Here is a 61,517-nt window from a genome sequence, read left to right on the forward strand (position 1 = left end):
TGCATTTATATGCACTGGTGTATATAGCCTAATAAATCGAGTTATTGCACATTTTTGAGCTTCTGTCTCTGTTTGCATATGTGCTTCACGTGTGCCTGTTTGTGCACGCCAAGAAATCCCTCCAGCTCGAATGTGGGTGCTAATTTTGCCCCTTGACATGTCGGGCTGCTCCAAGGGTTCTGCTCTGTTTATGAACCAGGCATATTGACCCAATTTGTGGCCTTGGCACTTGCTCTCTCTCTCTTTCTCTCTCTCTTTTTGTCCGCCTGTTGGGGCATATTGTGAGCGCGCATGGCTAGAGAAATGGGCGCAGTCAGACTGAACTAAATGCTGTACGCATCATTGAGCAGCATTACCAACCTCTACCCACTCATCACTCTCGCTGGATGCTGCAGGTGTGGGCAGTATGTGCCTGTGTAGGTTGTTCGGTTAACTAGACGATGTAATAAATCAACATGTCTGTCCACAGTCTCCTCCCTTCTTTTGCTCTTACCTATTTGATCATTATTTCTTCTGCCCTACTCCTCTTTTTTTCTACCTCTTTCTCTCTTTCTTCCTTCAATGGTCCTGCTTTCTCTCTCTCTCATGTCCTGTAATTCTTCTTTTAAAGCTCAGGGGGTGATGTTAGAGGCATTACGTGCTTCCTGATAACTCACTGTCTGGGAGCAGAGGAGAGTAATGTGGCTATCTGCAGATCAACTTACTATCATGGGTGTATGGAGATTCTCACGATGGATAGTACGCTCCCAGCGACTGTGCAGTTCTATATAGTAATGTTTTTTTTTCCATGCATATGTACAGGTGTCTCAGGTATTCGTGAGACTATATTATGTACAGCATGTTCATGTGCGCATACCGAATGCAGTTTCTGGCAAGTACTGATCTCCCTGTCCTGCTGAATGGTGGCTGATTGAGACACATGGACTGCCTTTGTGCCCTGATCTAGTTGCCATTGATTACCTATCAGGGTTTTTGATTGCATCCTGGAAGTAATTCTTTTAAATAGGCCCTAATGGCCTGCAATCTGGGCTGATGACGACCTCAGAGAGTCCAATTGCAGATCCATTTAGGCCCTTTCAGACCCCTCCATGTACACTCTGGAACTCTCCCTCATTGCTCACACCCCCTCCACCACTACTGCTACCTCTTTGCCTTGTGTCGTGTCAGCACCACATCCCTGCGCTCTGTTACTCACGTGCAATGATGAAAACCTGCCTCAAATTTAGATATAGAGATCTTGCAAATCCTTTATAGCACGGACCAGGTCTTGGTAAAGATTAGAAAAGCTGATGATGGCAGGAGGTGAGTAAAGTAATTGAGAGTGACAGTGAAAAGATAGAGTCAGGCTGAGACAGACACAAATAGAGTGTAATCCTGCTTTTAACTGGAAAAGACCAAGTAAGAGGGAGAAAGTCCAGGTTTTAGATTTACCAAAAGAAGAGGAGAATGAAGCCAGGGAGAAAGAAGAGGTATGACAGATCTGTTAGGGATAAGGGAGGAGTGGGGGGATGGGGGAGGAGGGGGGGTGATCATCAGTATGTCAGGCTGTGTTATTACAGTCTGAGGGTTGGATGGAGGCATGAGAAGGAGGAAGAAGAGGAGGAGGTGGAGGAGGAGGGGGTTTGCAGCAGACAGGAAGAGGGCTCGCCGTCTAATCCTCCAATTTTCTTACATTACTGCTCCCCCTCCTTCTCTCCACCTCCGTCCTTCACACCGCCACCGCCCCTCTTCTCCCTTCTCCCTCCTCCCCTGCTGCCAGGCCTGTCGACAAATGAAACTGGAGATAGCGGCAGCTTCACAGAGATTGACTTGAAGAAGTAAAACACACAGAAAAGAGAGAGTGAGACACAGACCTCTTGCACCTCTAACAACATAAATGTACCTAGAAAACCCTGATGGCTCTGTCATCTATTGTTCTGTGCAGGAGAAAGAAAAAAATGAAAACAGTGTGTACGTTCCTTCATGTGCTATAGGCTTCAGTCAAATATTATAAGCAGGCAACAATAAATGCAGCTACTGATTTCAATGACGTGTTGAAAAAAAAAAGAAAGAAATACAGCTGTCTCATTGTGAAAGCAGCCGAGAGCATAATCAATAACATCCTGCTGATGAGGAGAAAAAACTGATGACAGAATATAAAATTAAAGAGATTGTTTTACGCTGGGAATGTATTAACGGCTCACTTAGCAGAATTACCAAGCGATGATGACAAACAAGGTTTCTTTGCCAGGCAGTGCTGCTTGTTATTATGCTGAACCATGTTTATTTATTGATTGTTTCCTTTTTTTCCCTCTAGGTTTTAAATACTCTACATACTGTACCTGGTAGGGCTGCCACTGATTTGACAAATGGCTGCTGCTGATTAAATTTGGACTTTAATATTGGGAATGAAGCTGAGCTTTTAAGGGAATTAAGCTCACAAATTCAGAGTAATGTTCCTTCAATTTACAGCTGATTTCCTCCAACTAATAACAATCACATGCAACAATGCAAGGGGCATCGTCCTTGAATGTTTCCTTTCCGAAGTGAAGGCAACTTGTATTGTCCAAAAACAGACTCTTCAGTCTTAGCCTTTTCTATTTCTGTCCTTAATTTACAGGAAACAATTTGATTTTATTTTTATATCTCCTCCTAAATTAAAGTTCACACAGCATTCCCCATCCTTCCATCTTCACCACAATTTAGTGATTTTCATTTCCCCGCCCTCTTGATTGATTTGCATTCCAATCACTTCTCATTGGGTGAGGCAGAACCCTGACTGAGTGGGACTAATTTGCCATGCTAATGAGATGGCTCCGACAAACAGAGCCAGCTGGAGACCTGAGTAAATGATCCTGTCATCAGTCAAGAACACAAACATGGCTAACTGCTAATTAGCTCGTGGCAGTTTGTAGAGGTGACATTCTATCTGATCTGTGCTGTGGTGGAGAAGAAAGAGAGAAAAAGGGAGCCACCGAAACAGGAAAGGGGGGGGGGGTTCGCTTGGTGATGGATTTGCCTTTTTGTTTTCCCAAACGCACCCTTGTGGCATGTGATGTAAAACACACATTGACTTGCAGAAAAACACAGACATCTATAACTTCCTACTGTTTCCCTCGCGTTGCACGGTGCAATAAGGGTAAGAGCGAGTATGTGCCTTGAGAATGAGGGGGAAAAATATGCTAAGCAGACAATCAGAGGTGTACCCCCTGGTGCTAAACAGCCAATCATGGCTGTCCCAGTGTGTGTCACCAGCCAGCAGGAGGCAGAATTAGTCCTGGTTAGCAGCCAGAGCCCTGCAGAGTGGCTGATTAGTCTTTTAGACTGAAGAGGAGACAGAATGTTAAAAGTCCAACTGCCTATCTGAGAGTCTTCTGTGCAGCAGACAAAGGCAAAGACTTTTTATATTAACAAGGAATGTTACTAGCCTCATTGTCACTTTATGAATGTGATACACTAAAGTGAACAATAATTACATTTATTTGTCGTTCATTACAGTCCAGTACAGTGGATTAGTACCTTACAGCGCCGGCCGTAATGCTCGGGACAAAGACAAATTAATTATTCATTTGCCCTTCCATTTGCGTATTTCACTACTTTAGAGATTAGTGGTTAAAGTGCACATTCTCAGGTTTTATTTAAAAGGCATGTTTACACATTTTGGTTTTACCGCGTAGAAATTACAGCAAGTGTTTATACACAATCTCCTATTTCGAGGCACCGTAATGTTTGTGCCTATACAATGATGTATATGCTTAAACTGTGTGCAATTATTGCTTGTCTCTTTAGCATATGAAGGGTTCGGATCAGCTGGCTGACCTGCTCACTCAAGAATTGTCTGTTCTTTAGCTTTGCAAATACCCTTTATTGCTTTAGCAGGATGTTTATGAGCAGTGATGAATGAAACATCAGTCAGTGAGTTTAGAGTCATCCACTTGAGCTTAAGGACCATCAGCAGATATGTCATTGGATGGACATAAATGAATCAGTTCTTGTAGCAGTTTAATGAGTTTTTTCTGTCAATTTATTTCTACAAAAACAGCAATAGTAAAACACAATTGTAAAAACTGTGTTCATAAGAGAAGCTATATTGTTGCTGTTGTCAAATATTGGACCTTAATAATCTTATAGTTTTTATAACACACTTAATTTATACTGAAACTAGTGTCTTAGCTTTGCCTATGATACCTACTTCTACAATGTCTGCCACAAACTAGTGTTGCGTATCTTTTTGGATGTTGCAGCTCTGATTAGCTCTCTGCATTACTTAGGCCCTCAGGACTTTCTTTCAGTTGTTGTCGATGTCACCACTTCCCTGGTAATTAATTATTCTTCATCTGGGTCTGTCTCCCTTTTTCTGCTTTCAGCGTCTCAGTCTGTTTGTCATCTGGTCGTTCCATGCTTTTTCGGTTTTTATCAGCACAAACACTTGCATCCATCCATTTGTAATCTAATAAAGAAATGGCAGCAATCTGTATGTTCCTTTTGGGGGACTGGATGACTTTGAGCACCAGATGCTGATGTTCCCCCAGAGTCGTTACTGTGATGGACCCGATCCTTAACTGTCTCCAATAAAGACACACGCTTCCTCACACACATGCAGTACACGCCGCTTCCCCGCACTCACTCAGCGTGGCAGCAGGATTAACCTGCTGGTAGTGGAGTAAATCCAGCACTGTGCTGCCTCCGCCTTCTATGTCTGTGTCTGAGGAGGCCTGGTTATCCCTTCACACAAGCTCCCTGTTCAAAGGGGCGGCCGCCGGGGATTAATGACGTGTTAAAGGGGTGACCATGGGGGATTTAGGTGCAGCTTGCCGTAAGGACAAGAGATTTAAGAACACAGAGCGGTGGTTAGAGCTCATTCAAGTATGATTAGGTAGACACTGAACCCCCAGCACACACACATATAAACTGACAATGGCAGACAGGCTCTATATCATTATTCTATTATACCCAGTGGATGGAGTGGTGGTGAAAGGACAACACCACTGTGCTTGTTTTATAGTAAATATACCTCTGTAACCCTGTCGATCTGTAAGACAATAGCAAAAGCCCTAAGGATCATAGTCACAGCAGGAAGACTCTCCACATCTTGAAATCAGTTGGAAATTTGTGTGATTAATTGCAGACAAACACTGTAACATGTGGACCACATCAGACCTTTCTGGAGTTTGGGGAATAAATTCTGAGCCTCTAACATATTAAAACCAAAGCAACATGGCAGACTCACGAAATGGACGAGGCTGAAAGCAACATGCAAACAAGGGCAGTTGTTAAATGCTCGAAAAACAAATTGTCTAATTCCTATAATCGAGTCAAAATAGTTTATAACAGCACAAGGACATTTGACCGCACTGTTCTAAAATCATAACAACGTGCTTCTATTGGGAAATATTAAGTTAATATATTAGTGAAACACTGTATTTTTTGGACAGGCTGCTTTATTGTGAACTTGCTTTGCTAACACATCGTGTCATTAGAGTAATCACAAGTGGATCTGGTGGAAGAAAGACTAACATAATAAGCCCACTTTTTAACTTGCTGATGGAAAACGGCTGTATGCGAAAGTGGGAAACCGTCTTGTGTCACTGTCATACAGTATAGAGTTTGACATTTTTCACAGTCAATAGTGCATCACAGGAGTTTACAGCTTGTCTCACAGAGTGTCACACTGACTCGAGGCCGAGCTGCTGTTTCTGCCAATATGTCCAAAATGGTTTTATCCTTATTTGAAAAACAAAGAAATATATAAAGTTTATATATATCACTGATATTATTGTGATTTCTATTTTCCTAATGCAGCCTGGGGAGTTTTACTATTGAAGTTCAAATCTAGCTTGGCCAAATTGCCCAATTACAAAAGAGGGAGATTTAAGTTTTTAATGACGACGCTAATACCAGCTAATCTAATCTGTGGGGGCCTTAAGAAAAATTACGCTTCAGATTTGGAGCTAATGCCACCTGGGTTTTAAGTTACTTACATTTTCCGTTGAGATTTTCTGCAGAAGTTCAGCGTCATATGTTTTCAGGGAGGCTGAGGAAATGAATGTAACTGGACTGACCATTTGTTATGTGCCTTTCTTATGTATTCTCACCTAAGCTGCAACATTTGAATTGGATGTGACAGTGAATAAAACATTGTGTCCTGGTGCTGGTGAGAGCAGCCGAAGCCCGACAAAAGGTAAATAATGTGACCAGTGGGCTGTGTTTGTGAAAATATATGGATGCCAGAGTTAGTAATAGTGAGGGAGTGATATTAAAGTAGAAGGTGATGTGTGTGTATTTGAGTGTGTGTGTGTGTGTATGGAAGGATGGAAAGAGAAATCTGCAGTGAGATTAAGAGACATATGTACAGGTGCTGATAGCTAGCCAGGATCAGTGCACTGAGCAAGGTGTTAAGGCTGGGTTTCCTCAGCACCCACTCCCCATGTCAAGCCTACCTCCTCACCCTTAATCCCTCCTCCCTCAATAAGCCACTCTGGCCCCCCATACACACACGCATACACATTCAGCCTGCTACCCATCTATCCTCAAAAAATCTGCTCCTGTGCAATCCCCTGCGCATCAGCTGCCAAATGAAGTTCCTCTTTAGAAAAAAAAAAAAAAAAAAAACTTTGCTGTCGAATCGTCTGAGGCATCGCGGCTAGCGGCAAAGACAGCCCTTGTGTTGAAGCCAATAATCCAGCGTCAAGGCTTCAGGTGCGCAGAGGGTCGTGATTGACAGGGCTCGATATGAGGCCCTCGCCTCACTTGACATTTGGGTTTCATAAGGTCTGGAACAAAAGGCAGGGGCAAAATAATCAGAGAGGGGCACAGGCAAATAAATCTGTTTATTTCTCTTCACCTGCCCCCCTCCCTCACCTCTGCACCTCCCCTGCTCGCCCACATCACGGCTCAACCCTTGAAGGGGAAAGAGGGAGGGCACGATATTACCTTCTCTGAGCCTTAGTGGATTCACGCACCACGACAGCAGGTCATTTTAGGCCTTGTGCTTACCTGAGATATTAGTTTGTATGTGAGGCAGATAGAGATGTGTATTTGAATGGCCGAGGCGGTGTGTATGTGTGCACAATCCTGTGTATGTATGAAGGAGAGGCAGAGACAACAGGAAAGACAGGCCGACAGACAGAAGCAGAGAGACTGACAGGAGGAGAGGATTGATGTGGTGGCGTATTGTGGATAACCATTTCTACGCCTGTGTGCTCGTGTTTGACACACACGATAATCTCTTTTATTATCTGCTTTGAGGCAAAGACGTTACAGCAAGAGGCAAAGACAAATTCTGAGAAAGTGAGGAGAAATATGAAGTGTAATGCAACGTAAGACGATTAAGATTTTTAACAATAGTACTTTGTTTGCTCGGCTAAATGACTTAACACAGCAGTTATGTAAACCGCTGACCCAGCAGCAGTGATTGTGTTTCGTCTACTTACATTAAACGGCCACTCATAGTGGTGCATGTAGGCTTGATGCATACTGTAAACACTGGTGTGCATACAAGCGATGGATTGGCACAGTGTGAGTTCCAGTCTTAATGTTCTTCAATTAGCTGGGTTTTAGTTGGATAGGATAAGGGGCCCTCTACACTGCTCAGTTACTCTGGTTTACTATAGCTCTAGCAATTAAGATGCAGTGCAGGGCTGGGAAGTTATATCACCAAACTACATACTAATAGATTCTGTGCATCACTAGTGTAGTAGTCTTTAGACAAGACCAAAATGATTGGACAAAACATTTCTAATAAATGAAGTTAAAATAGTTTAAAACCTGCAATGATGTTATAATATGTGAGAGTGCATAGTAACAGATACAGTGGAAAGCTTACTTTAATGATTGAAGTGTCCCAGGTAAGGCAGCATGCACAATACCAGGACCCTGAAACTGAAGCATATCCACGGAGCTTTGCAGCCATAATTAATTGTATTATTTACTGTTTTTTCCAGCTGCGGCTTGTCAAAACGCTGTCACTGAAAACGGCCCATAGCACGGGAATATATCTGAAACACAAGCTCACAAAAGGTGACTGAGACGAAAAGCTGGGACGTGTTTGTCGGAGCTGAGGCAGCTCTGCCAATCAGCACACATGAGGGTTTTTGAAGACACACGCGGGGCTCCAGAGAGGGTCATTCTGTGCCCAGACCTCAGGTGCGATGGTCAAAAGACACAGAGAGAGAGAGAGAGAGAGAGAAGTATGGAAGTGAAATGAAACATGTAAACATTTCCCCACATGTCACGGACACAGCTAATTGACTTAATGATCATTTAATTTAATGAAGCGCTTCCATTATTTTGCCTAACCTTTATATTATTTACATCCTATGTAAGCACGCTGAGGGAGCTGAATGAGAATTTAATTGCAGGGTTGTGAGTGTAATCTGTGGACATAACAGCAGACTGTTTTAATAGGCAATTCAATTAAAAACAGGAAATACATGAGACACCTAGGGGCCATATGTTCGTCTCAGCCTGGAAGTCTCTATAAAAAAAAACACACATAAGTCAACAGATAGTTTCCAGATTAATCCGTGTGACATCTTTTAGTACCAGACCGAGTCCCCACGTGGGGAGTCTGCATAAATTGCATCCTGTTAGAGATGATTGGACAATATGTCTATGATTGGCAGGAGGATGGAGTCCGGTATGTAAACCCTTCTGTTCCTATTGGCTATCTTTAATGGCCGCTCCTCCCTCAGAGCGCACACCATTGGCTTTGGAGGCTTCGCGGTGGAGCGGGGAAGTTGTAGTTCTTTACAGCAGACGCACATCTGTAGTGCTTATTATTGACTAATATGAATTAAACTACACGTCCCGACGTCACGGTACGGTCTCTGATAATTGTTGTGAATATGTAATTGCGCTCGTACGACTGGTTGCTTCTAAATTTGGGTTTCTACAGTCGGCGAGGTGGTCGCGGCGCTGCTGCTGTGCGAGGATGTGAGCGTTACCCGGAGGCTGGAGGAAATTAACCGATATACGCGGTGGAGAAGCTCAGCCGTGGACAAGGAGGGTCATGAAAATCCAGAAATTGGTGTTTTTGTTTTAGAGAAAATCTGAGAAAATAAAGGATTCGCTGTTAGTTCAGTGGAAGATCATTAAGCTTTGTGCGCGTAGAACAACGCGCTGGAGATGTTTTGAGAAGACTGAGACAACTCCTGCTTTGATTGTCGCACTGAATGGACTTTTAAAATAGCGACTTACTGTTTTTTTTTTTGTCAACCCCAAAACTCACGATGATGTTTCCACTCTTCACAGAACCTGCACGTAGCCCTCAAACCAGCCACTGACCTTTTTACGCACGGGCAAAAAAAAAAAAGATTATCCGTGCTCACACATTATTTGTTTTCTTGTTCATGTGGACGAACTTTGCGATTCATTTTTAATGATTCGAGATCTGAGCAAGATGTACCCCCCGGCACGGCATCCGGTAAGTAGAAAACAGGAGCAGCCAAGACAGTGTGTCCAAACAGCGCAGATTAACAGCCGCTCGCTTGATGCGTAATCAGTTTAGATCAAGTTTCCGTGCCACTGCGCGCTCGCACGGACAATTGCGCTTATTGTCAAAGCTGCTGCAGCTGTATGTGTGTGTGCCTGTGCCTGTGCGTGTGCGTGGGTTACCGTGTAAGAGAAGACTGAGTGAAACCAAAAGGCCACCCGTATCACAGAGGCCTATTGTCATGTACAGTCTTGCCTGTGTCTGTGTGTGTGTGTGTGTGTGTGTGTCGTGACACTGAACTTTGGTGGCTCAGCTCTTCCTCTCTTCCCTCACACGCTGTTTGGTTTGGGTTGAGGTCCCCCACCAGCCGGGACAGCCGTTTAAGTTCACTGTCACTGAGTCCTGCGACCGCATCAAGGAGGAGTTCCAGTTCCTGCAAGCTCAATATCACAGGTAAAGAGTAAAGATGGAACATCACATTACGTCTGCATGGAAACATCTGCTCATGAAGCTTTTTCTACTAGATTGGAGGGTGATTCTAATGTTTTCATATTAGAGCTGTAGCAATTACTTGATTAGTCCATAGACATAAAATGAATCAGCAGTGATTTCCAAGTATAATCAAAATAAGCAATGTTTAAGTAAAAATGTTTGAAAATGCTATTAATAATATAATTATTTTCTGTTATTTCACCCTATTCCTCTGTGTTTAAAAATGAATATCTGAATATAGAATAGATAGTAGTAATAGATAGATCAAGTAATGGAAAAAACTGAAAGTGCAGCCCTGGTCTGGATTAAAGTGAAACCTCCACATGAGGCTAGGAAGAGAATTTCTGTGGCGTTAACCTGCCTTGTGCCAGTCACGCAGGAGTCAAACTATTAGGCAAAGGCATGACGCAATGACATGAAATAGAAGTCAAGAGCAGATTTTTGTTGAGGATTTGACTGAGACATGAAACTCTCAGTGTGAAGTAAATATCCTTCTGGACATCCCATGAAATGATTCTTCTTAGACCTTTTTGTGTGGCGCTACAGTAACACAGTGGTGGCCCAGTTTTTGCCTCTGGTCCACCCCTCGCTGTTGACTAACCACAGGTAAACCCCATCAACCTTGGTGTGCACGTCTCTTTTTGCAAGTGCAAGTGGTGTGAAATACTTTTTCACCTGACACAATGAAGTGTGAAATACAATGCTCAGGGCAGAACCATAAGCATGATACCAATGCATAGTAATCGCACACTGGCCACCTCGTAATAATTACCCAATCACCTGGTGACATGAAGTGGTTGCTGGCCAATCCTGGGGCTGGACCAGCTGAACCGTGGCCCATGTCTGTTGCACGTGTGTAATCAAACTAGTGCATACCACTCCAATCCTGATTGCAGGGAGCTATTCAAATGTGCATCTTCAGTTTCTTGGGTAACATTTCATTTGTATGACTTGTCAGGCTTTATTTAGAAGAAAGACAATGTCTTTTAAAACTTTCCTTGAGCTGAAAAACAATTATTCAGTCTCTCGTCACACTCACACTCTAATTTTAAGTGTCCTTCGTAATGACTTTCACTTACATGATCACGTAAAGGTGTGATTACGATGTTGATGATTCACCTTTTGACTTCATTCTAAGCGTTGCATAATTGATCTGTTGGCAGAGGAACTTCTCTGAGCTTCTGAGTTGATAAAACTAACTGGGCAACGTTAAAGAAGCCCTGACATCCATCTTAAAATAATGTTTTTTTCTTAGTAAAAGAGTTTAGACTTTATATACAAGAAACATTTGGCAGATTCTAACCTTTAAGATGTCTCAGTTTTTCTGCATTTACCATGCCAGTGCCATAACTTCAGTTACACCAGTCTGATTATACACTTTCTGTAGTGATATTTTAAAGGATTCTAGTGATGCACAACATTTGCTAGAGTTAAACTTTTGAATAATATCAGCAGTAAAAAGGATCCTCATTATACGAATGCCTTTTTGTTGATGGTGCAGTTTGGGCTTTTACTCACCGTAAGAATATATGATGGGGTTTGTGTGGTCATGTATTGATCCATTAATTACTGCACTGTACATGCTGAGTAAGTGTCTGTGCCTGCAGGGGAATCTAGTGTGATCCAATCAGCTTCTTTTTTTGCTGTCTTGCTTTGTTGCACTCAGATTTAGAAATGTAAATTTAAAGTAGCAGGATGTACAGTAGCTACTTACTTATGCTCAGTAGCCTGCAAGTAGACATATTGGATTTCATTTTTTGTTTTTTCATTTTTCACGTGTTTTTAATTTGTTTAATGATAAAAGACAGAAGGCAGTTTGTAGAGTGTCATGACTTAATGTCATACATTAACTTTTCTATTTTTGAACATATGTTTTTGTTGGGTGCTATTTGATTGCGCATACACTGACTTAACATTTTGCCTCTACCTCACAGTCTGAAATTGGAGTGTGAGAAACTAGCCAGTGAGAAAACTGAGATGCAAAGACACTATGTTATGGTGAGTTTCATTAACCGTGTGTGTGTGTGTGTGTGTGTGTGTTTGTGTGTGCATGCATGAGTGCATCAGTATTTTTGGTGCTTGCCGAAAGAGGAACAGAGAGGACATGATCCTGACTTTGACATTTGTTTTTTCAGTACTATGAAATGTCGTATGGGCTCAACATCGAGATGCACAAGCAGGTAGGAAATTTCTTTTTTTTTTGTACTTTCTTGTCGAAAAGAAGTAAAAGTGATTCAACCCACAATGTAGTAGGTGTTAGGGGAGTGCAGATGGTAATCAAGATCAACATAACTTGGCAACTAACCCTAACCCTTATAACTAGAAAGGCTGCACCTCTTTCAGGTTATAGGAGTTTGGTGTTGTATGATGCTAACACTGAACATTGTATTATATTAATGATTTATTTGTAATATTTGAAACAAAAGATTGTGTTATGTTTTAGAAGCTAACACTTTTTGGCTGCCAGAATCAGGGATTATAGTTGCAACCTGAGAAACAGGTTAAAAGTACATCACACAGAATACTATTTATCAGATGTTTAGACGAGTCTTTGAAGAGTCTGGAAATATGTGGAAAGTTTTTCTCCCCTTTGTAGTCTATCTTATCTTAGTTTAACACAGAGAACAGGTGCACAGCAACCACACCACCACATCCACACCAACTATACACACAACTAAGAAGGAAATAGAACTAGAGAAACAGAGACATCTATCTATCTATCTATCTATCTATCTATCTATCTATCTATCTATCTATCTATCTATCTATCTATCTATCTATCTATCTATCTATCTATCTATCTTAAAATTTCAAGGCATTAATTTGTTATAAAATCTGATCCAATGTTCAAGTCAAGAGAATTAACAAGTAGGATGTTCCTAAAAAATAACTCAAAACAAATTCTGGTCTTTCTTTATTGTGAACAACCGTAAAAATGTCGTAGTGATAGGGGAAAAAGTATGTGAACCCTTGAAAATTAATTACGATTGTCTGTTTACTAAATTCATCTTTCCCTCAAATTCATCTTTCCCTCAATCACTGCAAGCAAAGGGCCAAATCATGATGTTTCCTCCACCATACACTATGCAGTGGCCTTTTTATGCCATATGTAGTGTTTTGTGTTCTTTCCAACTTGTTCAATATAGTTGCATCAGTTCATAAAACACGTTGCCAATACTGCTGTGGAGTGTTTGGCAAACTTCAGGCATGCAGGAATGATCTTTTTAGTAAGCAGCAGCTTCCTTTGTGGTGTCCTACCATAGACACCCTGCTTATTCAATGGTTTAGCTACTGTAGATTCATGAAAACAGATGTAAGCCAGTTCCAATAATGCTCTCAAATCTTTGGCTGTCACTCTGGGTTGCTTCTTTTCCTCATTAATGAATGTTTGTTGTGCTCTTGGGGTCATTTTGACTAGCCACCCACTGGTGAAAGTCTTTGAAATCACTTTGTAACCCTTTCCAGATTTATGTAAATCATCAATTCTCCATTCCGCCTTAAATATAAAGGCATGACGTAGGTATGTTATCTACTATATCATGTAGTTCTTTAAGGTGAGGTTTTAAGAGGGTTTCATGTCTGCATGTAAGCAATGACCAAAACTTCAAAAACAACCCATTATCCTATTTCATACCAGCCTGTATTTGTTCATGAAGGAAGATGTTGTGGATCTCTCTGTACCAGAGGGAAACAGTAGGTGAGGTGTCTTTGATCCATTTGTGCAGAAAGCACTTGCAAGCAATTAAATAGAGCTTATTAAGACGCTTGTAGGAGGTTGAGGGGAGATGCAGTTCACTGGAGCTAAGACCTAAGAGGAAGAACTCTGGATCCCTTTTGATTTTCATTTTAAATATTCCACAAAATCAGATGCTTAATTATGGTGAAATGTAAGAGACACAAATGAAGGCTGGTGTAAAACAAGAAAAACAAATCATCCCAGAATATATATTAAAGTTGATATATTTCTAAATAAAAATCGGACATATTTACAATGTAAAAAAAAAAGCACCAGTTAATCATTTGACCTCATTAGTTCTATTTTAGCATATTTGGTTGCCTTGCGAGGTTGAGTAGTAATTTCACATGTGAATAATAATTTCATCAGTTTAATTGAATGAGAAAATGGGCTGAAAAATGACTTGAGTGAGCAAAGGATTTGGCCTTTAACGAGCCTTTACATTACTGCTGCCTTTTTAAAACACGGGCGGTCATTAGCATAAATGTCTGTGTTAACCACACATCAGCTGCCAGACTAAATGGGCCACAGCTACACAACCAGCTACACATCCATTTCCAGATAAATGGAGTGTGTAGTGTGTGCGAATGTGTGTTTTTTCACTGCGAGAGGAAGTGATAAATACTTTGCCTTTGTCTTGTTGTGTACATGTGTTTTTGTATGTGTGCGTATCCATGCTGTGTGTTGACTTTGCTGTGTGCGTGTGTGTGTGTGTGTGTGGGTGTATGTGTTGTGTGGTGTCAGTATAACAGCCTGTATGTATACTGTACATGTTTACTGAGTATGTGTGTGTGTGTGTGTGTGTGTGTGTGAGTGTGTCTCTATGCACACTTTAGTGGTTTATTTAGTTTTGTGTGTACTATTTGTATGTTGTGTGTGTGTGTGTGCTCTTACTGTAGACTTTTACTTGGAGGTATGTTGTGTTCTTTGTGTTTATTTATTTTTTTGTGGGAATATCACACACACACACACACACACACACACACACACACACACACACACTGCACATACACGCAGCTTTTCACTGGAACACTAATCAGACTTGTCTGATGAAATATGGGTTGTCTACTTGTCTACTACAAATCCTGCTGTCTGATGCTGCTGCTACTCTGTGTGCATGTGTTTGTGTGTGTGTGAGAAAGAGAGAGAGAAAGAGAGAGAGAGAGAAAGAGTGTGTGAGTGCTTATTGGGGGAAAGAGAGAAAAAATAAAAACATTAAATGTGGATGTGTGTGATGCCCAGTGATTTCTGTCAGGAAACAGTTTTGGATAGTGAATCCCTAATTTCTGCCAGCAGTCTGTGTGTGCAAGTTTGTTTGTGTGTGAGAGTTGTGTAAGCAAATGATTTTGACGTGCAGGCTGTGTATGTGTGTGTGTGTGTGTGTGTGTGTGTGTGTGCACTCTACCTCCAGGAGTGCACAGGAGTGTATGTGTGTTTTATATTGTGTGATGATACAATGCGTGTGGCTTGTTGAGTGGATGAGAGTGGTGGCGACGGCGTTGGGGGTGGTGGGTGTCGAGCTACGGCCCCATTAAGGCAGTGGGCCCCTGCTACCAAGCGAATTGCTAATATTGCTTGTTTAGCATTTTCTGAGGGTAATAGGTCCATTGATTTTTGGCTCTGCTCCCTGTTTTATTTACACAGAAGGGCTCTGGTGCCCGGGGAGTGAAATGTACCAACGCTCGTTAAAGAGAAATTGACTCGTAGACGGAGGAGAGGACAGGCGGGGAGGTGGGGAGGCGGGGAGTGGTGAAGGGGGATAAGGAGGGAGGAGTGTACGAGTGGTGTAGAGCATGGGACTGAGCAGCGAGAGGACAGCTAATCAATTGCAAATTAGTGAGGCTGGGAGAGAAATAAAGCAAGTGAAGGATGGGGAGAAGAACGGGAAGGAGGAGGGAGGAGAAAGTGGTGAAAGAAGGAAGTAATAAGATGTTTTGAATGGCAGCGATTTCGACAAGGTCTGACAACTCATTTTACTGCAGCCATTTGTTTCATTTGTAGGCTTTTGGTGCATGATTTATCCACAAGTTTAATTTGGGCTTACTTTTAGAAAATACATTTAGAAGATTACAGTTTTCTCGATTGCTTAGACACATTTCTTAAAAGCTGCTCTCCTTTTCTTTAAACTGTGAACACAAAACCAAAGTTTCAAGCTACATTCACAAAACCTCAGACTCTTCTTGCAAAACCAAAGTTTCACCTCAAAACAGTTCAATCTGTACTCAAAACTGAACTATGTTGTCAAATCGTGGCCCGAGTCAATCAAAATTAAAAACACCACTGAACAGTCACTATGTAGAAAAATATAAAACACAATGCTCAGGACATGAAGCTGGAGAAATAAAAGTTTATTGTTCACTTTAGGCTAAATGCATGTTGCAAAACAAAAGAAATCTTGTGCATTTACACATAGCACTTGTAAAAACAAAGAAATCTTATGCATTTGCCACTTGTGTGATTTCTGTCTTGATATTACTGTTCTTTGTCTTTGCTGACCACCTTGACCACCTCGACCTCCTCTCACACGAACTCTTCCTCTCAGATTTCTATCCATTGTAAGGTCTGACAAACCAGTGCTCTCTGAACTGAACTGTAGTGTTTTAGCTATTGAGAAAAACTGTAAAAGCAGAGTGGAAGAGTTTACATCACAGTGAGTAAGATTTTAAATGACAGTCGGGTCATTATTTCTTCATACCCTCTGACAAATACTTCTATTTAAAGTATTGTAACCTTCAGTTTCAGGTTTTACTTTAGATGCATTGAAGTTGAGGCCTGTTTCCCGTATGTAACAGCAGGGAAAACATGGTGACAGGTGGAACTGTGACTGTATTCTAGTGGTAACCAATCTGGGGGGCGGGAATCCACAAGGGGTCACAAGGCTAACCAGAGTGGTCCAGTGATAAATGATAGTTTGGTAAGCGGGCCTATTTTCTTTCTTGCTACAGTTAAATGAGAATATTGATTTCAGTCCTGTCTCTATCCAGTAAATATAAGGTAGGCTAATAGTCAGCTGCAGATTAGCTTAGCTTAGCATAATGACTGGAAGCAGGGTTAGACAGGGAGTATCGACTTCATGGAGCCGCTGTTGGTTACCTTTCTAGCTCCAAATCCAATCATAGCTTTTTTGCTGTAAATATCTTGTCATTTTATAATTATTTCTAAAAAGCATTCAAAGAAAAAAATAGCAATTTCTGAATGTAACATACGTGCATTTAACAAATTGTTACATCGCATTTCACTTGTGATATTATGTGTTGCCCACATATTGAAGATACCCTCCAGCTCATGCTTGGGTCATAGGAATGTTTTCTGTGATTGATGAAAAATTAACAAGGGAGGAAATAATCCCATGTTGCAAGTCACCTGTTGCATTTTGTAAATTCAATGAAATGCTTCCCAGGTCATAAATTATAGACAAGTGCAACTGTGGCCAGCCATCTGGTAAAAGGATTGGAAAAAAAGTAAAAAAGTAAAAAAACATAAAAAAAACTTTGACATTTATTTGTGGTTTAATTTATGTAAAAGATTAATGCACTCAGAGTATATTTTTAACTTTATTAAGGTGCAAAATTCTTCAACATATTAAAAAAGTCAATACAGCTTTACGTTTAGTGCTCATTTTGCAGCTTGAGCTGTCTGCATTGTACCCTTCATTTTGCTTCCTTCGTAACTCTAGTTGTGTCTTTCACACACCCACTCACACACATACAGTCACAAGGGAATTCAGCCTCTATATGGTGGGGTCCATTAGGTGTATTAGCTGGTGGTGAAAAGTGGTGCTGATGTGGTGCTTACAAAGCTCCACAGGGGAGATGGACATTTGATCTTCTATCTGACCCAATCTGACTCCAGGGCTCCTGTCTGATCTAATTTCTTTGTTGTTAGGAGTTAAAGTGGGAGCATTTGAGCTGTTTTTCATTCTTTTTTGGCAATATCTTTGCTGAAAATTGATTATTGCTGTGGCATCTGTGTGCTGCAGAAGCTCCACTTGCTGTTATCTCACTGTAGTATAGCTAGCTAAAAGATACAAGAAGGTGATCTCAGGTAAATAATGAAAGCATATTGAGTGGTAAATTCTGGATTAACCTTTTCATGGTCTCTTCACAAGCAATGCACACCATTTATTGCATGTTCTTGATCTGATCACAAGGGGCAAGCCATAAAAAAAGTTCAGTGTTGCATATCTCCTCTATAAGGTACTGTTCCCTCATCTTTCTAAGTGCAGGAACATTTTTCCAGTGACTCACATACAAGGTCAAAGATAAATTCAGTGCACATGATCTCATCTCAGAGGTTTCTGGGCTTTATGTGACCACAGAGTCCTCTAATCTAGCAATAAGCTCCATGGATCGACCTGGTTGGAGTCCTAACCCCAGAGGACTCTCTGGCCAGTAGTCTCTTATTATTTATTCACTGTCAAGACGGTGACAGGTCCAGGTCGGAGTTGAGGCCTGCTCGCTGCAGAAACTGATTCTCCAGGTTTGCACAATTCACAGAACACTTTTTAAGAAATAAAGGAGCCCTGCTTTTTTCTTTTGCTTTGGTCTCTGCAGCATGAACAGATTTGTTGGCCAAACAGGCTGACAACTCTGCACCCTGGCCGTCACGATTGTTTGCCATTGATGTAAAATGTCACCTGAAATTGGTTGTGTTGCCTTGTGGAAAAGCATCTCCATTTCCTTTTCTGCTCCAGTGCTTTTGTTTCCATTTGTGAGCCAACATCTCAGGGTCAACTCTTCAAATAGAATTGATTGGAGGTTCAGGTTGTGGGGCTGTTAGTGAAGATGTGAATCTATGCTTTATTTTGGGAGGTCTTGTAGCTTTAGCATTATTTTTACCCTGATGGTTTTGTCTTATTGTATTTGAACATAAAACCACTGAATATTAATTTTCATTTACATACACTTTAATTAAAAATAATGATTTTTGGATTTATATAAAAATGTATTCAATATTTCCTTAATTTAATATGGTTCTGCAAATGCAACGTCCACTGTTCATTCATGTTGTAGCTGTCTCTGGTCTGCTCTCTAACAGATGCGTAAAATCCACCCCAAATCACTAGAATGGTCAGTGGTACATTTTTAGCCAATGTCAAGAGGTTTGATAGGCGATGTTCTGGCAGCTCTCTTATGTTCATGTAGCAACATCTCATAAATCCTCTCCACTGTAGCTGTCTGCCATCCATTCACAGTCTCCTTGAGTCTATTTCATTACGCCAGAACAGAGGAAGCAGTTCTTTTATACATTTACTTCTTAAGCTGCAGCATGGGTTGGTGTTAGCCTTATGGAGGATCACCAACGTATTTCCCAGCTGTAAAATACTGAGCATGGCCTCCTTTTCCCTCAACTCTTAAAACTAAGGTGCCCTTGAGCAAGGTACTTAAACCCCAACCAACTAATACACGGGAGTTTCTCAAAGGCTAATATGTACTGGGCGGCTCCCTGGTGTGTATGAATGTGAAATAGAACCAAGCTGAAAAAGGGCATGTGTGCAGAGCAAGTCTTCCCTGGATAAACGTTAAATATAAAATGAAAATGTCAGTGTTTTAGGTTGTGTGGGAGTGTGTGCAACTGCAGCTCTGCAATGCATGTTTCATCTAAGTCGGACTGCAGATGGGCAACTCCCTTGAGGTGCTCTGCACAACATTCAGGACTATTCAAGAAAAAAACAAAACAAAGAATGAGATCTGTTGGATATCAAATCTGTTTTAGGTTATTTTCTGATATTCTTAGTTTGTGAGATAGTTGTCAGTAAGTGAAAAATCAAGCGTGAACATTGAATAGATCGATGTACTACATCTCTTGAGTATATAACTCTCCGAATCTCCGGGAATGACTTCAGTCAGTTAAAGATCCAATAAGGCTTAGTTTGACATTATGTTTCTGCTGCTTTGTTTGGTTTTTCGTCTGAACATGGCTGTCTCTTTTCAGCTAAACTGTCCAAGCCTCCACTGTTCAAAGAGCTGCTGCTGCTTTTTCTGCCTCAGTTAAACCAAAGTCAGACGCACAAAAGTCAACTTCCAGTCCTGCTGTGCTTATTTGTAACAAGGAAAGTATTCGATATGAAATTGAATAATAATTAATATCAGATCCTCTCAACTTTTTATAGAAGTAGTTTTAAATGAAAATGTGTCAGAAATCTGGTTCTAGCTTCTCAGAACAGAAGATTTGTTGCTCATCTTTGTTGTATGTGACAGTAAAATGAAATTCTATTAGTTTTGTACTAATGTTTGGACCAAGCCAGACCTGTAACATATAACATGTTAAATTTGTGATTTTTCTTATTGTGTTCTGCACTTTCACAGAGCACAGATCTGTGAGTGATCAGATGTGTGTGTGGTGGGTGGAGCCAAAAACATAGTTCAAGAGCTGCATTGACAGCTGTTGTGTTCACTGTTGCTGGTTGACACAGACATCAACGCGAAGCAGGAAAATTCAGTGAACATTCGGTTTGACTTGAAGTTGGTTTTATTTCTTAATTTTTTTTATTTATATACAGTATATATAAATATACTCTCTATTCCAATGTACTCTCACTTTTTTGTTTTCTAGTTGCTCATAGATCACTAAATCTTTTTTGCATTTTATAGAACAAGAATACAGCTTTTTTCCACAAAAACAAATTAACAAACATTAAACAATAGTTTGTGGTGAATATGATTCTGAATCTGCTCAGAGATTTCAATTCATTAAGATGATATAGGTTTGACTTTTCTGCAAATTAGACTTTAATCTGCAGCAGGTATTGTTATTATAATGGATGGATCACAGTCGGCAGCAAATGAAACAACTCTCTTATGTAGTTGTATGTGTTTAGTGCGATGATGTTCATCCCTGTGCACCTGTTAGTATGTGTTTTGTGAGTCTGTATCTTTTGGTTGTGTTTGTGATTTGAGTTGCACTACTAGCCCTCCCTGTGGGACAGTGGATCAGGCAATTTCCTGTTCAAAAAATCCTACCTGATGTGGAGAGAGAGACAGAGTGCTGTATAATCTTTAAAAGCCAACCCTTGGGTTCAGTAAAAACATCTGATGAATACAGAGAAGCCTGTGGAGAGGTGTACCTGCTCGTGTCTGTGTGCACACGGTTGTGTTTATGAGTGCAGCATCTTGCCGCAGTGTTGCTTGTGCTTCTGTCTGAAGGGTTTGTATCAGTGTGTGTGGGTTTAGTCTCATGCCCTCTGGGGGCATCTGTTACTGCTGATACCAGAGCAAAGTTCACTTCAGTCAAGGTTATATACATGAAATAAGTGCTTGACAAGGTGGTTGTGTGTCAGATCTGGTGCAGTGACCTCTGTTCATGTTTGTGTTTTTATCATTTGGTCTTAATTTACCCGACTAAGTCAACAAAAATCTCACGGGTGACATTATGTTTTCCTTCAGCTGCTGGCTCAAGTGGACTTTCTTCCAAGTTCTCAAGAGGGCTAAATCCTGGGTTTATATTCACTAATAATCCATCAGGCTGAAGCTGATTGATGTTTAGAGAGAACTGCAGTAGAAAAACCTTCCAGACATACCAAAGGATAACAAGAGTGTGTTGAACAGTAGTTACTTTGTGCATCATCAAGCAATCTTCGCAAGGAGCCTTTACATCTGAACTGGATTATGGCCCAGATAGAGTAGTTAGTAAGTGGGTTCCTCTTCAAATGAAACAGAATAGGTTATTTCATAAGAAAGACTATTATTTTAAACTGTGTGGGCTATTAATTTAATTGAATACACATTTAACTCAAGTGAGCATTTGTAAATTATGTGAGGGTGATGATGCCTTCGTGTCTGTTAGTGGATTTGACGATCATTCGTTTTGTGCGCCCACCTCCTTGTCTTGCAGGCGGAGATCGTCAAAAGGCTCAACGCAATCTGCGCCCAAGTCATCCCCTTCCTTTCTCAAGAGGTAAGACTCAAAGGTTCCTGTCACTGTGAGTTAAGCTGTAGGTGGGCGTGAGTGAGAGAAAGATGGAGGAAAGAAGACAGATAGGACCCATAGAAGGAGGAGAAAGAGTGTGTGGTGGATTGTGAGGCAAAACAGACATATACAGACACACACACACAATCGCACACTCACAAGCGCGCACACACACACGCAGAGATTATCCGAGGCTAATCCTCCTTGCTCGGGATAGACAGATATGCTCTGAACTTATTAAATGTCTTCCACTAACATATTCAGGAGTGAGCGTGTGTGTGTGTGTGTGTGTGTGAGAGAGAGAAAAGAAATTGTGTTTGTTTTGTGTGTGTATTTGTTCACCTGCATGCACGTACTGTGTTAAAATACACTGTGAATAATATGTGCACATACAGTAGTGGGCGTGAGACGTGTGTTTTATACAGCGTGATTTAGAAATCTTTAGGTGCCTGTGTGTTTAGCTGATAAATCCTTCCTCTGGAGGAGTTGAAAGTGTATGCATGCGTGTGTGTGTGTGTGTGTGTGTGTGTGTGTGCTGAGGGGTGGGAACAGCAGGAAGGAGTGAGTGTGGACTCCAAAGCTCTCCTCCAGATTAGCCATGGATTAGGAGGGTTTAGGGTGGATTAGGAATAATGGCATTAGACTGTGGTGCTGCTACACAGCCCCGAGGCCCGCAGAGAGGGGAGTTAGGGAGAGGAAGCAGCTTTTACTGTTTTGTTTTGAAGCACAGCGTCTTTTACTGGGTGTGCATACGAAAAACCAACACAGTCACATTATTGTCGTGCATGTGTTTGCGAGAGCTTTCTTTTCATTTTCACTTTTGTCCTTTTCTGATGTTGTTCTTTTCCACACTTTGTAAATTTCTTTGACAGCAGCATTGTTGTGGCTAATAGGATGTCAGCCTGCTGCATCCGGCAGTAATTGTTCTGAAATATGTATATGAATGTATATAAGTCCAATATCACCATAGAATTAGTGTAGTGAAAGCAGTGTATGGTAGTGATGGGGTTAGGCTTCACAGGTCCCACCTAAGATCAGCTCCACCCACCAACCACCCTTAACAGGCTAATATGTAATACAGTGAACAGGTGGATGTTTGGATGGATTTTGTAACAATTACTATGCAGTTATTGAATATATACTGTACGTGAATGCATTGTAATGACTCACACACACCTAACAAAAAGAAAGGCAGACAACGCCATGACTAAATCAAAGTTATAATTTGAGTCGATGTACAGTACAGCCATTTACAGTAACAATAAAAATAAAAAAAGCTCAATGCCAGCGTGCATCACAGTGATGGATGTTTTCACGTGTGCATGTCACGTTCAGGCAGGTTAGACTCAGTCTGCAAAGTTGTAGCTGAACCCGATGGTCAGGTTCATTTTCACACCTGATAAGCTCTTTCATCTCTGGCCTACTTTGATGTTCTGCACTCCTGGATGAATCTTGCTGCACTCTCTCTGCGTCTATATCCGTCTTTCTCTCTCTGTACCCTTTGGATGACTTTGCCCTGTTAGCTGTCTTTCTCTCTGCGTATCAGTCTGTTTCTCTTTCTCGCTACTGTTTCTACAATGAAGATTTCCTAATTTGTTGATGCTGTGTCATAAACATAAAAAAAAAAATGATGTATGGAACATGTTTAACCATCACAGAAGTGAAACATCTCCAGCATGATGATGTGCTCTATAAGCTCACAGGATCTCTGGGTGCTTGTACTATAATGCATCTTGTACAAATTAGCAGACGTAGATCTTGAAAAATGAATTAACTGGCCTCTACGAAATTACACTTGACCAGCTTGAACACCCTAATTAACTGCATTTCCTCTATCTGGTCATTTTAATGAAAGCACTGGTGACTATCAAATCACGAGGACGAGCACTTGCCTCCTCAATAAAGAGCAAACTGCAGTGATGAGTCAGTGGTGTCTCTGGTTCTTGTCTGATGGCATTTAAACTGAATTTGGTCAGAGCCTTGGATTTTAATAGCATGGTGTTGATTCATATTTGATGGACAAGAGACATATGTGATGAAGTTGGTGACTCACAAGTGTTTTCATTTCATTTAATTGTGTAGGAGGAATATATTTATAATAATGTTGTTGCAGTTCCTTACGTTTGCCTATAGATGTCATCATTTTCATAATCTCTCTGTAAATCTCAGCTCTAAGAAGTCTCTCCTTTTTCTGTCTCAGCTGCTGTTTCAGTATCTCACTCCCTTGTCTGCGTCCCTCTCTTTCACAGCATCAGCAGCAGGTGGTGCAGGCAGTGGAGAGGGCAAAGCAGGTCACCATGGCTGAACTCAACGCCATCATAGGAGTGGGTGTACACACACACACACACACACACACACACACACACACACACACACACACTGAATTAGAAAACAGAAATAAGTGTAAGGATGTTTCTAAGGACAACAATAGGTTTCTGACCAATATTTAAAAAAGTCTTTGTTAATTGGATATTATTAAAATGTAGGCCCTGCTTACTACTGGTATATTTATGTATTTACAATATTTATTTTTATTAGAATAAAGAATTAACACTGCTGTAAGCTGTCAGACACAATGTGAATATGTTGCTATTTTATCCAAGCTCTCAAAGCCCGTCATCATCTGTTTAGAGTGTTTTTAGTCAACTTCTAGCATTGATTAGTGTTTCTGTGTGTGTTTCAGCAGCAGCAACTTCAGGCTCAGCACCTTTCCCATGGCCACGCCATCCCAGTCCCACTCACGCCCCACCCAGCGGGTCTCCAGCCCCCACTGCCCCCTGGAGCTGGCACTGCCAGCCTGCTGGCACTTTCCTCTGCCCTGAGTCACCAGCTGCCACTCAAAGATGAGAGGAAACACCACGATAACAACGGTGAACACCCAAGAGGTGAGGCCTGCTCTGTTTGTGTTTGTTGTACAGTAGTTGTTTGTATGTTTGTGTTTGTCTGTGTATGTAAGTGTCGTGTCAGTATTACAGGGTAAACAGTTTTTTTGATTTCATGAATAAATTTAACTGAATATAGTTATAGTTATCTCTAATACACTGCCTGTTAAAAGTTGCTGATATCGGCACCTTAATTGCCAAATTTGCCACGGTATGAATTACAGTAAATAAAAAAATGCAATTAAAAACAAATAAAGAAACAACCTCTTCCCTACATCCCCCTTCTCACTGCATTGTCATTGACTGGTCTCTTAATTGTGGTGGGTATTATTTGAGTGAGCAGCTGTTTGCTTTACTGCAACTACGGTGTAAGGTCGACTACTCAGCTGCACTGTAAACCCTCACAGCCATGCTGCAACAGAGTAATAAGCTGGCACAGACTGCTCCTATCACACACTACCACATGCCCTCGCTCACACAGTGTCTATGCACTGTACGATAATTAAATGCTTGAGCTCAAAGTCAGGCTCAGAGAAGAATTAGAGGCGCTCTGTGTGTATAAGAGAAAAGAGGCATCATGGTGGTTGTGTATTGCTCCCCATTAGGCCAATCAAAATAGCATAATGACAAATCAGTGTTTAATTGCTTTAACTCGTATTCATTCAGAGTGCGAACAATCAAGCATCAGCCAGCACAAATTCATAAATGAATATTCTAGTTGTGCAAAATTGGTTTGAACAAAGGATAAAAGGTCCAGTATTTCTGTCTATGAAACTCTTAACATCTGCTTGTGAGTAAATTAAAATTGCTATTACTTATATCCACAAATATACAGTAAATAAAGCATTTGATGGGATTCAGAATACAAATTTCCTCAGTAAATCTATATTAATGTACACTAGCTTTACATTAATACTTTCCCTACAAAACCCTCTTTGTGGTTGCAGGATATTAGAGATGTTGTTATGACCCCAGTGACAGACCCGAGTAGAAATCTCATCAAGGAGTAATAAAGATAGTCATAGTCATGTCATAGTCAGTCTGTTAATTTGTGTGTTTGTGTGTATGTTCCAGAAATGAAATGCTTTAATCAGCTTTTCCTTTCTGTCTCTTGCCCTCCGCCTCCTCAGACAGAGACTCGGTCAAGGTAAGTCCTTCCTTTTATTCTTTTCTTCTGCAAAAAGACACATTTGGAGCAGAGCTTCATTTCTGGTCACTCACCTTCAGATTTTTTTTCTTTTGTCAGACAACACATCATTTATTTTAATAAATGGACATACTGCACGTATTAGGCAGAAACTGCTTCTCCTACCATCACTATACCTCATCAGAGTTCAAGAGTTATTCATTTTTATTCTTAACACACCTGCCGACTGAAATCTAATATTAGATTATACAGTACAAGCAATGAGCATTACTGAAGTGAATGAAGTGAGACTGGTACAGTATAATACCTGTCTTTATAGTTTAAAACTGATGATATTAAAGGAGAAATTAACTCAGTATTTACAAGATATCAAAACATGAATATGTCAACAATAAGACAGACATCAACTAAAAATCTATACAAGAGTAGTAGAATAGATTTTCTAATCACATTAACAACAGAAAAATGAGCATTTAAAATCCCTGACATCTGAAAATGGCGACAAATAGGAAGAAAGACTAAACTGGAAGAAAGTGAAACCCCAAGACGAGCAAAGGGAAAAAAAAGCACAACTCTGGTTAGTGAAGGAAGGAGGAAGCAGAAAGAGCCCGCACCACAGATTGTTACATCCAGAGCTTGTAGTAATTAGTCCCTTAAGCAGAGCTTTTTTCCCAAGGCAAACATTTGGTTTGTTGAATACTCAATGAGCAGATTAGCATTTCTTTATTGAAATACACACACACGCACACACACACATATGCATGAGTGTGTGTTCTCTGGTGTTTTGGAGTAGTTGGAGACAGGAAGAATATTTAATGTGTTATTTCCCACCCTTCATTTAATGTATCCTCCTTCATGTGAGCACACACACACACACACACACACACACAGACCTGTAGGCACCATGATGGGAGCGATTAGCAGATTAGCAGTACGTGTGTGGCCGTGTGTGTGTTTCTGTGTGTGTGTGAGGTCGTCAGAAATCGGCGGTAGAGATAAAGAGACCAGAATGATGAATGCCTTTCATTAGCGCACACACACACACACACACACACATGCAGAGCTGCTCTCTGACACAGCGGCCAACAGTCACATCATGAAACCAACAAGCCCCCCCTCCTCCTTTGTCAGTGGTCTACAGTTGCCTTGGCAACAGTCCACTGGGTACAGTGTGTATGAATTGCATGAACATCTGTGCCTTAATGTCCTTGGTGTTAACACCTCACACACTGATAAATGTATGTGGGTGTATACGTGTGTGTCTGCGTACTTATTGTTGCCGTCAATTATGCAGCCGCGGTGTGTTCAAGGACGGCACCTGCATCAGGTCTGTTTTTAGGCGGAGTCAGTTCAAGATAATTGTTGGTTCACTTGCTTTGATGTCATCGATCTGCGTGTTTGTGTTCCATGTCATCACGTTTGATCAATTCCCTTCATTTCAAGGAAGATGTGTGAAAGAAAGTACCCGCTAGTTCATTTTAAACCCGTCTTAAATGTCATGAGCACAATCCCACTTTAACTGTCTCCATCTTTGACTATGTGCCAAATAAAAAAAAAAGGTAAAATGAATTCCTAATGAGGCTGCTTTCAAGTTAAACTGACCTTTACAATTAATCACCTGTTGAAGGGGACATACTGCAGCTTGTTGTTCTCTGCAGCGGCCCTCCCTATATTTCTTTTTCTGATTTTTGTCTGTTTTCATTGGCAAACAACATTTACAGCTGCAGTCTGTTGTGCTTTGTTAATGGTAGGACACCCCTTTTAAAAACCCTGTAAACTGTATACAGTCTGGTCTTCCATGCTGTGCCGGCTGCAGAGAAAGAAACAAATTGAGGTTCAGAAATGTTGGATTAGATCAAATAATTTGAACCCTGAGTAAAAAAAACGGTCTCCTGTGTGAACAAAGCTGGGGTCGGCAAGCAAAAGAAACTGAGAAACAAAAGAAATCAAATGCAGGACTTCCAAATAGTAGATACACTGCTTTGTCAGTGGCGATGGTTAAAGAAAACAGAGGGGGTAGAAGAGAAGAAGGAAACACAACAAATTAAATAACTTTTAATATAGTTAGATACTGTATATATAGATATACTAGCTGGCATTATATTGTTTTAAAAAAAACAGTGTTACCGTAAGGTCCATTTTGTTCTGGTCCATTTCAGTAAAATGTTTTTGTCTTGCACAGAAACAGGACAAGACAATTTCTCCCTGATTCCTGACTAAATGATCAGTGTCTAAACACAATCACACCTTAACTGCTGAGTTGGTACGTCACAAATCTATTGATCTGTAGTCATTTTTAACAACATAGACAAACAATAGGTACATCTGATCACAAAATCCTTCCGTGTGCAGCGTTATTCTAGAGGAAATGGTCAAACAACACATTCTGTAATTTAACATGAAGGACTCGCTGCTGCTGACGAGTTCTTGGCCCTTAAACAGCAGCTACTCCAGAGAAGCTGCTCAGTTTCCATTAGATCAGACTGTGGTTGTAGGCTACTGGGTGGTCTCCAGGTGTAAATGTGTGTAACTGTGTGAGTGCTATTCTGAAAAAAGAGCTCACTGTTGCACTTGCAAGTAAATCTTTAAGATAAAGCCGCTAGAAATATCACTGTAAAGACACATAAAGACCATTTACTAATTTACTCAAATATCTACGGTACATTGAGCCTAACTGACCTTAAATTCATAGTTTCCACATCATTACATTTACAAAAGGAGTTTGGTCATCATCAGCCTCCATACTTGTTTATTATTACTAGAGGAACATGAGGAGGAGGTTACAGGTATCATTATCGGGCCTCGCAGAATCAATTTCAAACAGGAAGCAAATATAATTACGACGTGCACAGCTCCACACACTCGCAGCGCTTGTACTGGCAGTGAGCGGAGCCTTCATTTGTCTCAGGAGCCAAATTAATTTGACTTGATGTTTTTGAAGGAGCTAATTTGCAGGCTAATTAATCTAATCAGTCCGCTCCGTCTCACTCAAGAGGAGACACACACCTGTACACACACTGACATCTCAACATTGTTTGCACATGCGGAGTACCGAAATGTAAACAAGTACAAGTGCTGTTCGACCACACACACACACACACACACACACACACACACACACACACACACACACACACGTGCACGCACTGAACCACACTCCTCCCCCACAGAATCTTTGTCATCAACACTTGCAGCACGGCAAAGGGCAGCGGAAAGGTTACAAGCGTGAGTTAGTGGAAAGGTCGAGTTAAAGGTCCTGCTTTATTTTTCTTCTCTCTGTCCGTCATTTGCTGGGTAAGGAGCGCCTCCCAATGAGGGAGAGAGACAGAGAGAGATCAGCGGGGACAGGCAGAGCAAGAGGGGAAACGTTTAGTTGACCTTATTTTGATCTTTGCTTCTCAAAGAGGATTAATCCTTCAGTAATGGTATTTAAAGGATGTCATATTTGATTAAGAAAAGAGAGACATCAATGGACTAACTCCCCCTCCCCTTAAATTTCTAAATAATGCTGCAGAGTTCAAGCCACGAGGGATGCAGCCCTGCTTTGGTATTTTGTGACACAGTGAAAATGAAATGGTTTTGACAGGCAGAGGAGTTTCTAAAGTGATGGCGAAAATGCAGCAGGAAATCAAGCGGATCACAGTCACTGTGTGTCTGCGCAGCTCATCTTTGACTTTCTCTTTGCATTGCTGACTGGCTTCATACTAAGTGCTAGATTTGTCCTAATTTAACTCAGACGCAGAACTCTTGACATATTTTTACGGTTTACATTTTGATTTTCATCATGTTTTGAGCATTAGAGAAGTGATTTTCTCAGTCTGTCACAGTCTTTAGCAGCTGGTTTGCCTTGGGAATCCCATCTCTATTTGCTCTGCCTTCAGTAATCTCTGCTATTTGATTTTAGTTCAACTACATTTTTTGTTCTTACTCTGTGTCAACCAACATAAAACCAGTCCCCCCTGGACATGTCCATTTACAGGTTGTTTGTGGCATTCCCAGGCCATCTTAACTATATAAACACCTTTTGTTTTCTGTGCTTTTTTGTATTGTAAATGACTATTGCAGCTGAAAACAGCTGCTTTTTAAAGGAATATTTAGATAAATGTACCTATCAGCCTTATTATCAGCAAACATTAGTACTGTCTTCCAATTGCACGTTGTGTTTGCTAATGCAATTGTATTAATATAACAGAATAACTGATCATTAGAAAACCCTTTTGCAATGATGATAACACAGTTGAAGACATGTATCAGATCTCAGGTCTCATGAAAAGCGTGGTCATTCTTATGAGTCCAAATCTTTGACTGGTAGAGTGTGTGTACTGGATGTTTATTGTATAACTGAGATTAGCCACTACCCGTATGCAGCCATGCAGATAGTTCTAGTTTTATTTGACTTTTGAAATATTTATCTATGATATTTCTTCCCTTAACTCACCACAGTGGAGGTGAATGAAATTTTGTATTTGGTGCACAATATGAAAAATTACATTTAAAAAATTCAACATGAAATCAGAGTCTGTGTGTAAGTAACTTTCAGTAGGAGAATCCACAGAACATTCTTGTAAACTATTTTAATTGGGTAATTTATTTGATAGTCAATGTGTTGTAGAACAAATTCGTATAAAGTTTGCATTTGTTGTTTCTTCCAGAGTTCATCTGTGTCTCCGTCGGCCAGTTTTCGGACTGGTGAGAAACATCGGAGTTCGAGTGATTTCTCCTCTGACAGCAAGAAGCAGAAGACAGATGATAAGGAGTTGACCTCGACACGTTATGTGAGTGAGGATTTTAAAGTTCACCTTTTTTTTAGGTGAAGGTGAAATTGATATTTAAATTTGAATAGTTCTTTATTGAAGGATGGAACATGAATTATTTGGTTCTCTTGAATTGAGGCCAAATTCCCCAACATAATAATATATTATATGGTCTACGAGTAAACTAAGGATGCCTGGCATTACTTCCTAACCTCTTAGAGACAAACATGACTTCAATACGGTCTTAGCTGTGATTTGAGTCCAGTGTGTTGCAGTCTATGACTTGTTCTGCACCAATATGAAGTGCAGTTTTATCTATTATTGGAACAATAAGAAAGAGAGGGTGATTAAATCAGTTTATGGTCTTCTTTCAGAGTTTCATTTAAAGCCCTGATCCTATAATAACCCTGTTTCATTGCTACGTGCTTACTTTTATTTAATATCAAATTAATTAGATGTTGAATGAAGGCACTGATTGTCTGTGTTTCTATAGACAGCTAATGAAGGATGACTTTTCAAGTTGCTTCCTTTTGTGTGTCTCCGCCAGGAAAGTGATGGAGAGAAAAGCGATGACAACTTGGTGGTGGATGTCTCCAATGAGGTAGTTTACCAGCATGTCATCTCCCATGACACTTGATCAGAAAAATAAACCTTACACATCATCCTCATCTACGCTCACTCACTGCAGGATCCAGCGTCTCCTCGTGGAAGTCCTGCCCACTCTCCTCGGGAGAACGGATTGGACAAAAGCCGTCTACTGAAGAAGGATGCACCCCTGAGTCCCTCATCCATCGCCTCCTCCAGCAGCACACCTTCATCCAAGTCTAAAGAGATTAATTTGGTGAGTCATTTGGGTAATTATAGCTGTCTGATCTTCTTTTCTTCATAATTTCTCAGAGTAGTCTTCTATTTTAGGCGTTCAGAAAAATGTAAAAACGATTGAAAAAAGAGATCACTGGAGGTAATGTATAGAAGAAAATGAAGGTTTAGTGTTGAGATGGTGAGAAGATGATAAACTATAATTAAAATGCAAATAAATGGCGGCAAAATCCTGGCTGCACATGCAAAAAGTGTGTAATATGTTGAATAGGTTTCTATAATATCAATTTTATGAGTCATAAATTCAGTCAAAGTGTAAAGTATTGAATTATTTAGCTCTACTACTTTTAGAAATGATTATGTATTTTTAAGCTTTAAGTTGAATCCACAAAGTGTATCTGTTCCATTTGAAGTGTTTAGCGCAGTGTTTAAATCTTATGTGATTAAAATGTCTTTGCTTTTTTGTGTTGTAGAATGAGAAGTCTACAACACCAGTGTCCAAGTCCAGCACCCCCACATCCCGCTCTGATGCTCCGACCCCCAGCAACACTGCCACCCCAGGCCTGAGGTCTGCACCTGGTAAACCATCAGGCGTTGAGACGCTGGGTGAGAGTCACGTCACACTGTTCTAGAGCCAAAAAACCGTCTACGTACTCACAGATGTGGTAGAACTAACTCGTTAGCACCAAACTTCAGGATCAGATAGTGAGCTTCAGATGTCAGCAGCTGTTAAATTAAAAAGAGCTCATTACTGCAATAGTTGGTGCATTAAAGTAACTTGTGCAGAACTCACATGCAAATGTTCCCACATGTATCAGACAGTATTTTGTCTCCTAGCTCCTGGTCTCCGCACACCGCTGGCAGTGCCCTGCTCATACCCCGGGCCGTTTGGCATGGTTCCTCACCCGGGTATGAATGGAGAGCTGAGTGGAGTGGGAGCAGCTTACACAGGCCTTCACAACATCTCCCCACAGATGAGTGCGGTGGCTGCTGCCGCCGTGGCAGCTTATGGACGCACACAAGTGGTACCTGAACACTAAGAAATACATATATAATACTCTGTAACTAAAAGTTTATACCTAAAGTCTTAGTCATTATCCAATATTAACTTAGAGACTAGTTAAAAACAAAAAAACATGGCAAAAAATAGAGTGTAGCTTTGATTTGGTGACTGCAGGTCAAAAACATCTACTATATAAACTAAATTTAACTGAATAAACATTTAAAAACTCTTTCTATTCTGTGGGACATGAGACAGAAGTACATATAGCAGTATTTCATATGTGCTAGCTGTGACAGTTACAGTACCTACCATTGTTTTTTATTGTGTCCTCTCTCATGTTGTGTAGGTGGGATTTGATCCTCATCACCACATACGTGTCCCCGGCCTTCCACCCAACCTGTCGGGTATCCCTGGGGGAAAACCGTAGGTTTTATCTCCTCCTTCTCAAATTGCACAATTACTCTACAGAAGTCACAGAAGTTTGTAAAATCAAAATCGATTCTCTCTTGTTTGCTTGTACTTGACCCTGGATTTCTCACCTTTGGTTTTCTCACTCTGTTACTCCTTGTCATTCTCCTTTCCTCTCCTCCAGAGCCTACTCCTTTCATGTGAGCGCTGATGGACAAATGCAGCCTGTACCTTTTCCTCCGGATGCCCTGATAGGCCCTGGCATCCCGCGCCATGCACGACAAATCAATACGCTCACCCACGGGGAGGTGGTGTGTGCTGTCACCATCAGTAACCCGACGCGTCATGTCTACACAGGCGGCAAAGGCTGCGTCAAGGTGTGGGACATCAGTCACCCGGGCAACAAGACCCCAGTATCCCAGCTGGACTGTCTTGTGAGTGAACTACAATGACTATTAAATACATTATATATGGCTGAGTTAGAATGAAAAATCCTATTGCTGTACCTGCAGTTAATGCTGTATGGACTGGTACTTCTTAATGACGGTACTTGTGTGTGTCTATCACATAGAACAGAGACAACTACATCCGTTCCTGCCGACTACTTCCTGATGGACGGACTCTCATTGTCGGGGGCGAGGCGAGTACTTTGTCAATCTGGGATTTGGCCACACCAACTCCACGGATAAAAGCAGAGCTAACGTCGTCAGCACCTGCGTGTTATGCTCTGGCCATCAGTCCCGACTCAAAGGTCTGCTTTTCCTGCTGCTCCGACGGAAACATAGCTGTCTGGGATCTTCACAACCAGACTCTGGTTAGGTATGGAGATGGCAGTGTTGTGTGTGGGGGTGGGGATCACAGACAGGACAAAACAGGAGGAGTCAAAACTCAAATAGAATAGATTTCTTCTTTAGCGTTTGTAAGGGAAGAATACATAAAACAGTTTTTAAAACAGGTCAGGTAACAAACTGCTGGTTTTATTGTTCATTGTGCAGCTGTTTTTTTCACTGCTTAAAGATTTAAAAATGGAAGAAGAAAATTAAAAAACCCTTCAAATACAGTGACAGTTATTCCTTGTTGAATCTTGATTCTCTTGATCTCCTTCAGCCTGCACATTGCGCAATAATATACCACAGTATTACTGCCACTCTATGAATAATGTATTATCTGAAAACCTTTTGCAATAAACAGCAATATTGCAAAATACATACAGTGTATTGCTGTATTGATTATTTGCCCAACACATACCGGTACTATATGAGACAAGACATAAATATTCACAAATCATTTGATTTTTGGTTTCTCCCACCACGTTTTTCTGCAGACAGTTCCAGGGCCACACTGATGGGGCCAGTTGTATAGACATCTCCAATGATGGGACCAAGCTGTGGACAGGAGGTCTAGATAACACAGTCCGATCTTGGGACCTGAGAGAGGGACGGCAGCTGCAGCAGCATGACTTCACATCCCAGGTATAGAACAGAATGATTCACACATGCAGCCACACACACTGTTAGTTGCTTTAAAATACAATTATAACCTGTCTGGATCAATGTAGCAGTAGTGTGGAATTTCTTCACCAGCAGTTTACAGGTCTGACTTATGTGATCACAGGGTTCGGTTTTGCATAGTATTTTATATAATTGCTAAAGTAAACCGCACAGATTGATGATAATTGGGCATCACAGGACAACTTCCAACCATTTGCAGTTTGTATGATTACACTCTCAGGCTTTGATTTATTGCAGTAATTTCCAAGCTCAGTTCAGAACATTTAACCCACACTAAAGGCCAGACCGTGCTCTGGTTTTCTGTCCTGTCCTCAAATGCCTTTAATGCTAATAATATTGGCAGTTAGAATTTAGTTTTTTCCTGTTGAGGAGAAGAGCAGCAATAATAGACCATTACTGCAATTTTCCTGAAAAGACCTATTTCACAATATCAGCGTGCACAGGAGGAGGTGAGTGTGCATTAAAGAGGGCTCTGAGAGGGCAGGGCAGACAGGGGGAGACATGGCCAATAAACTGCTTCTGCTTTCCAATAATAGAAAAAAATATCTCTCCAAAAAGTGATTCACACCATGGGTTGGGCAGAGACATAAAAAAGGCTTTTGTATTTACCAGCCTCATCAAACCATTATGTGTATGGCCTCTATTCATTCTGGTCTTAATCATGGGAGAAAGATTTGGTAAATTTCATTCACCCACCTAATTTCATGATGTGTTATTGCCTTTTCCAACAGTCCTGCTGGCAGGATTGTTGCATACTTAATACAATTTTAGAAACTGAAACAGCCATCTGTTTCAACAGATTAGTATGACAGGGACTTAACTGTTTATGATGGTGTAGAAAAGCACACAGTTGATATTTGCCAACATTCAATATCTGTGCCCACCCCCACAAACAAGCACACTTTTCATAAACTGAAAAATTCCTAGAGTAGACTAATATAAGACATCATTGTGTATAAATTATGAGACCTATAACTACCATAACTGTTGGGTTTCCTTGCAGATCTTCTCACTGGGATACTGTCCAACGGGCGAGTGGCTGGCAGTAGGGATGGAGAACAGTAACGTAGAAGTGCTGCATGTCACTAAACCTGACAAGTACCAGCTTCACCTGCATGAAAGCTGTGTGCTTTCACTCAGATTTGCTCACTGTGGTAAGAATCGGCTAATATATTATTACAATTATGTCTTAAAGCATTTTTGAAAAGGCAGAAAGAAGGAAATTAATGCAAATAGCAGCGCTTGGCTTGTTAAACAAATGTCGATGATTAGCTTTAACATTACGTTAATTATTTATATATTATGCACTAGAGAAAATTGCAGTTTCTAGCACTGAAGGAAGGGAAATAGAACACACATGTGATTGTATACAAAAATTACACTGTAGATAGGTTTGAAAGGAAGACGTTATACTGCCATACATCAAACTGGACAGAGCCACAAGACTTAAAATCAATACCAATATGACAACACCGGACTGCTGGATCAAATGGAACTCACCAACATAGTTTGAGATGAAGTGTTAGCACAGAGCTTCATTGTGATGTTTAGGTTGTCATGATTTAACAGTAATGTTTGTCTAGTTCTAAACATCAGAAAACAAGTTTAGTTCTAAAATAAAATAACTTGACCTAAACTGTCAGTGTCTAGTCTTCTACAGTAGTTAGCTACTGGGATCTTATATATATCCCACCACCCTCCAGTGGGTAAAATGAGATGCTGGTGTAAAGTTGTTTGAGGATTTAGTTTAATCACCGTATTTCTTATAGGGAACTAAAGAGCCAGGAGACAAACCAAGACAAGCTTAATTTGAGCCAACTGTTGTGCCGGTTTCTTAACTGTCATTTTAATTTGCATCTGAACCTTGTTAGCAAATAATGAATCTAAGTGAATTTGTCGTATGTAAATATGTCCATTAGCTTCCATGCTTATTTGTGTCACTAATGTTTGCTGTTTCCTGCAGGGAAATGGTTTGTGAGCACTGGAAAAGACAATCTGCTCAATGCATGGAGAACCCCATATGGAGCCAGCATATTCCAGGTAAGTGTGGAAGGACATAGCTCACGAATGTAAGGATGGATAAGAGGCCAAATACAGCCTCACAGGTGGAAAGTTACAGATTTTATGGAAATAACTTTCTGCCCGATAAGCTTCTATGGGAAGACAATAAGTCTAAATTTAAAGTAATGTTTATTAAAGGCAGAAAAGGATAGTGAAAGTTTCTGAAACCTGCATAAAAACTTAAAAGTAAAAGTCAAGCAACTCAGGTTCTCAGAAAGAAAACACAAAGTTGTGATCGGAGCTAGATGTGTCACCGCCGTTTACTTTTAAGATGAACTGAATGGAGAAATAAATCATATCAAGACCTTTGTCACATGCATGGCCTTCATCCCTCTTTGCTTTTCCTCAGTCTCAAGCTCACTTTTTACATTTTCACTCATCGTTTATTCTCCTTGCAGTCAAAGGAGTCATCCTCGGTGCTGAGCTGCGACATCTCAATAGATGATAAGTACATTGTGACCGGCTCAGGAGATAAGAAAGCAACTGTGTACGAGGTCATCTACTAGGAGAGCTGCGGCCGCTCAACAACAAGGCCATCCCTCCATTCAAGCACTCCGCGATGTCTCCATCTCCTTATGTACAATTTCTAATGTGTATAAAATGGATTTGAATGGAACAAACCAAACATTTCTTTCTCGGACTGTGACCTTTTGACCGCCTGGCTGGTCATGGATCAAAACACGCAAGCAGAACCAAGCACAGAGATTTGTGTGTCTGTGTGTGTGTGTGTGTGTGTGTGGCTTTGTGTTGTTGTGAGGACGAGTGAATGTCAATATGCACTGAATCTGGAGTGGGTGCTGTTGTTGCAGCACTGGCCAGGTATCATTCCTGTATATAACACTTCTACGTAAGCCTCTGATACATTTGTTTTTCTCCAACGCAAGATTTTGTCATTGTCACATACTCGACAATACTTTGCCTTCACATGGATTAAAGTCTATGTAAGCTAGGGTGAAAAGGCTAAATTATTTCTGACCCACTTCAGACTATCTTTCTAGGAAACTTCCGGTTACAATAGAAGTAGGGTTACAGAAGTGTTAGTGTTAAGATCTCAGTAGAAAAGTGGGAGTAGTTTACATTTTCTTCCTAAAACACATGTATTTCTATTTGCTTAGATTTTGGCAGTGACTTTAGTTCATGTCCTTGCATACTGACTTTCTACATCATTGGGGTTAGGGTGAAGTGCGATGCTCCAAGGGATGCAGGATACCATTATACATTTTATAAAAGCAACTGTATAAGAGGCTTCATTTAGAAACAACAACCTGTGAATATTTGCATAACAATTGACTGTTTCTTCATTATGTTGAAATGCTTTTACTAATGTTAGGTCTCAAGGCAATATTTTCATATTTAATTTGTTCATTGCATCTAACTTTAACTTTTCTAGTAGTAATTCCAAATGAAAGAGAAAGAGTTTTTGTGCTTTTACTTTACTTTAATTTACTTTCTTCCAATTTGGTTCATATGTGCCACTCTTGCTCACTAACAGCCTGCTATCTTTTCATCCTAGTGTGGTTGCAGTGCGACCAGTTCTGACTCCAGGAAGTTACTGGAGCTGCAGTGTTTTTTAACCTTTGGTTATTTCCCCCTATTTCCACGCTGTATCCTAAGCTGAGCTAACAAGCTGCAGGCTATAGATGCATATCTAACTGATGAACATAAGAGTGGTCGACTTATTATCCTCTTCATGTGAATCTTCCTAGGAATTCCCAGATTTGAAAACATTCCTCTAAATGAAGTTTGTTACCTTTAGTATTTACTTTCTACCAGTGGTCCTTAAGTGTTTTTATGTATTTTTATGATTTTTATTTCAGAATTCAGCTGAGTGAGGTGTAAGTTCAGCCTGTCTGTGTGTGTATGTGTGAGATTGTGTGGTTTGTCCCTGTGGGCACTGAAGAAACAAACTAACAAGATTGCGCTCTGTGTCCTCACTGCGGACTGACCTTTGCACTTGGTTCTGTGCCCCCTCAGTTCAGCCTCCTCTGGATGCTCACTGGATTCTGTCAGATAGATTTCAGTAAAACTGTTTGATAGGTGTTGGGAGGTCAACCAGTTCTCCATTTCCTGCCTGGATTTTCTTTTAAGCCTTTTTGGGCATTTATTTGAAAAACAAGTGGTCAGCGATATGGTTGTGATATCTCTTGGATTTACTTCTTTAGGCTTGTAGAAATAACACAGTGCCTTTATTCAGCTACGCTTCGGGCTCCATTTCGTGTGTTCAGCTACATGAAAAACTGAAATGTGACGGACTATTCAGTTGGAGTGGTTTTTAGCAGCTTCTGTTTCCGATTATAAAACTTAAGGATCGATTGTATTGAAAAGATCAGTTATCAGCAAAGTAACAGTAGCCCAAATGACCCAGTTCAATTTGTATCACTTGTCTGTTCTCCACTTCGAAATAATCGAAACCAAACTTTTCTTTGTTTCACCTGCTTTGCTGAACACATGCACGTAAAATACACTATTGATGGCTACTGCTGTTTGGGTCTGATTGTTTGAAGCATGGTGCCGTTAGCCAGTTTTTTAAAGCTACAGTATATTATTCTTTGTTGTACTTTCAGTTTTGCTTTGAAAATGATTTCTTGATGATATTGCAGTTCTGTTACACATGACACATGTGACACTCATTGACAGGAAGATTAAAGTCTCTTCTAGATTCCATAACCACGCAAGCCCATTATTGGTTATCTACAGTCTTAACTTACTGTGTGCACCATCTTCTGGTTCAGTCCATAGCTCTTGTGGAATCCATAATATTCCATCAATGACCAGCTGTGTGAGCAGAATTAGAAATGTACAAACAGACCCGTACCACTATCACTATTTAATGCCAGACATGCATATTTTAGCTTTAACTTCCAATGTGAGACACACTGAGTTTAAAACAATGTTTGTTTAGATGGCAAATCAAGAAACTAGCACTAAACAGAGGGAGATTTCCAGTGGATCTGGCGTGTACAGGAATAATATTTCAGCTAATATAGCTCATCTCATACTGTGTGTACTGGACCATGTTATTGTCATGTGCTGTCCTGTAATTGCTATTAACATCTTTTGCCATTTGAAATAGATGATTTACACCCTATAAACTGTCTGATTGACCCGGTTTTCTTCTTTTCTGAGCCACTGACAGTAATGACTGTGTTAGAAAAGATGAAATTGACAAATACAACCAAAGAATTAATTAATGGTTCACCACACTGGTTTACTTTTTCAGCTATGAAGTGTTCAAGTATTAACTAATCTTTATGTTTCTCAGGACACCTTAAAGGTGATCTGATGAACTCAAGGTTCATCAGATCGTATTGTTTTTCTTTTTATTAATGCTTGATACTCTATTGAATTTTAGTTTTCTATTTTGCAAACAGACGGTTCAGAATTCATGCTACAGATTTACCAAAACATCTGTTTGCAAAACTCAATTGTATAGGCTATGACACATCTGTGCAAACATGTCAGAGTTAAAGCAACTGCAAATAACTGCTGTAAGAGCAAAGGGACATTGTGTAATGTAGTCGCATCTTTAGAGAAAAAGGTTCACCGGTTCAACACAGAAGAGGCCTCTCTTCCCTTTGTCGCAACTGACTTTTATGGCAACGAACTCATGATGATATTGGCTTGTTTTCACAGTGTCTACCTTGCCTCCTGTTTTTTTTAAATTAAAAACACATCCATGTTTGCTGCATTCAGCTCATCTTTCCAATTAAAATGATAATTCATTCACTTTACTCTCATTGACTGCTTTGCCATGCTGTGCTTTCTGATCCTCAAGGACATATAGCATCTGGTGGCACCTTCCTGCACTGTATCTAACACTCTGAAAGCTTCATCCCTATTAATAACGGAAAGAAAAAAGAAAATACAGCCGTACTCGTGCTCATGCTAAGAGTCGAATCTGAATGTTCCTCGTCTCATCTGATTGCTACAAGTTAGCTGGCTAACATGACCTGATACAGAAACTATGTAACATACAATAATGATGTGTAGAGCATTTAGCTTGACTGGATTCACGAGGGTATTATACATTTACTGTAAACATGTAATAACTCAACCTTAAGGTGAAACTTACTTGTTGCTAGATGAGCTTCTTTTCTTTGATACAAAATGCCTTTGCTCTCTTTTTTTCTAATCTGTGGTTGATTTTATTAAATTATTGTGTGAAGTATTTTGTCTGAGACTCTTTCCTTGTCATTTTGTTGTTTATTATTTAATTTTATGACTAATAATTTAATTACTTACAAGGAAAACACTAAACCAGTCTTTAGTTGCATTACAAAGTCATCTGAAAACAATGCATATTACAACATAGTACTGCAAGAGTGCATCTGTGCCCAGATGTTGAATACACATATGTTTGCATTAGCTTTTTCTCTAACTTCAACTGAGAAGCATTTTGCTAGTATCCTTCGACCTCTCACTGCTTGATCGGCTGGAGAAAATGACCTTGGTTTTTGTTGATAGTGTTACAGTCTGCAAGAATTTTCTGTATTTTTAAAGGTTATCCATGGCATTTGATCATTTGTTCAAAGTAGAAATGAAAAGTGTGGGTTTTGTGGACTAGTGACACAGGTTAACCTGCTGTCAGTCACAGTAGCTTCATTCCTTCTTTCAGAAAGGCATTAAAATGTTCATGACAGAACATTTGACTTGTCCACTTGTCCATTTCTAAGAATAAAAGCTTTAAAATAACCTTGAAGTTACGTACACCTATTTACTACTATTTGAGCACAGTTTTTTTAATTAGCAATTAAAAATCAACTTGATCCAGTTTTTACAAATTTTTAGCTTTTCCTTGTTTTTTCCATCTACTAAATCTTAGAAATGAGATTTAAGTGTTTTATGTACACTTCAGATTTGTATTTCCCTCTGATGAAGTTCTTTGTTGATTTGACTGTGTGACAATTAGTATTGATGCATGAGCCTGTTCCAGAAGCAGCCATGTAGGCCCAAGCTATGACACTACCTCCACCATGCCACTTAGATGAGCTTGTCCAATTTAGATCATGAGCTTTCTTGCTCTACATTATGACCTTTCCAGCAGTTCGGTTGAGGTTGCTCTCATAAGTCTATAAAACAGGGATTCCTTCACCTCTACTTTGTGGAGACTTAAACCATGTATTTCATTCGCTTGGTATTAAGAGAATAATAATGACTAAACACAAAAAACACAAGTATGGTGAGACAAACTTTTGTTCCCAAAGAAGCTTTAAATTTTGACTTGTAGTGTGTGGCCAGCATACTCCACATCCATATTAAGTGAGCTGTGAGAAACAAGCGTTTGAAGTGTTTTAGTGTGGCATTTTAGTGCAAGCTGACAGGTCAACGCTAGTTTCTGTCTAATCTCCCATTGTGAATGTGCTGTGTTCATACAGAGCACAGCGCTGGACTGCTGAAGTGGATTAAGTGATCTAAGTGAGGGCTGTGGAGGAGGACGCTCCACCATTACAGTGAATGATACTCCTGTTACAGCTCTCCAACCAGCTCTTCAAACTACCAAAAGTGGGAGAGAAGGAGGAAAGGTGGGGATGCAATGTGGGAATGAGCCACCCTACTTCAGCGTTTTATATTAAGAGCACTTATGGCTTGCAAATTGCCCACTTTCCTGACAGGCGTAGAAGTTTGATTAAACAAACACAATAGCAAGATGGCATTAGCTTCCATATGTTGCATCTCATTGCTGGTAGTTTCAGCTCACAGAGCTGCAAAGATTCATTTACTTCATAGCAAGACAGCACATGTGGATGTTAAAAGTGTGTATGCTCGTGACCACAGCTGTCACAATTTTTATCCTTCCAAAAACCCTCATGACCATGTTGGTGACCTCACAGTCTGTTGGCATAATGTTTGCAAAGTGCCACTTTACAGAACCATTACAATACTCTGCTAACTTCAGAATCACTCTTAATTAATTCACTGTTTCAGAGGACTGACAGCACACTCTGGAAGAGGATTATGGATGCGACAGAGTGAATAATTACCGCAGTTCAAAACAAGTGCTGTATGTGAAGCTTTTCTTTAGAACACAAAAGCACTGAACAAGAGTCTAAAGCCATGTTAGTGGCTCTGCGAGGCTATACTTAGGCACAGCAGTGCTTCAAGTTAAATGGTAATGTCAGTGTGCTAACATGTAGGCAATAACCTTACTTAAATTGGTTTGCAGGATATTGTTTGAGAATTACCACTATGTACCCAAACAGGGTCATTTTAATGCTAGCCTTAGTTAATAAACAACATTAAGTCATGAATCAAGATTATTTAATCCAATGTTATTAATAAAATAAAGCTGATCATGGTTTGAAAAGAGTAAAAGGATTGCTAAATGACAGCCTTGACGTGGCCCCTGGTGTTTCTCATAGTGCCAGCATGAGGAAACTCTGCTGACTTTTGGAATCACCGAGGTCTGCAGGCCTCTTCCTCGGAGAATCATAAACGTCTATACTAATCTTCAAAGGAATCCATTTATTCCAGTCGCAGTTGCATCCTACACTTCCCATAAGGCAAGTGGGTGGCGACTGCCATGCACCTTTTCTGCATGATTTCCTCATCATTCAGACTGTTAAAGACGACTTGACTTCAAACACACGTTTAAACAACCATCATGTTTAGTTCAGTGGAACCTTTTATGTGACAGCTTGTGATACACGAGGGAAAAACACAGCATTGTTGGTTTGATACCCAGGAATCCTAAAAACAACCTGTGCAGATGAATATATGTCTGTAACTACAAATTGACATGTCTTATTCTTAATATGCTGTAAAATTAGCTAATGGGCAATGCCTTGATAGGAGCACATGGTGAAACTGTGCATACTGTACAGTTGAAAGATGTATAAAACACTAGAAAATTATATTACAAAATTAATTTTGACATAATCTTATTATAAGTGAACTATTTCCAGAATATTCTTATAGTGCCAGCATGAGGAAACTCTGCAAGTGTGGAAAATCTGCAGGCCTCTTCCTCCGAGAATCATGAACGTCTATACTAATCTTCAAATGAATCCATTAATTCCAATTGTTGAGATATCTCAGGCCACAGTGGTAGACACATACACATTGCCATCCCATTGTCACTGCCATTTTTAGCATAGCGCAAATCGAAGAACATGAAGCTCAGTGCTAAACGTTATCTATAAAAATGCTCAAAATATTATCGTCGACTTTATATAAATTAACAATAAATCAAAATAGCATCCAATAATTTTATTCTAATTTGATATCACCAATTAGTTTTGATTGTGTGAAGTGAGCATGCTAAAAGACGGACATCCCCTAAAGACAGATTAAATCATTTTGCAAGTGTTCTTTCTTTTGGCATAACAATATTTGTGGCTGCTATTAGATTTTTTTTTAACCAAACCTCATGAGAGAAATGGGGGGTTTAGTGAACAACAATTGTTCCTTTCCAGTGGCCATATTGTGCTTTGATCATAAAATCTCAGCTGAGCTTAAAATCACTAGTTATTTTCTGATGGGATACACAAAATCCCAGTGGAGACAGCAGTGGATATGCTGCAGTGTATCTCTGCTCTTTTATTCCTTTGTATTCTGCACAAAAGGGACAATTACCTCTGGAACTGCACTTTTTTCCACTTAAATAAAAAATATGAATTGCTACATCATCTCTTCACAATAAGAGATGTTTTTTATAGTTTTTGCAAAGGTTGGGAAGAACAGCACACTCCAGGCAACTTAATAATTCCTGCCAAGTGCAAGACTTTACTTTATAACCCAGAATCAGAGACACAGCTCTCAGACAAAAGTGAGTAAGTCAAATCACATTATAACAGCAAACAAACAAACAGCAAACACAATAGACTAATTTCTCAGTGTGGCGTTTTAAAGCATGACTTTATCAGAGTGCTTGCATTTCTGCTGACCTATTCACATTAATGGGTCTTGAGGATGAAAGTGCATTTCTGGCAGTTCCGCCCATTCTGCTAAAATGCATCTTTGTACACTGGGAAGATTAAAGTCATGAGATGTAATTCATGTGAAAAGAGATTTGTTCCTTTGGTATTTGGAGGGACAGGTTATGTTATTGGGAATGTACTTCAGTGTATTTTTAATAGGGTTATGTCACAGCTATAAGGCTCTTAGTATTTTTTATGGTCTTGTATTGCATTTGAACTCACACAAATCTGTCCTTCTCATATCTGACTTAATAATTTTCATCTCCTCCATTTTTCACCTTGCCTGTCCCATCACATCTGTGAAAGAGATTGGATGAGAGCACATAGGAGGGAGCATGTCCATCAGCTTATCTGGCAAAGTAAATTTGACAGTGATCCTGTAATGAGATGAAAGATTTGTAAGGGGCTTTATACTTACAAGCAATTCAAAGGGACATTTCTTGCAACAATTTCCTCCCTTGTTACAGGGTGGACTGATGATTAATTCATGTCTCCACCGTCTTAACGAGGTTGTGCCCGTTAGTGGGTGTGAGGGGGGTGCACTCTGTGGTGCTTTGATATCCTACATTCAAGGCTGTGTCACACATTAATGACTCCTTTGAGCTGTGAAACGAGCATCATTATCTCTTCCCAAAAAGGGAAGGATGAGAGAATTCAGCTGAGCGTGTGTGTGTGTGTGTGTGTCAGACAGTGTGTGTGTGTGAGAGAGAGAGAGACAGAGAGAGATAGAGATAGAGAGAGAGAGTTGAGAATTGCCTTGCTCTGTAACCTGCATCTGAGCAGCAGCTTTACTTTGTACAGTCCCACCCAAACAGCAATTATTGCATTAAACATGTTTCACAGTGTTAAATAGGTGGCTATTATAAAATTGGGCATCTTTTGATTTACTTAATAGTTATTGTGTTGCCACTGATATTCTTCTACTAAAAATATGTAGGACTTGAAATGAATGGTCAAAATTGATGCAGAGACTGAGACATACAGTAATAAACTTTTAGCTTGCAGTATCAACCAAGCTGCTTCCTACACTTCCCATAAGGCAAGTGGGTGTCGTCTGGCGTCTTCATCATTCAGACTGTTAAAGATGACTTGACTTCGAACACAACCATCATGTTAAGTTCAGTGGAACCTTTTATTTGACAGTGTGTGATGCATGAGGTTAAAAACACAGCATTGTGGTTTGATACCCTGGAATCCTAAAGACAGTCTGTGCAGATGAATATGTCTGTAAACTACAAATTGACATGTCTATTTCTTATTATGCTGAATGAAATGAGCTAATGTGAATGCCTTGATAGGAGCACTTGAGCACATGACTAAGTCAAAATATTTCACATCTTTGTTTCAATGTGGTCAAACTGTGTGTACTGTACATTTAAACACTAAAACACTAGAAAAATGTATTACAAAATTATTTTTTATCATAATCTCATTACAATACATAACCCTAACCCTAACTATTTCCAGAAATCCCTGATACTGCTTTACATTCCCAGAGACTTGGTCAAAGACCTTGTCCGACCTTTTGCTTTTCCATAAATTGCACGTCAGAATGCCTTGCTCTTCATTGTTTTTCATCTAAACCCATGCATGCTATTCAACCACTTTCCTGTACTCAATCCCCAATCATCAAAATATTTTATTTCTTTTTTTTTTTTTACTTTTAAGAGGTTTTTCATGGCTCTACATCTATTCTGTCACTTCACTGCTGTGGCAGTGAGAAGGGTTCAAGGGTCACGGCAAAGTAGAGAGAGCTGGATGAGTGAGAGGGTTTAGGTTCACGCGGAGAGTGGAGGATTGTATATTTCCTAAGAAAACAGGAGCAGCCATTTGAGTGGAGGTCATGGACATGGACTATGCATGCTGATAGAATAGGTGGAAGCGTTGGAGGAGAAAGGCCTCTTAAAACCAAATGAACTAAAAGCTCTTGGTTTGAATGCTCTTCAGCTTATACTCTGCCAAACGTACTCTACCTCGAATAAAGCACTCAGGTCAGAAGAGGTGCTTTTTGAAGCTTTTAGGCTAACTCTGATTTCCACTTAAAACCAACTTTAGTTCCCATTTCTAAAGGAGACAGGGCCTTTTCTCTGCATCAGTTTCAGTGTTACTCTAGCATTTTACAGTGAAAGAGACATTTCAGTCTACACATTGTGAGGAGGCTGTTGATTAATGGTATTATATATCACTACAATATGATGGATCTGACACACACACACACACACACACACACACACACACACACACACACACACACACACACACACACACACACACACACACACCTTTAGTGAGACTCTTAACAAATATATGTTATACATTGAATTATTCCATTGCATGGCAGGATAGAGATGCTCTCTTTGACCTATGATAAGTCAGAATAACTACTAATACAACTGAGAGTCTTAAAAGCAAATTTATATGCAGTCAAATAGATCAACAAATTAATTTTACTCTTTTTTTCTATTTGAATTTAGTTTTTTTGTCCAACATCAACGTCATTTAATATAACCTTTTATAATAACCTTTGTTGAAGATTTCTGAAATGACATATTAACCAGTGACAATTTAAGGTTATGATGGAAAATATGTAGACTTTGGACACATGTGAACGCACTGTTTTCAATGGTGCAGTGCTGTTAACAATCCACATGGTGGCAGCTTTGACATACGTAATGATGATCTGCCTATCATCCTTGTTTTCACCGCAACTTCACCTAAATTTGAAGGCTTTAAAACATGTTGTTTTCTACATGTGCAGGTCACAAAGATCTTATGAATATGGACGATGACATTTGCATTTTATTTTTGTTGAAAATAAAATAGAGGTGTGGTTGTTCAGTACTTAATTTGGGAATAAAATATATGTGTCATTTATACTTGAGTTTATTACAATATTATGAACAGTTTAACATATTTAGATTATTCTCTTCTCTTCTAAAGAATCACACCCCACAAGATATGACCCCCCACAGATCCCTGATCTTAACATCATGGATTTACCCATAAGCTGTATGTCAGTGATTTTCATTGGACTCAATTCAACTGATGGCAACATTTAGACGAGACAAACTGCTGCGTCCTCATAATCATGTTTGAACTAATTTCTTATTGTTGCCTCATCTCAGAAAGGAAATGCTGATTGAAATACAGAATCGTTTTCATTCTTTTGAAACACTACCCTGACATGATGCAATTTCTACACAGAGCCTGGAAACATGATTAGAGCATATGTAGCTCAAAGCTTTGCACAGCACACAGGATGTTACTGACTGTGGTGTAGGTAGTTTACACGAACAGCAGGTGGCGGTGTGGGGCCATAAACTACTAACCACAGAAGAAGACTGCTCACTGCTAGGTTAGCTAGCAGTAGCAAGCTAGCAGTTGCAAGTTTAGTTTAACGTGAGAAACAAAATGTTTCTGCGGACAGTCAGACCGTGGGTGCTTCGTTGCCGGACTGTACCTGTGGCCTGCACAAGGCCTTACTATGCTGATAAAGTCGCTCGACTTGGTTCTGAGCCGGACAAACAATCTTCTGAATTTCAGGTAGGTTAGCTTGTTGCTAACGTCAGCTAGCACTGTACTGTAGCGTCACGTCACTTGCTGCTAATGTCAACGTTGACTCTCAACCATCGATACGTGATCTGTCAACTAGCTGAGAAGAGGTTTCTCAAAACAGCAGCGGTCAGATCATGTTGCAGTGCGTGTGGAGTATAGTTGGTTTAATCCTTCATCTACACAGGAGCTAATTCTGGCCACTTGTCTGGCTAAAAGAGGTCAAAGCCTTGAGCTTTCACCTCTGCAGCCTGACAGCTGCCTTCATCACTTTTCCTGCAGGTTTCAGCAGCTAAACTGAGCGTTTGCTCTATATAACATAACTAAATAATAAATGCTAAGACTTCTGCTGGTTATGAATTCCGCCAGCTCATGTTATTGGGATAAAATTGCACATTTCTTTGCATCACAATCATCTTTTAGAGTTAAGACATTGAACAGCTGCGTCTGTGCTGCACAGATCAGGTTCAAATTGTAATACATAGCACAGTTACAGTTTTGTTTTTCCATTTGTATGTGTACTTAATTAAATTAATTTGAGGGAATTAGCGAGATTTCCTTCTTTTCTGTTAAAATAAATAAAATATGTAATTTGCAAATTACATATTTTCAAAACAATCACTTAGACAGCAGCAGTGCTTATTACTAAAACAACAATAAAATATAGAAAAAACATTAGGGCCAAGGTAGGATAAAATGCAATCTATTTGTATTATTATTAGGGGTTTTATGCAGTTTTAGGTAACAGATCACAAATTAATTCTCACTGAAGCAACGCCAAAAAACCTCACTGGGTGGCACTACAGACATATTATCTGTGTGTTAAGAGTGTGGAGATGAAGGCAGCATGGTGAGGGAGTGTTTAGTACTCCCACATCGCAGCATGAATGTTCTGGGTTCATAACTGTTGACCAGCCGTTGAATTTCTGTGTAGATATTCTCTCTTCACCTGTGTGGGTTTCCTTTGGTTGCTCCAATTTCCTCCTACAATCCAAAAGCACACACTTTATTAATTGGTGACTCTGAATTCACCCTGTAGTTGTGAATGTGAGCGTTAATCATAACGTAATCGTTGTTCCCTATCCCTTTAATGGGATAAGCAGTAAAGATAATGAATCAAATCAGTGGTACTGCAGCCAGGTTCTTGACCTTTTTCACTTCCTCTTGACAACCGCAGTTTGATAACAGTGTATTCAGGAGGTAGTAAACTTCTGAAAGGCAAATGATCTAGTAGCTGACCTTAACGGTTTAATTAGTCTATTATCATAATTTTTTCCTTTTTTGTAATGGAAAATTGCTGCCATGATGCTCACCCACTCAGACATTAATTGGGTGTTATTACAAGCTCCAAATACCAGGTGCTTCAAGTTAAAGACACTGGTCTTTGACTAAATATTAACAATGTGTTTCTGTTATTAGCAGAATAAAGAGATAAGCAATTAATACACAAATTCAAGTGTATGTGAAACTCTCTGCTGTGCAAAACATTATGTTTCTGTTTTGTCATTATGGGGAACTCAGCATAGCTTGATGCAAAATGTTAATTAGATTCATTAAAAATAAAAAAAGTGAAGGTAATGATTTCTTTCTTTTCTTTTTTTTACCAGCCTGTTTGTATTAAGTTACAGCAGCCAACTTTACCTATCTCGTTATATTTGTCTTTTCTTATTTTTCAGGAGAATTATGAGCGAATGCAAATTCTTGTTGATCAACTGAAATGCCGGACAGAGAAGATAAAATTAGGTAGGTGTGAATGCATGATGGATTATTCACTAAACTAAGTTCTTCCCTCTTCCATCCTATTTCAACAGTGCACATTAGTGTCAGTGTTCAGTCAATCTGGATGAAACACTTCTGAGGAAATTTGTCTGCACACTCCTGTCTGTTCTAACTAATTTAAAAGTTTCATGGGCCTGTTCTCACACGTACAAATACCGTTTAGTGAATTGCCTAATAATAACAAATGTCTCATTTTTAAGTCTTGGGTATAGATCTAAGTAGGGCTAGATTTGTAGTTTGGTTTAGGATCTACACTCTATCCATGCTAATCAGTCAAAAATCAACACTGTCCATAGAGTCACCATAATGTTTATTAATGTACTGTTTATTTTTATTAATGTAGGCGGGGGAGAAAAAGCCAGAAGACTTCATACGTCTCGTGGGAAACTCCTACCTAGAGAGCGTATAGACAGGCTGACGGATCCAGGGTAGTATCATTTACTTGCACCTTTGGTTTTGAATTTTAAAATCATGGCTGACTCATAGCCAGCAGGCCAGAGGAATAAAATTTGTAGTGCTCAGGTTTGACGTCATTACTCAGGCATGGTGCAGATACTTCTAATATCTGATGCTGTACACATTTTCTTGTAACCAAGAGCAAAGAATGGAAGAGAACATTACTGCCAGATTACTGTGGACCCCTAAAATTGCCATATGCTTAAAACACTACATGCATAAAACACTGAACACAATATAAACATACCAACATACATTTTAAGCAAGTCCACTTTAACTTTCCATTTTAAAATTAACTGTCTAACATGATTATTTTTATTTCTTTTTTGTAGAACCCCCTTCTTGGAATTCTCACAGTTTGCAGGATATGAATTGTATGGAAAAGAGGAAGTCCCAGCAGGCGGTATAATTACAGGGATTGGGCGTGTTTCAGGGTAGGTGTTACCTGCTTAACTGTGTGGAAGTAATTAACACATGTATAAGTATGGGACTACTGCAATGCTTTGTGAGAGTTGGACCTTCGTATTAGGACCTTCTGAATGTTTTGTGACTTGTAGTGTGCAGGCATCACTTTTTTATTAACATCTGTTAATCTTTCACAGATTAATCCAATGAATTGTATTTTCTTTTTCTACATTTAAAGTGGTGGAGTTTGTGATAATTACATGGCTTGTTAATTTAATTGTAGCGATTTGTAATTGGCTTTTGTTTAATTTCTATTCTCACAGTTTTTCAGTTCACTGCTCAAAGTGCATAATATCAATATAATATATTTTTTACCTTTCATAGGGTGGAATGTGTTATTGTTGCAAATGATGCCACTGTCAAAGGGGGAACATACTACCCAATTACAGTGAAGAAACACCTTCGTGCACAAGAGATAGCAAAGGAGAACCACTTGCCTTGCATTTACTTAGGTGAGTAGTTCGGTATTTGTAAAAGTTTTTTGTATTGTGTTGTATTGTATTTTACGGCTAAAGCAAGGATGATTTACCTACCATTGAAGGAAAAACTGAAATAACTTTTCAATTCTATCACCAGAATTAAAAGTATACATGAGATAAATAGGAATATGTAATATCAGCTCTCTTAAATGAGCATTTACACAGTAGTTTATTCAATCTACTAACTTGGTCAAAGATGCCAGTGGGAAAAATACAGATGACATATTAAGAATAATCATGAGTTCTCTAAATATCCTGATATTCTTCTTTTTCTCAGTGGATTCTGGAGGAGCAAATTTACCGAGACAGGCAGACGTCTTTCCAGACAGGGATCACTTTGGGCGCATCTTCTACAACCAGGCCACACTGTCATCAGAGGGAATAGCACAGGTGAAGTTTATGTTTGGTTGATAATAATTAGTTTGTCTCCTCTCAGTCACTGTCTTCTAACATAGCTTATTGGTGTTATCTTGGAAAGTATAATAATTATAATATAATATAAGTATAATATAATAATAATATTATACTTAAATTATTAATTATTCTAAACGGTGTTCCCTTGATACCTTTGATTTCCACAGAACCCGCGGTTCTTTGGAAAAAGGGAAGGTTTGTCTGAAAAATGATAACAGAGAACAAAGATAAAGGGAGGTACATTTAAATGAGCTGCACTGCTGTACGTTATTTGTCTTTTCATTATCTCTAAGCAACTGAAATCCATCTTGGTATTGACTGTTGTAGAAGAGATATCCATGTATTTGAATACAAAACAAAAGCAAGGATGTTTGGGTGAGAGCGGATAAATGCGATGGGTGCTGTAGAGAACTCAGGTCTTGCACTCACATCTCCCCAGGAGATAAACACAGCTGAATATGTACATAGATCTTCACCAGCCAGAATGCCCATTAATTCATGCTTTGGGGCTTTTTCTTCTGTGGCATCTCTTCTTTTTTGAGTTTGTTTTTCCTAACCATGTTTAGCGTTACTGCCAGATTTACCACTCGATTGCTGTATTACAAATTAAAATTCAAGGACCCGAAGCACTGAGAATACAAAAGTGCCTGTAAAGGCAGGCGCATGATACAGTTTAGAATCTGAAGAGTGAATCTGAATTCATACTTAATCAATCAAGTGTGAAGGTACAAACTATTGAAGCTAAGTGGTCCTTAGAGTAAATGGGTTACATTATTGTTGATGCACATTTAATACACAGTCTTTCATTTGATGTTAGAGCTTTTCTTCCTTGCCAGTGCAGTTCGTTGATCCTTAATGTTGCACACTTTTTTTTCACTCTTTCAGATTGCTGTTGTGATGGGCTCTTGCACTGCTGGAGGAGCGTATGTACCAGCTATGGCAGATGAAAGCATCATTGTGCGCAAGCAAGGAACCATTTTCCTCGGAGGGCCTCCACTGGTTTGCTAATATTCCATTACAGTCATAATGAGCATAACTTTAAACACTAGATGTCTCTTTCCAGTGGCATATCATTTTAGGTGTTTTGACTTTATAATGAAGCGGTGTCTATTGTTTCAGTTTGTTTTGAGAAACTTTGTCTTGACAGGTCAAAGCTGCCACAGGGGAAGAAGTTTCTGCAGAGGATCTTGGTGGTGCTGATCTTCACTGCAAGTATGAAATTTTCTTGTCCTTGTTTTAACAAAACAAAATTTGCAAAATGCCTTTAAAGCATTTTTACAGATTTAAGCAGTATTTTTGGACAAACAAATTCATACTGCAATTGTTTATTAAGGGAATTTTATACATTGGAAATTCAGAGTGATTGATTTGTTGCCTATTTTACAGAAAATCTGGTGTGACAGATCACTATGCTTTGGACGATAACCATGCGCTCCATTTGGCAAGAAAGACAGTGCGAAGCCTAAACTACAGGAAAAATATTGAGGCAAGCCCGACACAAATTATCACCAATAATGATATTATATTGTTGATCAAATTATTGTGTGTGCACTTTCCGTTGATGATGTTCCTTAAACTCTTCAGGTCACCACAGAACCTACTGAAGCTCCTCTATACCCTGCAGATGAACTTTATGGCATAGTCGGAGATAACTTGAAACGCACCTTTGATGTCAAAGAGGTATTTTTCCACTTCCCGCTTACAAATCAGATTCAGATTGATAAAAGGTTACAGGCTGTACATGCCTCTTTTTTTCCAGAAGTGTTTGAACATGGCACCACTATTATCTAAAGCTTTTCAACAACATGTTTTTGTTACTACTACATAGTAGTAACAAAAACATCATCAGTTTAAAATCAGTGATGTTACTTTGCCATGATTGTACCCCTGTTCAATGTGCATTAAGCAGAGCAATAATTAAAGCGTTAGTTAAAGCAGATTTATCAGCTGTCAGAAAAGAAGACTTATAGAACATAGAAACACTGCGCTCTACTCTTTTACAGTTCATTTATCAGGAGTTGAGTCATCGTTTTTGTTCCCTCTGACAGGGCTTACCAGAGATTCTCATTTGGTGTAAAGCCTATGCCTTTGATTGTTGATGTAAACCCAGGAGCAAGAATTACTGCTAACTCTAAGATGTCACACTTTGTAGTGTAGAGCAGTATTGGCAGTCCATTTAAGATGCAACTGACAGGAGTTTTTCAACCCTAACAGCCTTTTTCAACACAGTGCACCCACAACTAACTCACTTGGTACACAAGTTGGCTCTGTTTTTTTCACCAGTTTAGTTGTTGGCTTTTATAACTTTGTCAAATTTATTTGATGGCAGGTCATAGCTAGAATTGTGGATGGCAGTAAATTTGACGAGTTCAAGGCTTTCTATGGAGACACACTTGTTACAGGTATGTAAATAATTATTTTCCCATTTCTGGAGCACAAAGAAATGTGACTGTTTTTTTCTCTCAGCTGGAGTATGGCAACCTCACCCTTTGATTTCTGATATCTACTTCTTCAGGATTTGCAAGAATATTTGGTTACCCTGTTGGCATTATTGGCAACAATGGTGTCTTGTTTTCAGAGTCTGCGAAAAAGGTAAATATTCTTTATACTGACAAATTATTGACATGTTAAAGGTGTTTTCTACATTATATTTCTAAGACCTGTGTACATACAGAGGTTTAAATATGTGCTAACAAAACTAACAAAAAGTTCAGACTGTGCACAATTTGTGTAACTTTTGTGAACACAAACTGCGTTCAGGCTGTATAAAAAGCAAAGTCTCATCAGAGAGTGAGTGAACATTTTACTGGTTATGTGCTTCTGAAAATGTCAAGGACTTAATCAAAAATACTAAAACAGTTCAGATAGCATGCTCCACAGAGATTTGCTGCTTACCAATGTTTCTGTCTTGAGGGGTTTTATTCTTCATAGATGGTTTGTACTGACCCTTCACTGTCAAACCACAGAGTTTCTTTCACACAATAAGCTCACAAATTGGACTTGTCTGGACCATCTCATGAGCACTCTGATGAATGGCTTTGTAATAACATAGCATTCAGAAACCATGGACAAGGGACAATCATAATTTTCATTTAGTGTAATTCACTTAATTTGTGAGCCAATCAGCCATGAACGGAGCTGAACTTTACACAGGCTTAGGAAAGATGAGGAGCTGAATTTGTGATTATAGAGTAATAAGTTTTTCAAACACATTTTGAATTAGATTACAAGCTTGAGCTGGAGAGCTTTTTTTTTAGTTATTTTTTTTATGTGTGATCTCAATATGACAGTATGAGCACTGGTTATCAGATAAATGTAATTACTGTTGAAAGGGACTGACACAGAGATGTGGAACAGACAAGCTTGCAGAGCATATCCAAGAAATATCAATACAGCACCTGCATTTCAAGATGCTTTTTTGAGACATGTTGTCATCACTTAAGACATGCCCAGGCTTCTGTTATGGTAACTGTTAAATTGCCAACAGCTTTTACAGGCGTTTGTGTTTGTGAAAAGGAGAACCAGCATAGAAAAGATTAGATTTCTGCTGTTATTCACACATTTGGGAGCAAACTGATGGATCATTTTTCACCAAGTGACAGTTTCTAATAGGCATCCATCTTTCTCATTGTCTCTGGCTTCTATTTACACTTTGGAGTGCAAGGCATGCTGCTTCACAGAAAGAAAGCCAGTAGAAGTAACTGCCAAAATAAAGAAAACACCTGAGTAATTCAGCAATACAAAATATATGGAAATGAGGCGTCTCTTCACGGCGCGCAGCCTTTGTGCTCGTTTGCCTGTGCAGTCGCTTCTGGCAGCTCTGTGTTGTGCTGCAATTTCTTGGCGAAATTGAAGACCATTCGGCTTCTTCGTATTCAATGCATAGTCTAGCAAGTACAAAGCCATTGTGAAGCCAGATGACCTCCCTCCCAACCAGACTGGTTTTGTCTGTGATCACAAGACACACTCTTAGAGAGTGGTTTATGAACATGAAGAACTTGTGAATTTTAGCCTGTATTTCTTTTGTTTACTAGATGTCTTACAAATTGCTCACTTAAGGAGTTAAGGCAACATTTTGCAAGTTCCCAGCTATTTGTGAAACCACAATATCAACAAGAAATCCAGACAGCCTAGTCTCAGTGTGCAGTCACCCAGAGAACCTCAAATAGTTCACTTTGTACCCTTGTGTGCTTTGAATATATTCATGTACATATTTACACAGGTGTTTCTGTTGACAGTCCATTTAATAGTGTATATTGTTTATATATTGAGATCCCAAGATAAATAAATGATAACCAGCCTGTCGTTTTAATGTAAGGTAGAGATAGTAGACATCTGTATATTTTCCCCTGCGCAGTTTTTCTTCAATGTTGCACCAGATTTATTGAATACCCCGCTTCTTTCTAGGGAACGCATTTCATCGAATTATGTTGCCAACGAAACATTCCGCTTATTTTTCTCCAAAACATAACAGGTCAGTGGGAGTTCTTAATATCTGAGGTTTTGTGGTTGTTGACATCTAAGACTTTATTCTGTGGCACAGTTGTTGCTTTCTCTTGTTTCCTTTGTTATATTTTCTTTCACTTCTGTCAGACGATCATCTATTTATCTATTCATGATTTATTTTTAACCCACACAGACTTACTCCCTTGAGTTGATAACACATACACACTTGCAAAGTCAACCCACTTTTTGTTTGCAATCTCTTCTCTCCATCTCAGGCTTCATGGTGGGTAGAGAGTATGAAGCAGGAGGAATTGCCAAAGACGGAGCTAAGATGGTAACCGCAGTTGCCTGTGCCAAAGTACCCAAGATTACTGTTATCATTGGAGGCTCTTACGGTGCAGGAAACTATGGCATGTGCGGTAGAGCCTACAGGTATTAAGAAAGTCATCAGTGGTTTGTGTTGAAAGAAAAGAAAGCACCAGCAAAATTGGAGATGAACAAAATGAAAGTCTGGCCATGACCTGTCACAAGATTATGTAGATCTTATCTGTGCCTCAAATGTTTGGAGAAAGTTTGAGTGTACTGTTCAGGCTGTAGAGTTTGTGGGACAATAAAAATAAATGCAGCAGAACCAGAGAGATGTTTCCCCAACTGACCCTATTTAAAATGTATCACTTATGGTAATTTATATGTTTTCCTTAAGGGGCAATTTTGGATCCACAAAGAACATAACACAACTTTTACAATGGAGTAGTAATAGTACTACTGGTTGATTGTATTTTTTTGGACAATGTATGCTGTGACTTTTTGGGTTAGTGTTACCTAAGTACTCAGCCTGTCCTCTTTAAACAATGCTTAACTGCAGTTGTGATTTGTTTAGGTGCATATTCTGGCACAGCCAACACAAGCAAAATGAGATTTCCGTGTTCTTTGTCTCACAGCCCTCAGTTCTTGTACATGTGGCCAAATTCTCGAATCTCAGTAATGGGTGGTGAGCAGGCAGCCACCGTCCTGGCTACCATCGCTAAGGATCAGAGGGCACGTGAGGGAAAAGAGGTAATGATTCATATTAATCTTCCCATCTGTGCTTTACTGGAAAGGCTTAAATTAGCTTTGGTGAGTTTGCTGCCAAAAGCATAAACATTATGAAAGACGCATTTCTTTCAGTAATGGTTTGACATGGCACTTATACAAAGATAAAATTCTATCAGTGTTAAGTGTCACAGTGATGATTTATCCTGAATAGTGCAGTCATCAAATGGCTGTAATTAAACTGTGTCAGGTATGCTGTTACGGGTGTATTAAGAGTGCATAAATAGCTTCAGATCGACACCTCACATCATTGCTCCCATTGTAGGCATTTCAAGCCGTGATGTTAAAGATGGCTCAACCGTATCTAGCAATAAAAATCTAATTATGGGTTATTTGTTTTAATACATTTTAAATTTATTTTATTTTACTTGTACTTACTCACATTTTAACACTGATTAAAAGCTATGAGCCTTTTCTAGATGTAGTCAGGAGTACCATGCAAAACTAAATTGCTCACTCATTTCTGCTGCCATCACAAAGATCAGTAGTTAGTGCTTCTTTATCTTGTGTGACGTGACATATTTCCTTTTGACGGGATTGGATATCGCTATGAATAAACTCCAACCAAACAAAAGTTTTGCTAAACACTCACCTGTGACCAAACAATGCACTCAGGGTTAGCTTGTAGCAAATTTAAATTCGTAGGATAAATGATATGCTCCTCAGTTCAACGTGGGTACATTTTGACAGGAAAAAAAGATGGGTAAACAATTCCTGTATTGCCTGTATGATGGGATTAGTTGAGGAAATGGCTTTGCATTGGATCTTAGAAAATGGTTTTGTTTTACTGCCTTTAATGATAAAATGTGCACTTGATAGCTTTTTGGTCTTCAAAAACTGATGCAGTCTGATGCAACCGTCCTGCAATAAATCATAACTTTATGGAGGTTATAATAATCATTATAGTTTTTTTAGGCACTTTAGTTCCTTCGCAGAGTTACTTTAGCAAACCCACTATTTCTTTTGTTTCACTGATTTATTCACAGTTCACAGCAGAGCAGGAAGCTGCAATGAAGGCACCAATAGTGCAGCGGTTTGAAGAGGAAGGCAGCCCGTACTACGCCAGCGCCAGGCAAGTTATGACTGAGGCACTGGATATTAGTATTTCCATTTCCTCTCCAAAAGAGATACTAACATGCAGTTTATAATGTCAGAATGTCAAAGCAGTGTTGTGCAATGGTGCCGAGAGGAAATGTTCTCTTGTTTTGCTATATAGGAATGGACAGAGGTGGATTGCAAAGAGGCCACCAGCATTGGCTATGCAATCAATCAATACTTAGTGTGATGCTGCTTTTCTAAGAGCTGAGAGACTACGGGGAAGAGTCTTCATGCATGAGGAGGGTTTCTGTGATGTGTTTCATGTGTATTTAATCTCCATTACACGTCGTGGTGTTTTGCTAATCTGAACCATCTTTGCTTTTCATTAAGTCCTGAGGGCTTCTTTCATGCTGTATGTAGGCAGAGCACACAGCCTGAGCATACGTGGAGATCGTACAAACAACAATATAGTGGAAAATTGTGTGTTTATAATATTGTTTTTACATGATTCCAATTACTACAATTATCAATGCATATAAAAAAAGAGAATAATCAAGGTTCCCAAGGCACATGACATCAACAGGATTTCAGATATACAAATGCTAAAATGTGCAAGATGTCTAACAAGAAAAGTCTTGCCTGAAAGATGTCTCTATGTGGATGTCTCTATGAATAGAAGCTATTAACACATTTATTGTTGGGATTGTACAAACAGGAAATGGAGATACCAAGATGTTTTACAAAAAGCTCAGTAGTGTGTCAGTCAATAATGCATAAACCCATTTAAAACGAAATTGTTTAATGACTTTTGGCTGCAACAAGTAATTGTCGTAGCCATTAGAGCTACAAATTAGTCTATTTATAAATTAAGACATAAAAAAAGGAAACTATTATGAAAATCTGTGTCTTGACCACAAATAACATTTGCTGCTTCTAATTTGTCAAACGTTAAATCTCAAAAGTTACATTTTATTTTTAATTTTCATATTGTATCACAGATTAATTGATTTATTAACAGATAATAATCAGGTGATTAAATAATAAAGAAAACATAAGGTCCAGCCATCTGTACAGATAGGTTTATATTCTGTGGAAAGAAGTAAGAATATGTGTTTTGCTGTGAGAGGTTGCTGTGCGGCTGGATAGTGTAGTGGTAACATTGCCTTATGTACGAGAACTGGGTGCGGCTCCAGTAGGGGTCCTTAGGAAAGACCTCCTGTAACTTGTCAGTCACTTTGGACAAAAGAGTTTGACAAATGACTGAATGTAAATGTAAGAGGTTGTTGGTTTCTAATACACTAAGTTGTAATATTACTTTTAATTAAAATCGTGTATTGATGTATTGTGTAGAAGAGCTAGAATCATGGTGAGTGACAATGCTTTGATCTTAGTTGATGAAGGGAAATAAGATGCAGCTTCAACAAAGCAGATTTCAAAAAGGAAAACATCTCTACAAGTGTATTAGTAGATGACACAAAAACTTGACCCTCTGTTTTAGTGACAGCACGCTGATGTGTGATGCCACATCCAATAACAAAATTCTCTTTTATTTTTTACAGGCTGTGGGATGACGGGATTATCGATCCTGTGGACACCCGGATGGTTTTGGGACTGAGCCTCAGTGCAGCACTGAATGCACCAGTGAAGAGGACACGTTTTGGAGTGTTCAGGATGTAATTGTCATTTAGCTTTCACAGCTGTAGACCTACCAGAGTTATACTGTACTAGTTTTATATAGTTTTCTTTTGATGGGTTATCAGATTAAAACACAGGATAAAAACACTATACAACAAGAAGCTGAATCAAAGGAGTGAAATCTTCCTACCTTGAGGATGTGATGTTTGATTGAACTGTTGAGGGACGTTTCCATTGCTAAGTTGCGCCTTAACTGTTTCTATCTAACTGTACTTACGAAACTTTCCCTTGGTGGATGTGTTTTGTTTTTTTTGTTTTTTATTAAACAAAAATGGGAAAAGTGAAACCTGCTGTCTTTCTATTCAGGAGCATTACTGCTGCCGAGTGACAGAGCTACGAAAGAGAGGAATATCAGAGCAGTGATGTTCAGATGGGGGCGCTGTTTAGCCAGAAATAGTTAATATCTTACTGTAGTCTGTAGAGACAGTGGAAATGCCTTTAACATTTTTTCAAGCTAAATGAGTTTTATAACCTATAGTGGTGTTCTGGTATTGTGCAAATAGTGTGTTACAAATAGGTCTTAAACATTGTATGCTGCAGCCAGTGTCTGCTGTGTTGCGAAGCTGAGCCACAGAGAGAGAGAGTGTATAACCAGCTGGTCACCCATATTTCTCTCCCGCTCTCTCTTTTTCCATTTTGTCAGTTAAGCTGAACATGTTGCACACAGTTGGTATTCTCACATATTGGTATAGACCATCTGAGTTCACTCTGGCAAAAAGTAATATATATATATTTTTTTTCTCCACTGGACTTTTCTGAGGCCAAACATTTGGTGCAGCATGTTTCTAGAGGCAGCTGGTTAAAATGCTTAACTGGAAGCCCTTCATGCTCCTCTGTGTATGACCGTGGTTGGTACACTGAGGCTGTGGAGAGTCTCACCTTAGGGAGAGCAGAAATAACTCAGGCCGTGGTGTGTGTCTGCGCACCACCTACACACACACACACACACACATCCTCCACCACCTCGTACTACCAGTTTTTAAAGCTAGTTCGTTGGTTATGCTCTTCCATCAAAGTGTCACTGTCGGAGGCTTTGCCAAACAGCATAAACCCAGCAGGTCACCTAGGAAATTTCAGCTCTCTAATTACTAAATAGTTGCAAAGTAATTGTTTCACAATTTCAATGAAATAACTGCATTTAGTGGAAAACTAGTTTGAAAAGGTTATATTATTAATTGGTAATTTATGATGTAATACTGTTAAATAAAAAAGAAACTGATTGGTGGTGGTTGTAAGGTTTAAGACTTTACAATATATAATTATATGGCAAATCTAACATTGCATTAGGCAACAGTGAAGAGGAAAAACCTCCTTTAGATGAAGAAACCTCCAGCAGAACCAGGCTCAGCGTGGGCGGCCATCTGCCTCGACCAGTTGGGGTGAGTGGAAAGAGATTCAGTAGAAAGTATTTTGAGTATATCGAGTATTTCCCGAGTTATTCTTGCTGCATTGTTTCGTATCTTCATCGGAGTGATAGGAATGTAGAACATCACACATCTTAAAAGTCTGAATCTCATTTTTACTTGAATGTCATCAGTACTTTATGTGATATAAGACTCTGTGTGTGATGGGAATAAATAGCTGCCTGAAATTGTGTCAAACAGTAAAAATAAGCTTGGTCTTTAATAGAATTGTTCTGTTTTTGAGTAGATATCTGCCCCCTTTGTTGTGTAACTGATTATGATCTCTGACCTTCCTGTGGAGGCAGGAAGGTGGAAGACTTTCTCTTTAACATATCAATAATGCATCACAGAGAGCAAAGTAAAACCTGAAGTTGCTTTTGTGAGCCTCAGGACTATCCACTCGTTTTGTTCTCAGTTGTGTATTCTCTGTATTTGCAGCCTGAATGAAAAAGACTCCAGACAGATGGGGTGATCTAATGAGTAGAATCTATAACTAATTTACAGGAAAAAAACAGTGTGATGTGTGTTGGGTTTGTTAATGTCAGCAACAAATTCCCACATGTGAAGTTCAGCCCACATATCATTTTTCACCTCCTAGACATTTGTTTTTAGTTCAGTGTAATAGTTCATTTATGTCAACTAATCCAAC

General features: G+C 39.5%; 2 protein-coding genes across 4 annotated transcripts; both read left to right on the forward strand.

Moving 5' to 3' along the window:
* Positions 1 to 8,795: 8,795 nt before the first annotated feature.
* On the forward strand, positions 8,796 to 40,286 carry LOC113150550 (transducin-like enhancer protein 4). Of its 3 annotated transcripts, none has more exons than XM_026343103.1 (20): positions 8,796 to 9,403; positions 9,768 to 9,865; positions 11,839 to 11,902; positions 12,040 to 12,084; positions 21,474 to 21,536; positions 23,798 to 23,872; positions 24,232 to 24,433; positions 25,561 to 25,577; positions 30,230 to 30,352; positions 30,879 to 30,932; positions 31,020 to 31,172; positions 31,624 to 31,756; positions 31,988 to 32,175; positions 32,500 to 32,576; positions 32,746 to 32,995; positions 33,133 to 33,380; positions 33,886 to 34,033; positions 35,076 to 35,226; positions 36,036 to 36,112; positions 36,532 to 40,286. In XM_026343103.1, exons 1-20 carry the CDS (start codon positions 9,359 to 9,361, stop codon positions 36,637 to 36,639), a joined length of 2,319 nt encoding a protein of 772 aa, XP_026198888.1. In that variant the 5' UTR covers positions 8,796 to 9,358; the 3' UTR covers positions 36,640 to 40,286. The 3 variants fall into 3 exon arrangements, with proteins under 3 accessions (XP_026198888.1, XP_026198889.1, XP_026198890.1); XM_026343104.1 differs by having other exon boundaries at positions 24,235 to 24,433; XM_026343105.1 differs by having other exon boundaries at positions 9,780 to 9,865.
* Positions 40,287 to 47,376: 7,090 nt separating this feature from the next.
* mccc2 (methylcrotonoyl-CoA carboxylase 2 (beta)) lies at positions 47,377 to 59,751 on the forward strand. The gene is made up of 17 exons (XM_026343113.1): positions 47,377 to 47,592; positions 49,278 to 49,344; positions 49,724 to 49,808; positions 50,169 to 50,270; positions 50,626 to 50,753; positions 51,058 to 51,170; positions 52,080 to 52,193; positions 52,342 to 52,406; positions 52,581 to 52,680; positions 52,779 to 52,874; positions 53,524 to 53,596; positions 53,710 to 53,786; positions 55,602 to 55,668; positions 55,916 to 56,072; positions 56,582 to 56,696; positions 57,719 to 57,804; positions 59,330 to 59,751. Exons 1-17 carry the CDS (start codon positions 47,461 to 47,463, stop codon positions 59,445 to 59,447), a joined length of 1,695 nt encoding a protein of 564 aa, XP_026198898.1. The 5' UTR covers positions 47,377 to 47,460; the 3' UTR covers positions 59,448 to 59,751.
* Positions 59,752 to 61,517: the final 1,766 nt, after the last annotated feature.

This window comes from Anabas testudineus, chromosome 9 (genome assembly GCF_900324465.2).
Source record: "Anabas testudineus chromosome 9, fAnaTes1.2, whole genome shotgun sequence".
Classification (NCBI taxonomy): domain Eukaryota; kingdom Metazoa; phylum Chordata; class Actinopteri; order Anabantiformes; family Anabantidae; genus Anabas; species Anabas testudineus.

Excerpts from the sequence above, each read along its gene's own strand:
- mccc2 (XM_026343113.1), top strand. The coding sequence starts at position 47,461 with ATGTTTCTGCGGACAGTCAGACCGTGGGTGCTTCGTTGCCGGACTGTA. Across the intron at positions 49,345-49,723 it reads GACAGAGAAGATAAAATTAG|GCGGGGGAGAAAAAGCCAGA; the intron begins GTAGGTGTGAAT and ends TTATTAATGTAG. Across the intron at positions 50,271-50,625 it reads GGGATTGGGCGTGTTTCAGG|GGTGGAATGTGTTATTGTTG; the intron begins GTAGGTGTTACC and ends TACCTTTCATAG.
- LOC113150550 (XM_026343103.1), top strand. The coding sequence starts at position 9,359 with ATGATTCGAGATCTGAGCAAGATGTACCCCCCGGCACGGCATCCG. Across the intron at positions 11,903-12,039 it reads TGCAAAGACACTATGTTATG|TACTATGAAATGTCGTATGG; the intron begins GTGAGTTTCATT and ends TTGTTTTTTCAG. Across the intron at positions 31,173-31,623 it reads AGTCTAAAGAGATTAATTTG|AATGAGAAGTCTACAACACC; the intron begins GTGAGTCATTTG and ends TTTGTGTTGTAG.